This window comes from Cynocephalus volans, chromosome 6, assembly GCF_027409185.1.
Source record: "Cynocephalus volans isolate mCynVol1 chromosome 6, mCynVol1.pri, whole genome shotgun sequence".
NCBI lineage: Eukaryota > Metazoa > Chordata > Mammalia > Dermoptera > Cynocephalidae > Cynocephalus > Cynocephalus volans.
In genome coordinates this window covers 39,296,868-39,368,956 of record NC_084465.1, presented here as the reverse complement: position 1 = coordinate 39,368,956, position 72,089 = coordinate 39,296,868, and the positions used below count along the sequence as shown (strand labels likewise).

Here is a 72,089-nt window from a genome sequence, read left to right as displayed (position 1 = left end):
CTTGAAAGTCAGGCTTTGTTAACAATTTTCTAATCCAAAGCCAGCCTTTGCATATCAAGATTGAAAGTTTGAATATAAAATTTTCCCATTAGTTATAGACAGAATATGTGTTATGTGGTTCAGAATACCACATAACACCCAGAAGCTTATATCTTCCTATGGGTTTGGAATGGTCAATTAGGAATGACAGTGTTGAAGTAGGAGGTTCAAGGAATAAGGAGAGAAATTAAGATGAGACAAGTTCAGGGTTAGAAAACTGCAAGTACCAGTAGGTGATAGAGATTCTGATAGACACTTCAAATAAGCTGAGAACAAATCTGAGAACAACGAAGCTGGTGCTCCACTTCAAGCCTGAGGGAATGGCAGAGCAGCAAGGGCAGAGAAAGGGGTCCAGATAATGGAGCTGGGAGCTCCCATACCTTTCTCTTGCCTCCTGAGTAATAGTGAAGTGATGCAGAAGTTACCATGTGGGTAGAAGGTACATGCAGTGAGCTTTCCTGAGTGGTCTGGATGAGTAGGAAGCTAACCTACAGCACAGATCTATTGGGTCAACTTCCCATAATACAGATTTAATTGGAGTCACAAATGGATCTTGGGAGAAGGTCCCCTAAGCCAGAAATAGGTAAGACAGGACTTGACCAGGTGAGAGAGGTGACCAAGTACACCAGCAGCAATCTTTGCAACACGTCAATGCCAAGAGGACAGACCACAAGTTCTACCACCTGAGGACACACTGGCAGTGGCAGCATTACAGAGTCCTCAGTGACAGCCCTAGTGAACTACGAGTTACATAGTTCTGTGTCATCTGAAGGCTAAGGTTCTTTACATTATGAGTAGGATTTGATGCCATGCCAAAAGAACCCAACAAAGGTCCATGGGAACTGCAGATAGAGACAAAGTGTGAAGCAGATATTCGTCTTTTGCCCTGCTGTGAGTTTTGTAAAAGGAAAAGAGAAGAGATCATGTGGAAGACTGAGCTTAACAAAAGTGATCATTTTAAATCAGAAGAGCATGAGCTACTTAATGGATAATGGTATGCTCATTCCCACAATCCCCCAGTAGCAAACTTGGGGACATGTAAGCAAAATGTTATCAAAATAAAGAACAGACTGGTTACTTTTACTTTCTTGCACACCCAAATGGTAATGCACACATTTTCACCTCCCATCCCCACTCCTAGCCATTTGCTTTAGGGAAAGATACTTTAGGCCATAAGTCATAGATATTGCTGTGAAAGGATTAAAAAGGAAGCTCTAATTGGAGGACCTATATTCACAGTCTCTTAGGGAGCTGACGAGGAAACTTCAGTGTTCACCAGACCAAAGCCTAGAGGATTACACTCAGGTGGATCCAGGGAGTGATGGCCCTTCCTGTGAGATGCAGTAGAGTTTCCAAGGGAAGATAGTGGAGTTTTGAATGGACAGTGTCGAGGAAGGGAGTATGTGGAGCTGGAGGCGAGGCAGGGTGGGCTCAAAGGTGAGGACTGGCCAGGCATCTATAGAAGGTGTTGGAAGAAAGATCCATGAAGTCCCATTCCTGAGAAGCCCTAAGTTTTTAGGCTCCTTAAAGAGAAACTCTGTGCTAGCTAGGACTTTAACCTTGGTCCTTCCACCCTTACAATTCCTTTTCTAAATGACCCTCATCCTAAAGTAAAGTCACATATTTTTAGAAAACCAGATTTGATAGTACTCTGGAGGATGAAGGAATAGGATAGCCAGGAGTTTCCATGGATCCAATTGAATAAGGGTATAATAGATTGGGCATCTCAGAATCCCAGAGGGTGAATAAAAATGCCACAGTGTGGCCCACAGAGAAACTGGGGATGGGGAAGATCCCTAGGATCTGAAAATATTCCAGAAAGGATATGCAGATGAGGGATTTTGCAACCAAACCTTCTAGCAACCCTCATAGGTTACTGAAGGGGCAGAAGAGGCCTAGTGAAATGCAAGTGACATAGTTCTGTGTCCTCAGAAGACTAATGTAGTTTACGTTATGAGTAGGATTATGAGTGATGCTGGTTCCTTTATTTTCTAGAGTTTACAAAGTTATGTAAATACTTTCCATCTAACAAATATTTATTAACACTTGAAATACACCAGGCATTCTTTGTCAGTGGGCAAAAGAGGCAAAAATTAATCCCTGCTTGTATTTTAAATATATACAATGTAAAAGCAGAAAAAAGAAAACTTGAATATTTTTAGCTCAGTGGCCAATTATGCCTCTCTCTGTACACATACATGTGTGCATGCACATGCACACACACACATACATGTACATATATACAGTGTCTTTCTCACTTTCCATAATATAAAGTTTATCCTGTTTATTTCCCCCAGCAGCCCCTCATATTATGACTAATTCTTCATTTCACTCATAGGTTTATTAAAATTTCCCAAAGTTCTTTGAGCAAAAAAGCATATTATTTAAAACCCATCTGTAAGATCCTTAAACCTTTATCAAATTCAACTTACACAAAATTATACAAAATAAATCATAATGCTTCGATTAAAACCGAACTAATCAAAATAATTTAAGGTTCTATCATATCCAGTGCACCACCACCATAATAAGACACATACACAAAAGATAAAAATAATAATATTAAAATTAAGAAAATGAAAAAACTCATTTACAATTCAGGTATATTTATAATTATTATAGTTAACACAATCATTATAGTTATACTAGGTAATTTAAAGAAGTTTCTGGAAAGATCTGTATTACCTTTTAATTCTATTTTCCACGAAGTTTTTGAAGTACCCTCGTATATGAATGTTCAGTGAGGTAAAAGGAAATTATTACAGATAAAGGAAAATATTCCACTTGTCCATTAGGTGGCAGCAAAACTCTTCCATCCTGTTTAATTTTCAGTCTGTCTTCAGTGGCTGCGTGCTAAGTTTGGCAGGTTACACTATACACAGAGTCATAAAAATGTTCAATTGTTCTCTTAGAGAAAGAAGCTCCATAAATACTGAGATTATTGGTATATTTAATGTAAAGGCTTACTGGTTAGTAGAGGAAATTATGTTTTGACTTTTTTAAAAAAGCAAACAGAACTATATCATTTTTCAATCCAATCTGAAGAATTACTGTCATTTATATGTGTCGATATTGTGCTGGGCATTTTCTATTTTTATGAAGTTAGCCCCAATGAGAACATGACTTGGAATCAATAAACATCTGTAATATCAAAAACATCAGGCTGACACCTTCATCTCTCTCACCAATCTCCTGTCATCTGAGCAAAATCTCCTCCTTCTTTCTAAAAAGTTTCTTCTTGACCAGAAATTCAAGCTTGCAAATCTCCAAAATTAATCTATTTGTCTAAAATTTCATAAATAAAGCAAGGATATCCACTCACTCCCTTCATCCCCACTAAAGGAGTTCCAGAGGGCCCAAGTCCATCCCCAAAGTTTAGGTACAGGTCCCACCTCCATCAATAATATCCCGAGGTGTAGCAGAAAGAGGTCCATATGGGGACAGAAGTACACCAGGTACAAGGGTTCAAAGCAGAGTGAGTTGCCTGTGTAGTGGAAGAAATCCTGAAACACAGGCAGTGTGGTGATCTCCCTCCCACAGTGGCTGGACTCAATGTGTAAAAAGGATAAGGGCTTTTCGTTCAAAGAATAGCTTGCTGCATTCTGTGGAGCCTGAGGTGGGTCCCAGACCAGCACATTTCCAGGCTTTTAAATGAGGTCCTTTGCATTCTTCTCTCAGTTCAACCCCAGGAGCATTTTCTGTGTCATGGATGCGACTCAGACATCCAAACTCTGTATCTACCCTGAGCCCCTCTCTTGCCCTTTAAACACAAAACAAACAAACAAATAAAACAAAACCCCAAAACCTGACATTTACAAAAAATAAACAGAATAATTAATATCATATTGTATAAGTGAAAATCAGTTATTTCCCACCCCAATATTTCTTCCCCAATTTCGCTCATCAGAGGTAACCAGTTTTAGTAGCTGTTTTATTTTTCCTGATAATTATCGTCATATTAACATATTATATGCCTTACTTATTTTTTGCTTATCGACTTTATTGAGATATAGTTTTCACACAATAACATGGGTAGATTTTAAGGGTACAGCTTGATGCATTTCTGACAAATCTATTCATTTACATAACTACTGTCTTAATCAAGATATAGAATATTTCTCTCTCCTTAAGTTTTCTCATGCCACATTCAGTCAAACCGCTGCCACACAGGCAACTACTGACATGATTTCTATCACCACAGTTTAGTTTTTCTGTTCTAGAACTTCATATAAATGGAACCATTCAGGATTTACTATTTTGTGTTAGGGATTTTTTTGTTTGACACAATGTTTTTGATATTTGTCAATGTTGCGTGTATCAGTGGTTCTTTCATTTTTTTTTTTTTTTTTTTTTTTTTTTGCTGACTGGTATTCCATTGTATGAACATAGCACAATTTTCTCCCATTCTCTTATTGACACACTTTGAGTAGTTTCTTTCTTTTGGCTAATTATGAATAAAGATGCTATGAACATTCTCATACAAGTCTTTTGTGAACATATATTGACCTTTCTCAATATACTGAGAAGTTGCCACCTCCGAGCAACTTCTTCTGAAGGGCACAGCTGGGGTTTTCGCCAGCTTTTGCTCTGTGCGCTCAGCAGCTCCAGCCTGGATGCAGCCAGGGTTCAAAACAGTCCCAGCGTTTTCTTCTTTCTCTCATTGTGGCTTCTCCTGCCTTCATGTACTCTGTAGGTCTCTCTTCCTCTGCTCCTGAGCTCTAGCAGCCCCAGCTTGGCTGTCATTGCTTTTTTATAGTTGTAAATTGGTTGATTTGTGGGAGAGAGTGATGCTGGGGACCATCTATTCCATCATCTTGACCAAAAGTCCTGCAGTAAATTTTAAAATTGGGGTGTGTGAGTCTCATGATTTTGTTCTCTTTTTCAAAATTGTTTTGGCTACTCAGGGCCCGTTATATTTCCATATAGTATAAGGATTGGCTTTTCCATTTTTATATGTTATCACTGTTCTTAAACTTGTGCACTTGCCTTTAGCTAAGGTCTGGGCAGAGATTTTCTTGAATTTCAGGGGCTTAAAAATAATCCTCTCCTACTTTTTACAGATTGGCTCTGTGGTGAAGCAGTCTTTCAGCACTTAGCCAGGCTGTTTACCATGCTGACTTAGACTTCCCTTCCTGCTCAAGAGGAATCTAGAGATCAGCCAGAGGTGAAAGCTCAGAGTCTTTAACATCTTCTCTGAGCATGTGACCCGTCTTTGGTGTATACGTGACTTTCTAAACTAAATTCCCCAGTATATATGGGTGCTTTTCAATGGTCTGGTTTCTAAAAAAAAAAAAAAAAAAAAAAAAAGCAACTATTGACCTGAGGTGTTAACTTTTTCCTAGAGTTCTGAATCTTATGTGAATATGTATAGGTCTTGGTCATTTTTTTTCTTATGTTCTGTTTAGATATCTGTGTGTTCCTTCTATCTTAATACCTTTGTTTTCCTTCTTCTAATTTAAGATGTTTCCTTCTGTTATGTTTTTCATAATTTTTTTTTCTTCCCATATCTTTCCCTTTTTTTTTTTTTTTTTTTTGAGAACTTCTATCATATACCGGTCCTGTTGGATTTACCCTTTATATCTCAGCTTTTCTGATTTTTGTACATAAATATCTATCAAAAAATTTCACCGCATGTCTCTTCAATAGCTTATGGTGGCACAGTTTTTCGTGTACTTTTCTCTGAGGCCCTGGGAAGTTCCACTGCCAGCTGCCATGTGGCCTCCCTCTGGTACTGCTCAACACCATCTGGGATCCTAGAGTAGCTGTCCCCGTAGTCTGACACCCTTTCTACATCGGATCCTAGGAGACTGTTCCCTTCAGCCTCCATAAGAATTTATACCACACAAGCCAAACATAAATGGATTTCTTCACTGACAGATCAGGATAATCTCAGGAAGAAATTTCTAGTTTAAATTCTAGCACCTTCCCTTGAATGTCACAAAGGAAGGAACCCAAAGACTTAGGTCTTTCCAAGGAAGGAATTTCTGTAGATGCCCCAACTCCAACCCCTAACCAAGCTTACTCCTGTGTGCCTATGGAGAAAAAAAAGCATAAGAAAACACTCCAAAAGACAAATAATTATTGTGCTGAAATGAGGAATGTGGGGGATTTTTGTTGACTTTTTCCTGTTTTCCACAATTTAAGTAATGTACTCACATTACTATTAAAATAAACAAAAATTCAAAGTTTTTGAAGCATATTAATTTAATGTTTATAGCTCTACAACCAAATATTCAAGACATTATATGCCCTTTCTGTTTTTTATAGATCATCTTCTCTGCCCTTCAATGTTTCATGGTCCCTGTTTTAAAAAAGAGCCATCATTGAAAAGCATCCCACACCTGCAGGATATTAGTGCTTTATGGTATTTCTCAGCTCCTGGGGCTTTCCAGCTCTTGATCCAAGACCCTTATGAGGCCCAACAGCATTTCTTGTCCTTGAGCCCCATGATAGTCCCTGTAATCACCATCATTTCCTCGTGTTTAGGGAAAAGTAGCTTAAGCAGTTTTGGTTGTTTGGAATGAAAAGTTCCCTGACAAAGACAGAGGACAAAAATCTCTGGCAATGAAAAAGTACCATTTTTTAATATGAAGGCCTTAAAAGACACAGTCAAGAGACCTACTGTATACTAAAGGGGCAGCTAGGAAAGTCATTGTCAACAGCCATTGTGGCTGTGTTTTTGATCTGAGTTGTAGGAGAAATCAATTAGGAGCAATTTTAGTTATGAGGGCAGCTGACTCTGGACGTCTATCACTAGGAACTTAACCTTACGTTCTTCTACAGCAGCCACTTGGTTCGTGCCTTTAAAGCAAAACACCCTTACGGCATGTAAAGGTCAGAGTGGTCAATGGTACTCTTCACATATTAAAGTTAATGAGGACAATTCACTCCTCAAATATTCATATTTACTTATATTTTAAAATAGACATTATTATTCCCTTTTTATAGGGGAGGAAACTGAAGCTCTGAGAACTAATTATTTTGCTTGAGACCTCAGACCTAGTGTCAAAACTAAAAAAAAAAAAAACTTGGGATTTTGATTCTGAGTGAACTTCCCACCCTTCCAGAGCCACCAGCATGTTGATCTCAGTGGAGATCAGCCTTTTGAAACAGCTAAAGAATGTGTTGAGGGCTTCCAGGCAAAATCCCCTACTCCAAAACATTTCTAACACTGCTTAACATATTTCTTTATCCTTTGACTCAGGTCAGGAGGAATTTAACGGAGACGAAAGGATAACAACTTCTGCCTTTATCAGTTGGTAATGGAAATCAAAATCAGATTAGATGCTTTTCCATCATACTTGTTCCTCCATCTGGTCGTCACCCTTGCCCCCTGTGAAGGTTAATTCTACGTATCAACTTGATTAGATTGAGGAATGCCAAGAAACCTGGTAAATCTACCTTTTTAGGGATGTCCATAGGGTGTTTCCAGAAAGGATTAGCATGAGGCTAAGTGGATTAGGGGGTAAAGATCCACCCTCAATGTGGGCGGAAGCCATCCAATCTGTTGGGGGCCCAGAGGAAAAAAAAAAACAGAGAAAAAAGGTGAATCTCTCTCTGTTCTGCTACTTTCTGCCATATGAGACCCCTGGATCACTGTCACCACCACCATGGCCTTCCCCAAATGTGTACCCTGGACTTTGGACTTCCAGCCACTGAAACCGTAAGCAATAAATTTTGTTTTCTTTATAAATCACCCAGTTCCAGGTATTTTGCTATAAGCAACAGAAACAGACTATTACACCCCCCCCCCAACACATGCCTAAGGTAGGATTAGCACATGTTATATACTGAAAAATTCCCCCACAGGATTCTGAAAGTCTGCTCTAATTTGAGAACAATTGTCTCATAAAGATTTGTTGATAAATAGTTGAGAACAAATAGAAATTGAAAAAATTTTATTTTCCTTTTAAAATAAATTTATGATCAACCATGGGTCAGGCACTATATCAGGTATTGGGAACATACTGATGAACAGGTCAGCCTGGCCACTGCTTTCAGGGAACTCACAACTCATTTTATGATAGCATTAGAATTAATTCTATCCTTAGGAGAGTCAAGGATTAAAAGATAAGAGGGGAGATGACAGAAAGGAAAACAGAGATAAATTACCCACACCTTAGATTTTAGGAAAGTTAATGATAATTAAAAAGAAGCAAAATAAATACTAGGACTTGAGAAATAGAAATATTGACTTTAAAAAGTGATGCTATTATAACTAAATCCAGCTTATGTAAGCACCAGCTCAACAGACTTGCTGTAACAAATTCCAGACACTGTTAAAACATAAACACTGGTGGAGGAATCACTGAAGCTTGAAATAAGGGAGTGGAGTAAAAAATATTGACATAAAATTGAGTAAAGAAATATTTAGCTTATTTGGGGGGATAAACACCTTGTGAGAGAAAAGGATCAATATAATTCTTAAAAATATATCTCTATATCTTGGGCAATTGGCAATTATAATCATGAAATACTAGTTGTTAGCATGAAAAACTGGATTAGAAAAAGCCCTAAGAGTTGTACAACAATGATTAACTTTGATTGCAGGGAGCGAATTGCAGTGTATGAAATGTACTTGAATACTACTACCTTTAATTCCTTAATGTCTTCATCCCCCAGTTTCAACTATTTAATTTGGCACACAAGGCCTCTCATATTCTGGCCACTTCCTATCTCTCTAGCTTCATTCCCCCAAACTCCCCATGTCCCTTCCCCTCTGCATGCCCAGTGATCTGGTCTCTATGGTAAGCAATGATCTCATTTTGCACATTCTCTTCCGTCTGCTGAGAATGGTCTTACCATTACCTTGAAAGAGAAATCAGACTACATGAGTGTGCTAGAGCTGTCATGATGAAGAACCACAGACAGACTGGCTTAAACAAAGAAATTTATTTTCTCACAGTTCTGCAGGCTGGAAGTCCATGACCAAAATGTCAGCAGGGTTGATTTTAAGGTGTCTCTCCTTGGCTGGTAGATGACTTTCTTCCTGTGTCTTCACATCATTTTCTCACTATATATGTCTGTGTCCAAATACCCTCCACTTATAAGGACATCAGCTACATGGGATTAGGGCCCAGCCCAATTACCTCATTTTAATTTAACTGCCTCTAAAGATTCTGTCTCCAAATACAGTCACATTCTGGAGTACTGGAGGTTAGGACTTCAACATATGAATTTGATGGCGGGGGGAACGGGCACAGTTAAGCTCATAATGCAGACAGATTCTTACTTTCTATAATACATAGCTCAATAGTAATTTATTCTAGGAATCTTTCATTTTGAATCTTTCCATCTCAGGCTGGGTTAGGTCTCCTTCCTCAGAACTTCCAAAGCAGGATATACATTCCTCTGTCACATTAAAGGGTCTGTTTCTTCAGTGAACTTTAAGACATCTTTCTTTTCCATATCCCAACACCTATCCATGTACTTGGTACATGGTAAGTGTGCAGGAATCTTTGAACCTTGAAGTTTTATTGAAGTATAAGCCCTCTAGCTTGGTTGTATTGTGATACCATTTCATGAGATAGGAAATACAGGATTAGCAAGATTGGGAAATAAATTTTCTTTCTGGCATGTTAAGTTAAAGAGATATCTAAATAAAAATATCTACCAGAGAATTGGAAGTAGAGGGATCAAGCTCAATAGAGAAAACCATGCTGGAAGTATGACTTGGTGAATGGGTATGATCATTCAGGGAGAGCATATAAATGAGAAGAATGGCATGGAAAAACCTTTAAGGAATGACAAAGTTTTAAAGAACAGGATAAAGGAGAATGAAATGGAAAGGTCAGAGAAGTAAAAGGAGACTCAGAGAGGACGGCCTCAGCTTCCATCTATCCTATTTTCCATATTAGAAAGATTCAAATTTGGTAGCGAGCTGTTTTCTCTTTATATTACCACCAGGGGTCTCCAACAACTTCTGCGATGTCTATCCGGCAGAGCCCTCAAGTATCTTTTAGCTGTCATTACAAGGACTTTCCCAGCAGTGACATCACTTGAGCAAGACCAGGTGCTTCAGGACAATAATAGTTGGATGAATGCCTGATGCCTCTCAACTGAGCTGAAATTCAGATGAGTCCTTCAAGTGACTCATGGTCTGCAGTTTATCAACCTCCAGGTAGTCTCTTGTATTAACAACTTTGTCACATGGTGAATGAATGAGACATACTCTCCCTATCTCAAGCATTGGAACTGGTGGTCCTAAGACACACTGGAGCTCAATGTAAAGACTGTATAAGGTTTGGTGAGCCCCCAAAGCAGACTAAAAAGAACTGAACGTTCTAAAAAATAAAAAAATCAAATCATGTTATAGTGCCTCTATTATTGTGATTCTAGAAATTCTCTTTCTACTTTATGTAAAGAAGATGAGAAAAATAATTTTTTTTTAAAAAAGTTTCATCACCCAGAATGAGAAAAGATTAGGCTGGATAAGGCCAACAAATATTTATTTCTTAAACTTTTTCTTCATTCTAATTATTCCTGTAGACAACATTCCTTCTCTAATGACAACTTAATTAACTTCTAATGCAATTGCATAGGTTATATGTATATGAAATTTTACATAGAATTTTAAAAATTTTTACTAACATAAAAATGTTTAATAATGCAGAAAAGTAGAAATAGTACATGACTCATCTACCTCTACCTCATTAATAGTTTGCCATATTTGTTTCTTCTATATAAGTTTGTCCTAAACTATTATAAAATAAATTATAAACATTATAATTACATTAGCATGCATTTCAAGAAAATAAGAGCATTCTCCTACCTATTGATAGTACTGTCATCACATCTGAAAAATTAAGAAAACTTCTTAATGACATCTATTTCCTAGTTCATGTTTAAATATAGCCATGTATCTCCAAAACATGTTTATAAGTGTTTTTAAAATATTTTTAAACCAAGATTTAATCAAAGACTATACATTGTCTTTGGCTGTTATGTATCCTTTAATCTAAAGCAATTCCTGCTCTCCCTTTCTTGTTCCTCTGTGATATGAATTTGCTAAAGAGACAAGTTATCTTGTAGATAACTTGATTTGTCTGTTCATTTCTTTGTGGTATCCTTTCAATTGATTCTGTATCATCTGTATACCCTATAGACTTGAGGTTAAAAACAATAGGCTGAATTAGATTCAAGTTAAGCATTTTTAATAAGAATATTTCATAAATGATGCTTTGTACAACATTGTGCCTCACACTGGAAGGTATATAATGTCTGATACCCATTATTGGTGATAGTAAGTGTGATTAATGGGTTAAAGGAGAGATGAGCTAAACGCTCTGTTTTAAAGTTACATTATTTTCCTTTGGGATCTGTATATCATCTACTTAATGGTTTTAGAGTCTGCTAATTATCCCTGCTATAATCAGCAGAATGATGCCACCCCCACATGTCCTAATCCCCAGAACCTGTGAATAAGTTACCTTACATGAAAAAAAGGAGATTTCATATGTGATTAGGGTCAACAATCTTGAGATGGGGAGATTATCCTGGTTTATCCAAACGGGTTCAATTTCATTACCTTTCCTAATAAAGCAGGGACCCTTTCCAAGCTGAGGGCAGAAAAAGAGTTGTGATGATGGAAACAGAGTCAGAGAGATGTTAAATTGCTGACTTTGGAACTGGAGCAAGAGATACGTAAACCAAGGAATTCAGGCAGACTTGTAGAAACTGGAAAAGGCAAGGAAACATATTCTCCCCTAGATCTTCCAGAAAGAAATGCATCCTGCTGACACCTGGATTTTTAACCCAGTGAAACCCCTGTAGGACTTTTGACCTATTGTATTATAAAACATTTGTATTTTTTAAGCCATTAAACTTATGGTAATTTGTTATAGCAGCAAAGGAAAATTATAAAACTAATATACCTACCTAAATCAATTATTTATAAGAAATGTGAGTGAGAGTGTGTGTACGTGTTTTTTATATTACTCATATTCCAAAGCAGGCATCCCTGAGGCTATACCTGGTGTATTGCATTGAACTACAGTATAAGAAAAATTATATCCCATCAGTATCTTAATAGCTATACTATGGAATTATTTTTACTAATTTTTATGCCATAGAATGTACTCTATGCCTTGTCTATCAAATTTAGGACCTTATTATATAACAACAGCAACACAGAGGTATACCAGAAAGTATTCATTTCTATAAAGTGTTATTCTCAGTTAAAGAATATTGCTTATATGGAATATTGCTTATATTGCATAGTATAGAAAGTTCTAAAAGCTTTATAAATATTAGTTTCCTCCTTACCATCCCTTACATTGTTCCAGAAGATAAAACAAGGGGTAGACAAATGATGGGCTTTTAAAACAAATACTAAATAAAAGCATTCTGGTTAGTATTCTCTTCAAAGCTTTTACTATTATCCCACTAATATTATGCAAGTTTATTTTATCTTTGTAGAAATGTAGCCATTTCTAGATAATAAATTTTCCAATATTATTTTTGTTGGCATTCCCTTCCTAAACTACGGCCTCAATGCTTGCTATTATTATTCTTTTTATTCTCTCTCTCTTCACATTCTTAAAGTAGCATAATAAGTTGATACCAATAAATATGGTGGAGTAAAACCTCTGAAAATTCTCTCCTCCATAAAAGCAATGAGAACATTAGCAAAAATTATAAAAACCAAACTTTTTAGAATTCTAGAAATGAACCCAATACTTGCAGCATTCCAAGGAGAAATTATTAAAGAAAAACTGCTGAATCTTGGTCTGAGCTACAAGCTTTGTGGCATTTCAGTCTGTCCTGTTCCTACCCCACCCCTCAGCTCCACAGCAGCTCTGAAAATCAACAGCCAACATTTTTGGTGAAAAGTCTACAGTCTGGCAACCACTGGGGGGAGAAATGGATTTGAATCTCCTTCAAGGCCCCATTCCTAGGGAATTATTATTTGGAGTTGGAGCAATTTCATGAGCCAAGGAATTCAAGCAGTCTTTAGTGCTGGAAAAGGTGAGGAAACATACTCTCCCCTAGATCCTCCAGAAAGAAATGCCTCCTTCGGACACCTTGATTTTTATTCCCCGGAAGAACTATTCGTAAGCTGTCTTTATCTAATCTGACTCAGAGTCCACTCTCTGTGAACAGCCTTTCACCTGGGACATTTGTACAAAACAATCAAAGATAATTGTTGAACATGGTCGCTGCCTGCAGTGATGGATAACAGTTAAGACAGACTTATTGGTTCCAGGAATATAAGGAAATCTCTGAGTAATCATTAGCTTACCTCTAAGATAAGTGTCCACACATGACAGATAATCCAGACTTTACAGAATTAGTTCAGAAAAGTCACTAATAAACAAATGAAGAACAACAAAACAGAAACAGTAAAAAAAACTCTCAGGGGAAGGGGAGATCTGATTTCCAGATTTGCCATATTATATTATTTAAACTGTCCAGTTTTCAATCAAAAATTATGATACATGCAAAGAAACAAAAAAGAATGGCCCATACATAGGGGGGGAAATAATAATGAATAAAAACTGTTCTGAGGAAGTGCAGATGCTCAATTTACTAGACAAAGATTTTAAATAATCTATGTGAAATATGTTAAAATAACTAAAGGACAGTATGCCTAACAAAGTAAAAGAAAGCCTAGGAGTAATGTCTCACCAAGTAGAGACTATCAATAAAGAGATAGAAATTATTTTTTTAAAAGAGAGAGAGAGAGAGAGAGAAACAAATAAAATTCTGGAGTTGACAAGTGCAATGGCTAAAATGAAAAATTTACTAGAGGGGTTGAACAGAAAATTTGAAGAGGTAAAGAAAGGAATCAGAGAACTCAAAGATAAGTAAATTGAAACTGTCCCATCTGAGGAATAGAAGAAACAAGAATGAAGAAAAACAGAGCTGCAAAGATCTCTAGGACACTATCATGCATAGAAATGTACACATAATGAACATCCCAGAAGGACAGAATAGAGAAAAGGGAGCAGAAAGAATGTCCGAGGAAAGAATGGATAAAACTTCCCCCATTTTTTTTTTTTTTTTGGCAGCTAGCTGGCACAGGGATAAAACCCCGGATGATGGTGTTATCAGCACCATGCTCTGACAAACCAGACTAACTGGATAGCCTGAAAACTTCCCAATTTTATAAAAAATATTAATCTACACATCCAAGAAGTTACTGAATTCCAAGTAAGACAAACTCAAAGAAATCCACATCTAGACAGATTATAATCAAACTACTTCAAGCTAAACAAAGAAAGAATTTTGAAAGCAGCGAAATAGAAAAGTGATTCATAATGTACAAGGTATTTTCAACAAGATTGAGGTGATTTCTCATCAAAGCACATGGAAGCCAGGAGGCAGTGTGACGATATATTCAAAGTGCTAAAATAAAAATACTGTCAATGAAGAACTATATATCCTGCAAAACAATCTTTTAAAAATAAAGGAAAAATTAAGATACTTCCAAATAAAGAAAAACTGAATTTATTGCTAGCAAATATACTCCAAAAGAAATACTGAAGGGATTCTTTTAGACTGAAATGAAAGGACACTAGATAATAATTTGAATACACATGAAGAAATAAAGAGGACTGGTAAAGAGAATATATAAATATAAAAGAGTATAAATGTATTTTTTATATAACTCTATTCTTTTGTCTGATATGAAGCAATAATTGTAAATCTGTGTTGATAGACACTCAACGTACAAAGATGTAATTTGCATGGCAAAAGCACAACAGATGGGAGAGGGAATAAAGCTCAATAAGAGCAAAATTTTTATACACTATTGCAATTAAGTTGGTATTAGTTCAAGTTCGGTTGTTATAAATTAAGATGTTAATTGTAATCCCTGGGCTAAGAAAGTAATTCAAAAAATATAATAAAAGAAATAACAACAGAATCAACATGGTACACTAGAAAATATCTATTTAACACAAAAGAAGGCAGCAATGAAGAAATAGAACAAAAAAGATCTATGACATACAAAAACAGAAAAAATGGCATATATAAAGTCTGCCTTATCAGTAACAATATCTGTACCTTCTAATTAGATTTAACACACTAATTAGAAGGTACAGATTGGCAGAATAGGCTTTATAAAAGAAATATGATCCAAAAATATGCCCTTTACAAGAGACATTTTAGAATCAAAATCACAAGTAGACTATGGGTAAAAGGATAGAAAAGATATACAATGTCAACAGCAACCAAAAGAGAGCTGGGGTTACTATACTAATATCAGACAAAGTAGTCTTACACATAAAAATTGTTATCAGAGACAAAAAGTACATTTTATAATATGAAAAGGATCAATTCACCAAGAAGATATATATATATATATAATATTTTTTATACACATATATAATATAAATATACATATTTTTGCAGCTGGCCAGTACAGGGATCCAAACCCTTGCATACTGTATATTCACCTAACAACAGAGCACCAAAATACACAAAACAAAAAATGACAGAATTGAATGGAGAAATAAACAATTCACCAATAATTGCTGTTCACATCAATATACCACTTTTAATATAGATATAACAACCAGACATAAGATTGACAAGGAAATGGAAAACTTGAACATTATAAACCAACTACATGCAACAGACATCTGTAGAACATTCACCCCAACAGAGTATACATTCTTCTCAAGTGCACATGTATAGACCACATGTTCAGCCAGAAAACAAGTCTCAATAAGTGTAAAATGATTAAAATCATACAAAATGTGTTCTCTAACTACAATGGAATGAAATTAGAAATCAATAACATAAGGAAATTTGGAAAATTCACAAATCTGTAGAAATTATGCAATACATTGCTAAGTAACTAAGGGTTTACCTGGCTGGGTATGAGATTGGGCAGTGTTAGTCCTAAGATGATAGTGATGAGCCTGAAGGCTAGGGCCCAGTGTTAGTCAGAGCCTAGGACATGTTGCTGCAGTCAGTTCTCAAATAGTTCTTAGATCTGTCTTTGTAACCAAACAAATAAAGATTTAATGACTTCTCAGATAAGGTCCCTATATTAGTCCATTTCTGTTGCTTACAACATAAGTCCATTTCTGTTGCTCCAAAATACCTGGAACTGGGTAATTTGTAAGAAAATGAAATTTATTGCTTACAGTTTTGGTGGCTGGGAAGTCCAAAATCCAGGGAACACATCTGGTGAGGTGAGGTGACTCTACAGCAACACAGGGTGTCACATGGTGAGAATGGGGGGAAAGAGAGAGAGAGAATTCCTCATGCACTCTCTTTTTTAAGCCCCCAGACCCACGTCCATGTCCACCATTAAAGCATCAACTTGTTAATCAATTTACTAGGGCATGGTCCTCGCAATCTAATCACCTCTTCATGGCCTGACCTTTCATTTATCATAATAGGATTTCCCACCCCCTTAACACTGTCACAGTGGGGGTTAAGTTTCTAATACATGGACTTTAGGGGACACAAATTCAGTCCACAGCACTCCCAAACCCATTATAGTCAAAACTTATAAATCTATTGGTCTATTACTCATTACTACCCAATCCAACTGCCTGGCCAGGCAGATCCTTCCAGCTCTTGTAACACAGAATGTGCCTTCACACCCACTATGCCTTAGCTATGCTATTTTCCACATTTTGAAGGCTTGCTCTCATCTCTTTCTCCTTATCCAAACTCAATATGATATAATATATGTAATGTTTTGCAAGATATAGAGCAATATATAAATATGAACTACATTTACTGGAATTCACACCCTTCAAGAACCAGTTTATGTTTCTCACCTTCCAGGAAGCCTTACTAACCCCTCTAGCCCTCATTGATTTCTTTGCTCTTTTTCTTTTCTCTTCTTGTACTTTTCTTTTCTGCCTGCCTGTCTTCCTCCAACTATCCTGAATTTTGTGTTAATCATTCCCTTTGTGTTTTATCATCCATGTATGTATCCTGAAACAATAAATTGCTCTATTTTGCCTGTTTTTGAACATCATGTAAAATAAATCATACAGTATTTATTCTTCTGTACTTTTCCTTCTTTTCATCATGGGTTTGTTAACGAATTTGAGTGTTACATAAATGCTTCAAAAATCAAAACAATACACAATAAACAAAATCCTTCCTTCCCTATTACAGCCGTCCTATGGACCCCTCCACCTTCTCCCTACAAGTAACCACTGTTATTAGTTTCTTTTGAATTATTACAATATAAGCAAACACAACTGTATTCTTACTTTTCTCTTTTTGATTAAAAAAAAGTACATATCTTATCACATACTTATCTCTCTATATCCTTACACAGAGCACTTTCTCATTCTTTATAATATTCCACGGTGTGCATCTACTATAGTTTCTGTGACCAGTCTTCTATTAATGAACCTTTGGATATTCTCTAGTCTTTTACTAATACAATGTTGCAGATAATAACATATGCCTTTGCTTATGTGTGCACATATTTCTGTGGGATAAATTCCTGGAAGTGGGACTCCTGGGACAAAGGGAAAGTACATTTATAACTTCAATGGGCATGACCAAATTGCCCTTCATAAAGGATATACTGTACTATTACCAATGTACTCATACCAATGATATATGAGTGACTGTTTTCCTTCAGCTTCACTAAACTTAGATTTTTGCTAATCTAATAGGTGAAAAAATGCATCTTGTAATTTGCAATTCTCTTATTATGAAAGAAGTCGTGTTTGGGGGAAGGGTTTTCTTATGTTTACAATCATTTGTCTGACTTTTCTGTGAACCAGCTTTTCACATCCTTGCTTGCTGTTCTCTTAGATTACTGATATTTTTTAAAAATCAAATCCTAGCATATTAATTCTGAGTAATTAGCTCCCCTTCTGATCTGTCTTTTGACTTTGCTTATGGTGATTTTGTCACACTTTTTTAATATAATCAGTTTTTGTCCGTTTTAAATAAGTTCTTTCCTAATTTAATTTTATAAAGAAATTCTCCTACACTTTCTTCCAGTATTTAAATCATTTCATTAAATATTTCAGTTTGTATAGGTGTATGGTATAAGGAATGGATCTAACTGTATCTTTTTCTAACTAGAGATACCTAGTTGCCCCAACCCAACATCATGTATAAGATTCATCAATTTCAGTGCATATAGCTGTAGTTAATTCATTTTAAATGTTGAAATCCAGTGTGTGACTATAAACAGCTTACTTATCTCTTCCACTGATAATGAGCATTTTAGTTGTTTCCAGTGTTTTGCTATTATAAATAGAGCTATTATAAACATGCTTATACATGTCCTGTTTTTAAAGTCTATAACACTATCACTTATACCTTGTATTAAATGAATAACTGAATTGCCATTTAACTATTTCCTACTACTTAGCCATTCTCTTCCCATTAGGACTTGAGAGAATAGATAATCTTACATCTTTGAGCTATATGCCATATTGATTAGGAGAGGTATAAGCACTCAGTAGGAAACGAATTGAATTAAGTTGAATTAACTTGAACAGAATTAGTAGCCTGCTGTGCATGAAGAAATATAACATGAAATTAACAATTTATTTCCTGTTCATTCACCAAAAATAGAACCAACAGGATGAAATGAATTGTACACATATTTTGACCATAAGTCTTCCTTTTTTAAGGTTACAGAAAGATTAAATCTTAAGAAGAAAACAAACCAATGAATTCATCCACCTTTGATAGTCCTGGAATTTCTCATGTGCATATGAACACTAATACAGCTTCTGTGACCTATCAAAAACAAATGAAATATGGTGGAAAATTTGTTGCATAATTTACTTTTCACAGATCCAAAAAGAACACGTTGGCCTTTTTAAGCGTATCTTTCACATCATTATTTTGACTAATCCATTTGTTTAATCGATAGGCGTCTAGAACTTACTATATCCTCTTATGGTAGAAGTAAATGGTATGTCTTTCAGAATGCATTCCAGGCTATGTTTTCATCCAGGGATTAAAAGCCTGAGTTTTAAGTGAACAAAATCTACATCTTTCAGAACTATAATTGATGTTCCTCCTTACCCAGCTATCACAGCAAGTGCTATACTAAAATAGTTACCAATAGTTACCTTTTTAGGACTGATTCAACTTGTGAAAAATAAATTAATAGCTTTTGTTCACACTGAGGCTTACCAGAGACTCATATTTATATTACAGTTAAGAGGCAATCTTAAAAGTACAACATTTCTATTAACCATAACATTTTGACCCCTCAGAAAATGGTACACCCAAGGAAAAGTAGTTTTAAAAATGAGACCAGGTGTAAATTTTTAAAGAAGTCTTATTAAGTTATAATAGAAGAATGTTTTATTATTAAGTAAAATTACTATTGTATCATTAAGTAATAATACCCCATTAACACAAGGTTTTATGTTATAATTAATATAGAATTAAAATGTTTGTGAGCTTTGGCTGTTGTAGAAATAGTACATGGCACTTGTGCCTCGCATTCAAGCCAACTTCCCTTTTTCTGAACTTCTCCTGTACTGTGCTGGCTACCACTGGAAACACCATAATTACATTGTTCAGAAAATAAATTGCTATAATAGTTAAAAGAATGTAAGACTTAATGACATTTGTTTAAATTTGCAATGGTGCTCATGGTTCTTTTTTCACAGAACATTTCCACAGCTATTTTGATTATGAATAAAACTTTTAAAAGCCCTTATTACTTATTCCTAAAAAGTATGATTCTACCCAGGGAGCATGCTGCCATAGATAGTAATTCCACAAATATCATTCATCACTTGTTGGGTTTGCCCTCAAGGAAATATTTGTAATAAAAATGATGAGAAATTCTTCATTCCAAGACACATAGGGATGACTAGCCAATTACTTCAATAAACTCCAATGCTATATCTCATGCTTTTAGTTTACAATCCTATCTTTAACATCACAATTTCTCTGTTTGCCTAGGAAAGCAGTATCACTGTTAATATTTCACATTCGCTTATGGGAGAAACAGACTACATCTTTCCTTTCTGCTTTTTACATCATTTCTAAATTCATCCAGCAATTCAAACAGCATTAGTATGTGCTCTGGATTTAGATTAAAAATAAATCTTACTATATTTTGGTGCAATGACGTGGAGTTTTCTGAACGAAAAAGAAACAAGACAGTTGTTCCTAGAGTAGAAAATGAGTATTTTGTGCCAGTATTTGCCATAAGATTATGAAGAACAGATGTGGATAATAACGCCTCATGACTCCATAGCTTAATGAGAAGAGGAAACTCAGTTCATCTTACATCACTCCCAGAGTTTTTCAAACTTGCATTTGCAAAGAAGCCTCTTTTATCTGGTTTTGGAAGATGTGCCCTAGGACTGTCTGTAGCCATGTCCCCCGAGACATGAAGAAGCTGTTCTGAGAGAACCAATCTGGAGTGCTGCAAGTAAGAGAGAGAGAGAGTATTCTAATGGCGTTCACATCTCCCTTTAGTAATCTTTCTTTCTTCTTTCTTTTTTTTTTTTTTTTTTTGGCAGCTGGCTGGTACATGTTTACGTAATATTGTTTTCTTCGTTTCTAATTCTTTCCTGAATTCCATCACTTACTTCTGAGTTTTTCTAATTCTAATTTGTGTGGTTCTTTACATATACTAACTTTTTAATGTCTTTTAGCTTGTTTTAAAATAGTAGCTTACAGTTTTGTTCTATTTTGTGGACAGATCTTTCTGATGCTCTTTCCTTATTCACAGGAATGTTATGCTTCTCCTTTCCTTCTTTTTTTCTTATGATAACTTGGTATGGAATTTGACCTTCATAATTCATTGTTGCTCACTTTCATGTGATATTAGTTTTCCTGAATGTTTACAATGAGACTCTGTTCAGAAAGTCTTGTCCAGCTTCAGAGAGCTCCATTTTCCCTTGTTTTTATCAAGTGCTAAGAAACACTGCAGCACTTCTGGAATTTCTTGACCCTTCCCTTCTTTGGCTGTGACGCGTTTGAAGTGTGGCCAGTGTGACTGAGATGCCAAATTTTAAATTTTAATTGATTTTGGTTAGTTAAAATTTATTAAAACTTACATAACTGCATGCGGTTAGTGGGTTAGTGGCTACTGCAGTGGATGGTCCTCTACACTTCCACTTTCCATCGTCTCTTCTGCCTTGTCCTTCTCCGTTTTGATTTCCCTTGAAGCAGTTTCTAATTGCGGGACTCTGTCCTAGAAGAGAGTCCTGAAGGGTCAGTTCTGAAATAACACAAGAGCTAGATGGCTTCAGCTCCTTCAATCCTTCTTACCTTTTCAGCTGCTCTTATAAATCTGGCCTGAAGTACTTTACAATAAATAACTAGAGGAGAGCATTCCAGTGCTCCTGTCCATCAGACACCACCCCATCAATTCCTTCCCTCCTAGTAACAGACTTGTTTATACATACACGTCTTGCGGCTCTTGATGGTTTGTCCTCACCTTTCCTGTTTTGATCTTTATGGAGATATTTTGTTTTTCTACTTTTATTGTGAAGGTTGGCCCTGGGCTTTTGGTTTTGCTAACTTGTTTATCTGGAGGGTTTTTTCATTGTTGTTTTTAATATGGGTTTTCAGAGAGATTGAAAATTTTACTGCCACTGCCTTGTCTCCCTCAAATGCTTTAAATAATTTATTTTTAAATAAGGTTTTTCCATTAAGAAATATGTCATGTTCATCATGGAATATTTTTAAAATAAGAAATGAATCCCCATGGACACACTCATAAAGACAGATCACTGCTGACATTTTAGTGTATTTCCCTCACGTTCCTTTCTGGGCATGGTATTTTTGCATAGTTGTGAAAGTACTGTATATACAATTCTATATTCTAATCTGATCCTATAACATTATGACTGTTTCTTATTACAAAACTTCCTAAGTATCATTGTTCAGTAGCTATGCTAAATCTATTATGTGGCTTATCCAATATTTACTTAGTCAATTTCGAATGTTTGGTCAATTAAAAAATTACAGATATGTTAGTCCGTTTTCTATAAAAATATCCCTATAGAACAATCTGTAATCTTATACAAGCTACTAATGATAGCTGTATCAGGCTCACACAGGAGTTCTTATAACAGGTGTTAATAAATGATTAACATCGCTAAAGAGACTTCCTGGGACCACATTAATAATTGAGGAGACAGGCATGGTCATCTTGGAATTTTACCTCACCTAGTATGGAAAACTTTCCAATAATTCTTTTCCCTGGTGTTTATACAGTCATGTACTGCATAATGACATTTCAGTCAATGACAGACTGCATATATGACGGTGGTATTACAGATTATAACTCCATATTTTTACTGTACCTTTTCTGTGTTTAGATACACAAATACCATTATGTTACAATTGACTTCAGTATTAAGTACAGTAGCATGCTGTACAGGTCGTAGCCTAGGAGCCACAGGCCACACCATACAGCCTAGGTGTATAGTAGGCTATATCACCTAGGTTTGTGTAAGTACACTCTATGATGTTTGCACAATGATAAAATTGCCTAACGACAAATTTCTCAGAATTTATCCCTGTTGTTAAGTGACACATAACTATAGTATGTTTGTTTATATGTAAATATGTTTATGTATGTGTGTGCTTGTGCATATATAATCATCTGTATCTTCAGCCCAGAAGTTCCTTTTGGCTACCAGACTCAGATTCAATTGGCCTTACAAAATCAATACATACAAAATTAAACTTATCTTTCTCAGTCAAACTTCCATCTCCTCTTCTGTTTCCTACAGAAGGAAAGTATAAGGTGTTACATCCACCATATTGGTCACCCAAAATAGATTCCTAAAAGAAAAATTAAGTTTTGATACAGTCCTAATCCACCCTCTCTTCAGGCATCAAACAAGTCTGATATTTTCTACATCTTTAATCAAATTGCTAATTTCTTGTAACTCTCCATACCCATTGCTACTGCTTTACTTTGGTCCTCATCATATTTCATGTGGGCTACAGCTAGACTCTCCTAATCAGTCTTCTTTTCTTTAGACTTCTCCCATGTATCACCCACCCCCATTTCTCACAATAAGAGAAACATCTAAGACTTTTGTCCAAGTGTAATTTCTGAAATGTAAATTATTTTTGAAATGTTCAGTAGTTCTCCAGTATCCACAGAAAAATGTTAATTTCCTGCCCTTACCACTTATAACTCTTGTTTATTCCTGATAATACCTGAAACAGACATAGATGTCTTTGGGGGTATTTGCAAAATTCTTATCACTCCCTTTCTGTTAGATCTGCCCTACCTATACATTTGGGCTTCGGTCTATGTGTTGTTCTACATGCCTCTGAATTGGCACCAGCCCCAGCTGATATCAGAGGTCCAAGCTTACCCAAGCTGGGCTATTATGAGTCTTTCTTTTGGAGGTGTTTGAGCCCCAAACTTGGTCTTTTGCTTGAACTAAGGGGATGTCAACCAGGGAGCTGAGACTGCCTTTATGAGATGTCCACATATGCAGAAAAACAGAAAACAGTCTGCAAAGAGAAAGAACTAAAGCTGAAATAGGAAGAACAGCAAGTTGAGAGACCACATGGCCCAACAGAAGGAGCAGTTCCCTTGGTTCCAGATGTTATCCAGTGCCTGGTTCTAGTCCCAGATGCATTCTGGCCCTTGAGTTTTTCAAGACACCTCTGTATACTTAAAATAAAATGCCATTTTTTAAAATTAAAATAGCTCAAGAGGGTTTCTACTACTTGCAATCTATAAACTACTAACGGACAAAGGAAATGTCACATATATTTACATCTCCACAGTGTCCATCACAGTGCAGGGTACATAAACATCTAACACATTTCTCTCATCAGAGATTTTAATTTAATAACCTAGAGACTGAATTTATCCTGAACAAATAATTTATTTGGCCCATATGAAGAACTATTTGTGTGTCTGTGTGTGTCTGTGTGTGTGTGTGTGTGTGTGTGTGTGTGTGTGTGTGTGTGTGTGTGTGTGTGTGTGTAAAACCTAGTATTTCTGTCCACTTTTCTAAGGATAAAGATCTTAAGAATATTCCTTAGTATATATTGGTTTCCTCTCAACTATACTTGATTGAAACATCACTGTTGGTCATTTATTTGGCTGATGTTTCCATGAGTTTTGTAGAAGAGCCAAGTCAAACGTTGACCAAAGCACTCTGGGAGGCACAAAGGGAGATAAACTATACAGGAATATCCCCACACTTCACCAAAAATGCAATCCCCAAAGTCCCCCAATGATTTCCTTTTTGTTCAATCCAATGGGCATTTGACCTTTTGGCACAATGTGACGTTGTTATCTAATTCCTTCTTGAATTTCCTTTCTGGTTTGTCGGGACTTCTACTTTTTTTTTTTTCTTACCCTCTGACTAGCTTCATCTCCTATTTCTGCTTGTCTTGCTCAGCCTTGCCCAATTGTGGTCTTTGATATTCTTCACTTTTATTGTATCTCCCAGGCTGATCTTATTTCCACCTGCAACTTTTAATTATTTAATCTATGTTGGCTGTCGACTCCTAAACCATCATTCCAGTCTAGGTTTCATCTCTAAGATTTATATTTGTATACTTCATTTCAATATCCCAATCTCAAAATCATTATATTAAAAACCATATCCTTTCTCTCAACCACCACCCCCAAAGAAAGCATAGCTAAACAAAACCCTGCCCCTCATCTTATATTTTCTCTCTTCCTGAACCATCCACAGAGGCAATCAAGCTAGATACATGTGTGCCATATTTCATTAATTTCTATCATCATCTGTATCTAGTCATCAAGCTGTGCCAGTTCTCTCTCAATATCTCTCTAGCTTAACACTTGAATGACTGAATAAGGACTTGCAATCTAATTCTCCTAACACCTACCTACCTCAATCGTATTTTCTATAAATAATTTAGAATCTATAAATAATTAATTTTCTATAATTGGCACAGTAATGATCCCTGACTGAAATCATTGAATTTCAACTTCCATTCTTGCCAGTGATACACACACAAAGTATTGCTGGGAAGGGTGGGAGAGAAGGGAGGGAGAAAGGCAGAATTTGATGAAAAAAATATTTCCAGATTGTTTTCTTACTGTCATTTCTGCTACTCCACCAAATAAGGGCCCAGAATTTATATTACAACATTTGTTTGATGCCTTATTTAAACTGCATTACAGGACAGTTTCCATTTGTTAAGATCTCTGAAATAGACAAAATTGCCTTGCTGTAACTAGACCTTGTGTTCATGAGAGCTTACACGGGGCAAACTTTGCAGGGACCCAAAACTTTCGGGATGGTTTGGGAAAATTAGATAGAAAAGTTCTGCTTCAACTGAAAAGAAAAATTCATGACCCATTTTGGTCATTCCATTTTCAGTTATTAATAGAATAAGGAAAACATACACATTATAAATCAATGCTCTGTTGAACTATGTTAATGAATAATCAAGTAAGCAAAGGGTTGAAAGTGTCGGCTAAAATAAATTTGAGGTATTCTTAGCCACCGAATTTCCAGAGGCAAAGCGGAGAGACAGCTCTCTGGACCCAAATATCTGCGTTATTTGGAAATTTTGTTTGTTTCTTTTTTTACTTTTTAAAAGTAGATGGCAGAGTAGGTCACTTGCTGTCTGGCCATTAACATTTTTTGCAATTACCACACACTGAAGAAAACTGACTGCTCTTTTTCCTTTGTCAAAATGTTGTGTTTCCAGTCCCAAATATCCTAGACAAGTTGCTTAAGGACTCATAAGCACTAGCTTTGTCCACAGTAGGCTAAGACACTGGGCAGGTCCCTGCACGTCTGAGGTTCTCAGTTCCCTGCAAAATGAGGGAGCTAGAGTCACTAATCCCCAGAACCACCAATCTGATGGCATTTATTGCAATTACTCCTTAATGAGGGTATCAAATGGATCCAGCTCTGGTGCTCCAGGGTTGCTGAGATACCTGTGAAACTGCTTCATTAATGCATGAGACAGAAGAGTGGCAAGCCTCTGTTTCCAAAGGGATGACACAACTAACCTCTGCAGCCACTCACATTATCCTCACTTTTAAACAACCAAATGCTCAGAAAACAATATAACAACTTTCACTGGCGTTAAGGATGTGAGATAAGATTCCTCGCCAGTGTTTGGGACTGAAGAAAAGCATTTGAGGAAAGGGAATCTCCACAGCTCAATAGTGAAATTAGGCCCTAAAGCCCATCACCATCACCGAAATCCCTACCAATCTCCAAAATCTCCTGTTCTCTCTGCCCTGAAAATAAACCAAGAAGTTAGCATTGGGATAACTACTCCTCTTGACCCGCATCAAAGGTCCGCGCAAACACAGGTATAAGCTGCCAAAATGGAAAGGGCTCTGCCCCGTCTCCAGATAGAGGCAGGCTAGACCCCCCGGAGCTTTACCAGCGGGTCCCAACAGCCCAGAGAGCGCCTCCGCAAAGCCCGGGTCAAGGGCAGGGAGCGCGCTCCGCTGGGCGCCGCCCCGGACGCGGCCCCGCCCCTCACCTTGCCTGCGCCGCGCTCGGGCCCGAAGGTGCGTGCGGCGCCCGGTGATTGGCGGCGGCCCGGCGCTGCCCGGCTGCCATTGGCTGCCTGGGCCTCTTTGTTCCCGGGTCTCCGCTTCAGGCCGACTACGGCAGACTGGGCAGCGGAAGTTCGACGGCGTCGGGCGCGAGGCTGCCGCGGCGGCGCCGGAGTGCCCGCAGATCCTCCCCCCTCCCCGGTGCCGGCAGGGGAGCCGGAGTTCGGCCGAGCCTGGGCGTGAGATCCCGGACGGGAGGCGGGAGCCCCGCTGACACGCAGACATGGAGCTGGAAGCCAAAATAAAGAAGGTAGGGGAGCGCGGGCGGCGGGCGCTTCACCTGCGCGGGCGGCGCCGCGCCCTGGCTGCAGTCGGCGGCGGGGGCGCAAGGGTCGCCCGGTCTCCGGTGCCTCGGGCCCTGGTGCCCGCCGTCGGGTAGAGGAGGTGCCCAGCGGCCCCGCTAACTCCCGAAACCCGGACGCGACAGAGCGTCGGGCGCAAAAGCGGACGCGGTCTGCTCCCGTGCCAACGGTTGGAAGTGTTTGAAACTTTCCTTACGATGTTTCAGCTGCGCCCGTACCTCCTCAGAAGGAAAGGACGCAGTTAGGGCGAGACCGTGACCCCTCTTCCTGTCTCGGGACGTCCAACTTTGTTAAGCCTGTGTGGTTTGGGGGCAGCGGGGTGGCTTTGACAGCGCTGACCTCCTGCCCTTCCAGCGCGGCTGCCCCGGGCTCTCTGAAGTGAGTGCTGATTTAAAGCACTTCCTTCGCGCCCGCGGCGGCTGATAACTTGTAAAGTGATGATTTTATTTATTTATTTATTTATTTATTTTCCCTATCATTCTTTACTTGACTGCCAACGCACTGCCTCCCTCTTAGGGAGTTACCTCTCAAAGAAAGCGTTCTCCCTGTTTGGCAGCCAGCCCCAAGCGGCGATTGTCACCAGTGCTTCAGCCGGGGGGCGGCTCCAGCCGCACTGCTCCAGGGCGTCGGGACCGACGGCCCTACCTGAGTCGTCTGGTTATGGGGAGTCTCTCGTGGCCTGGGAGAAAGGGGTGGAGACCAGACTGTGACTCAAAAGGAATACTAATGGCACATTCCAATGTAACGTTCTGTGTGAAAGGTCTCGTTCCAGGAATTGCCCATATTTACTTTGCAGTAAATTTAAGCTAGCTGTCCCTTATCAAATAGGGAAGGAAGATTTGCAGAGAGAAAGGCAAAAATAGAACTTAATTTTCTTCTCTTGCCCACTTATGGTTCCCAATTTTGTAATTATTTCACCTTATAAAGACAAAATCCCTGACTTGAACGTTCATTCTGATTTATGCCCAGAATTGAGTTTTTGAAAATGTATGCAAATGCAGTGTTAAATAGCTTTTGACCAATAAAAACTTGCAATGAGAAAATAGTTCCTTCGTCCGTCATGACTAAAACTAGTACTGAAAGAGTAATCCAAGAAGAGGAAAACATAAATTCTAAGAGTATCGTGATCACATTCAATTCTCTTTCCATTTGGTTTCTTTCCTTTTTTATTATTTTAAATACACTAATATCTTTTGTTACTTGCCATTAGGAAAGCGTTTTGCTTAGTTAGCCTTCTGTTGATGGACACTGCATTCATTTTGTTTTCAAGTGGGTAAGAGCTGCTTCATGTAGTACTTGTCTAAAATTTTGGGGGTCTTGTCCTTGCAAGTGTTGATTAGAAAACTACTTTGTAAAAGTCAACATTGTTTAGGAAGAGGGAGGGATGAATAGGTGAAGCCCAGAGGATTTCTAGAGCAATGATACTACTCTGTATGATATTATAGTGGTGGATACATGTCATACATTTGTCAAAACGGGTAGAATGTACACCACTAAGAATGAACCCTAGTGCCGGCCCTGTGGCGCACTAGGGAGAGTGCAGCGCTGGTAGTGCCGAGGCCGCGGGTTCGGATCCTATGTAGGGATGGCCGGTGCTCTCACTGGCTGAGCATGGTGCAGACAACACTGTACCGGGGGTTGCGATCCCCCTATTGGTCACCAAAAAAAAAAAAAAAATAAGTGAACCCTAATGTAAACCATGGACTTTGGGGATAAGATGTGTCAATGTAGGTTCATCAGTTGTAAAAAACGCATTTGTAAAAAATGGACCACTTTTATGTGGAATGTTGGGGGGGGAGAGCTGTGTGTGTTGAGGGAAAGGGGATATATGAGAACTTTGTACTTTCTGCTCAATTTTGCTGTAACCCTAAAATTGTTTTAAAAAATAAAATATATTTAAAAGGAAAAAAAAGAAAGATCAACATCCAAAGTGTTTTTGAAACTGAGACAAGGAGTAAATTCTGTGGGAAAAAAAGTCCAAAGTTAAGAATTATATATGCCTGCAAGGGAAAAATCCAGACATTATTTATAAAAAAATTTCCTTAGTTTCAAAATGTGAGTTTCAACAAATAATGCCCTTGAGATATAGTGTAATTTTTCTCTTCCATCCCCCGTGTACTTTAAAAGATTATCTTTTCAACCAAGAATCTTAACCTTCTCTGTAAGCCTCCTCCTCTCCACCTCTCCTCCCCACAAAAATGGATTCCATAATTTTAAAGCTTTACAGATAATCCCATGACATTAACAAATCCCTGTTTCACTACCTTGTCATCACTTGGGTTTCTTAGAACAGAGTCCTCAACCAGTAAATTGGAAACTACAAAAAGACTCCAAGGATATGTCCAGTTTGACTACCACTCACATCACTCTCTCTGCGTTTGTAGGACCTTTGATAGACTTGGTGTTCCGTGGATTGGACAAAAAGTTTTCCAGTATGGAAGAGTTTGGAGATCCCAGGAACATATATCACAGGCTTAGCCATAGTCTTAAAAAGAAATTTTTATTCCTTTAGAAATTGTTTTCTAACACACCTAAAGAAGAAAACAATTCAAGATTATCTCTGATTTATCAGCAGAGTCTGCTTACACTGTTTTGGTACCTAGATAGTTTTCAAGTTTCCTCTTTTTTTGACTCATGTATATGAGAAAAACATGGATGTACCTTGAGAAAAGCAGATTAGAAGTTGGAACAAAGACACCACCATTTAAATAATATTAATTTGACTTCTGTTTTAAGATGTATGGCATTTTTTCCCTTCTAGAATCCTTATGTTGTTGATTTCACAAGGAATTTTCCCCCGGCAGATGAAAAATGTTACTTATTTTTTCCATTAATATTTTGTGTAAAATAATTAAAGAGGATTGTCTCTATTACACAATGGCCTAGGTGGATGATACTGTTATAGGATTTTTGGTTTATAAAAGGAGAACTTGTCTACATCATTTGCACAAGTTTGGATTAATTACCACTTAAAATGCACTATCACAGAGACAAGGATTTTTATAATTAGATTTTGCTATATTTTTGTTTTGTTTGAAGCAACCTGTTGCTAGGATGTAGGAGTGTGTTTAGTTACACAGAGTTTTTGTTTTAATAATATTTTAGAAAAGAATTTGACTTTTATGCCCTTACTCTGTCTTTCTTTGAGTTACTCCTCTAGACCTCTTCCTTATGTCTTAAGTCTCTCATCATAATTGACTTTGTGTAAGTAGAGTCCAAGTCTGCTTGAAAAAAACACTGGTCTTTGAGAAGCAGAAACAGTGTCTCCTTGTGTGAGTGGTAAATCATGGTCCACAGCCTGCTATTTTCCTCTTTCTTTTCTGTTACTGTCCCATAAGAATCACTTTTTTTTTTCCTTTTAAAAACATAAGAGAGGAGGAGAATTCCAGTAATTTCTCTTATACTGCCTGGAATTGCTACAGGGCTTTAATTTTACCTTATTCATTTTTTGCCTCCTTTCTAATCTCTCTCTTTTAATCCATCTTAGCAACTTGCATACTTTTTTTTAGGGATTCTTTATTTAATTTTACTTTTAAAAAATGAGGTGCATTTTAAAGATTACAGGTCACTAAAAACCTCCTTTCTTTGCACTTGTTTGAAAAGCTCCTGTCATTAGCCAGAAAAGCATAGTGAGACCAATTGATTGCAATTGTAAAAAGTACTGAACCACAGAGATTATTTCCATTAGAAATTAGAACAAGCTTTTTCTCTTAGCCTGATTGAAGTCAAGGCAAGCATGTGGGGACCTGAATGCTCAAATGCAGTTAGATTCGCTGCTTGAAGCTATTTTTGCTGCAAGAATCATTGGCAAGGCTGGAGGTAAAGGGAGGGCAAGGTACATTCACGACTTTGCTTTAGAGGTGGGTACTCTGTCTCTCAGAACAAGTGTCTCTCAGAAAAGTAAAGTGGTTCTCAACTGGGCTTTATTTCTTCTAAACCATGATGTGATGCATTACATTGATTAGATATGAAAAACCACTTTCTCTTAATTGCCCTGAACATCAGATTGAATAAAACTGTAGTAGGTTTTCTATTGATATTGTTCCTTTAGGCTATCCTGTAAAGTAGAAATAGGGATTTTTATCTCTACTGGTTATTATTTCTGTACCATCACCTCACCCTGTGACTCTGCTTATGCAGTGCTCATACTCCATCTGCAATACTAAATGTTACCCATCCCTCAAGGTCCAACCCCTCACAATGCACCCTCCTCTAGGAAATTTTTCTCCTTGTTCCCACCTAGATGCAAAATCTTTTCTCCTGAATTCCCAAAACATGCTATCTGTAGCTCTTAGGACACTCATCATTTTCCACCTCTAGATTATAGTTACCTTTGTATGTTTCACCTTCTTACCTAAATTGCAAGCTTCTTGAGAGTTGAATTCATAACCTATTATATTTGCATAGTTATTTTGTTTGCTGCTCAGAGCTATCTGATGAAATAGACCTTAGTCTAGTTTCATTTTCAGGATGATGAAATAGGTTTAGATAGCATAATCTGAAACCCTTACTATGAGCATGAACCATGATATGCAGAATCCATGTTCCTTCTATTGCATTACCTAGGCTACAAATCATATATCCCCCAACCTGCTCACTAAATATATGTTGAAGGAATAACTGTTATAAAAAAGAGAAATAAAATAAGGTGCATTTCAACATTTTCACTTGTTTAAAGGGAATATATTTAAGGAAGTGGTTTCTAATAAAATTACCATCCTTCTGGTTTTCTATGTTTTTTTTAATACTTTATTCATGATTAATATGTCCTTTGGTGTAAGTTGTCATTGACTCTTTGGACAGAGACACAGTCTAAAAAAAGTGAAAAGTATTGTAAAAAGGACATTCTGGGAGACTTTTACAAGCAAAGAAATTACATGGGCTCCAATAATATTCTGAATTGTATCTTCTAGAATGCTTCCAACTTCCCAACTTTTACTCAGAGCCAGTTGTAGTGCTGCTTTCTAGCTATTTGATATGGTGCTAAGCAATGGTGAGCCTGCATTTGGCTCTCTGTTTTGGGAGTTCAACTAGTGGCATCTGGAACTGTAGAGGGAGACTCATAGTTGGGCTATAGAAGAGTCTGTTCAATATGCTGAACTTCTCCATTGATAGAAAACCCAACAGATAGTAAGCATAGGCTAAACCTCTTTCCCCTAGTGGCAAAGTGCTCAAAGCACCACTGGAATGGCAGACCATACAGCTAAGAATAGAGAAGCTAAATAAATTTTATGATGCTCTCACGGAGCTCCAGGGTGATACCCAGTATTATGAGCATTGAATTAACATCATGGACCATCAGTGTGCAACAGGGTTTTTAAGAGGGACTTTTTTAGTGAAAAGAGAATGATTAATTGGTAAAATAAGGCTACTTTCTATATTCTTTATCCGAGAACTAGAATTAGGAATACAAATTGGCTCCATGCTAATTTGAATTTAAGTTTTTTATAAACCATAACACCACAGTGTGTTCAGAAATTAGGAAAGGTAAGTAGGCAGTATAAGTAAATATCTAGTGTACGGAAAGATCTGTAGTATATCGGCTTTCTCGCTTCCACTTATCAGTATATCATTGAAATTGCCCTGAGCTGAGAGTTAGTAGATCTGAGTCTACTAATTTTTGTGATGTTGGCCACTTTGGATCTCAGTTTCCATATCTGTAAAAATCAATAGGGGAACCAGATGATTTCTAGGTTTTCCCTAAATCTTGTGACTCCTTTGACTGTGGAAAATATTATCAGTAGTCTACAAAGTATAATGTTCCATAGTGCTTAAAAATCACACCAGCCAAGAATATATAAATAAATGTGTAGATATATATGTGTGTGTTTGTGTGTATATATATATTAATGAAATGACAGTGTATAAATGTTAGTTATACATCAGTGAATTCTATGCAAAACTTGTAAACTTAACTGAATAATTTTTCTCCCTAAATCCTAGCTATTCTTCAACTTGTTTGTACTTAGTCTATCTTCATAATATTTGTGGGGGTATTTGAAGACATTAGGTTAAGTTTTATTAATTTAAATCGATAGTACGAAGCTTGAAAGGCATACATAAACTACTCTGGTAGCATGGGTCAATAATCCTAGGAATGCTATATCCTTCCTTTGTATTTAATTATGAGAAAATGAAAAGTAATGACGCTTTTATAGTTTTTAAAAAGTTATTTCTTCTAAAATAAGGCTATTCATTTAAAAACGATGTGACTGCTTTCTTTCGAATGTGCCAAGAACTGTTCTAGACTCTGTGAGTATGGCAGTGAACAAAAAAGACATACGACTTAACATTTGTAATACAGAACTTACACTCTTTGTGAGGAATGATAGAGCTGAAAGTAAATGACAAAATAAATGATCGACAGTAAGCACAACTGGGATTATACCCACCAGTGAACTCTTTAAAGGTCAGCAGTACACTAGATTTCTAACAGATGATGGGTAATTTTGGTGGTGATTCCTGGGCTTGGTTCCTGGGTTTGCAAACTTTGTAATTATTTCATTTATCTTAAGTAATGGCAAATGGAAAAGAAATAAGAAAGCAGCTTTTATGTATTAGAATGTGAATAAGATCATAAATGGATACGGCTATAATAATTACAACCTTACAGCTATAAAGTACACAAACTGAGTCTTCTTCCTGATTGCATAATCCTTACAAAAGAGTCATTCTTGGATTTCCTGTTTGCATTCATTGCTAATTTTTGTTTGATAACGATTGCCATGTTAACTGAAATTATGATTTTAAAAATTGTTTATTAGATCATTAATATGAAGTATATACATGAAATTATTTTGCTTTTTACAAGGTGGTAATGTTCAGGGAAATTATATAAATTATGAATTATGAAATCAACTTTTTTGAGAAAAAGAAAATAGACAAAAGACAACTCAAATTAAAAACCTCATGGATCTTCAGGATTTTAAAGAAGAATAACTTGGTGATTGATAACTTCTCAACTGTTTGAGTAAATGCCCAGGTACAGTATCACAGTTTGTTTCAAGCACTGTTATTAGAGGATTGCATTTTGAGGTTATGCTTTTCAACTATATAACTACAGTCTCTGACTCTCCTATAAAAGAACTACTGTAAAATTTAGAGTGGTTTCATCTATTTTTTCCCTAAATGCTTTATCTACCTAACTTCCTACTTAAATAATGGGGAATTAGAGAGAGATGGGTGTGCGTGACTACAATTTTCTAGGTATCACTGCTTTTATCTTGGTGATATTCAAAAAAGTAGAAGAACATAGTTTAGAATTGCCAATTTTTCTGATTTTTAGTTTCTAAGATTGGGGCACTGCTTGGGTTTGAGCAAGGCTTGAAGAGAGTGAGCTTTATGAGAAGCCAGCCAGTGATGGTTACTGGGTCTCATCTGCTAAATAACAGCAAGGCCACTACTATATAAATATATTTAATCTCCAAAATGATGAATCATCCTCAAACCACGAATGATTCAGCCTGCGTTTATTCTAGTGACATTCTGATCACCATGAAAAACTCTAAGAAGGAGTTTCAGGGTGTTCATTATGCAGCTTTTTCTTTGAAGAACAGTGAGCCTAGCAAAAAAAAGGGCTGAAAGCTGAGCACAGATGCTTTCGTGCAGAGTCCATTAATATGTCTGTAGCCACAGTGAACTTTCTCTTGCTTTGTTTGATGATAAAGTGATATCATGTTTTATTGCAAAAGATCATGCAGATGTTAGGTGGATTTTTGTTTTTATATGAGCATAACATCATGACAGCCTTGACAGAATGAGTCACAAAGTAAAGGTAAAGGATATGTTTTTTCCTTTATGGGGTACTGGCCTGCAGTAAAAATAACTGAAGGCCAAACAAAAAGTTTCCCTTGGTTTTTCATAGAGAATAGTAAAAGTGCCATTTAAATTTAAGACTTCAGAATATGAACTCCATTTCTATCAATATCATCTGTTGAGCTTATTTCCTTCAAAATACTTTGATGTCAGCTTTGGTAGATTAAAAAAAGAAGGAAAGAAAAAACTAGTGGGCAAGATATGTAGATTAACTACAATGCTGGATAGAATGACATAAGTGCTATGTAATACGGTATTTCTCTGTGATGAGGAGCTTTTTTTTTTTTTTGGTAAGAAAAATTATCGTGGGCTGATATTTTTTAAAACAATAAAAATGAGTTACTAAGACAAAAGACAAATAAAGTCCAATTTTAAATGCAACACATAAAATTACTCTGACAAAGGGTTTTATGATTCCTAATTACTTATTCTCAGTTTCTTTATGTCTCATCACAGACTGGTGACTAACAGTTTGCAGACTGCCACACTTTGAGTAGCACTGCAGTAGTAGGAATACAGACAACTATTATGGAGTCTCAGAAGCAGAAAATTAACTTTAATTGGGTGATTTGGGAGTATTTTATGGAGGAAACAACTCTTATGGAATAAATAAGGTTTTGTTAGGCAAAGAAGGCACTCCAGGAAGAATATATAGCATGAACTGAGGGTACATGCTGTGAAGCCAGTAAACCCTTTCTTGGCATTGCCACCATTGACATTTTCAGTTTTAACTCTTCTAAAATAAAGCCAAAGTTCATACATGAGCTGCAGTAATTTGTAATTTTCCCAGAATTACAAAATGCAGGACCTTAGCACACTGCTGAGGACCTGCTCCTCTACCCTAAATCTGATTCTTATTTAATGCATTGTGTCATCTGCTGAGACGGAGGAGGAAATTTCCCATTAGAGTCTAGCTGATGTAGGTGAGGCTTGGCTCCAAGCTGCAGGTTGGGACCACACCGGTGCTACATGTCTTTTATCCTTAGATTAGTGAGTATTTGAAGCAAAAGGTTGGAGCAGTAGAAGGCACACCCACCTTTTAAGCTTCTTCATATGCCAGAGCAGTCACATGTCCAAGCCCAAAGTCAAGGAAAGAAGTCCAATCTAGCAACTATGAGGCTATGGCAAGGATGTGGATGTTTAATACTGTTACATGGGAGTAAAGAATTGGGACTATTACTTCAGTCTTCCCCATGTGCTATAGTGGGATTGTTGAATGTCCGGACTTGAGGATCCTTTTCTTAAGATCTTTCATGTATCAAGAGACTATTCTGAGATGATATTTTGTATAGTATCACAGACTACAGTATTTCAAAGCACAATAGTTTTTGGCCCTTCTAAAAATCAAGATAGTATTTGGCCCTTCTAAAAAACTGTAAAGAAAAATTAACTTTTCAGTACTCCTTACTTGATTTTTAGAGGGTCCTTTTTAAAAATCTAGTTACTCGTCTCTTAGCTTTGAGACACAGACCTCTCCAAATTCAATCCTGCCAGGTCATGTGACTTCCATGTTGCATGAAGAAATGTAGAACTAGTTTCCCTGGGAAATGTCAAGTTGCCTAAGGTTTTTAAAGGGAGTTATGAAATCTGACCTTTTAAATACTGCAACAAATTGAAAATATATTCCACAAACATTCAAATGATGCTACATGTTAGACTCTACCAGTGGTAATAAAAGTTATTCAAAGAGAAATGGGCAGAATTTAAATAAAGAGAGGCAAGACAGGTTTTGATGGCTAACTCCACATTTTTTTTTAAGATGTCACAGGTAAAACAATAAGCTCTTATTTGCTGGTACTTGTCTTATGGACCAGATGAAATTAAGCTAGAGGGATAGGATTGTTCTGTGGATCACTGTTGCCCACTCCTCTGGAACACAAGGAGTTTAAAGAAAGCAGCACAGACTTTTACCTTTTCAGACATAGGTTTGGATTGCAGCTTTGATACTTGCCCAGTAACTTGGACAAGTTTCTTAGCCTCCTTGGCTTCAGGGAGCTAATCTGTGAAACATGGATGATACCTCTTCACTAGATTATTGTGAGATTAAAGTAATACATGTACACACTTGTGTTGCCTGACATACACCAAGTACTTGATCAGTGTTAGTGATTAATGTTCCCTGATCAATTTTGTTTAGTTAGCTAGACCTTAGTACCAATGGATAAATGTTTGGAGAACGAGAATTACATTGAGGTTGAATATCATCTTTAGAATCCTGGGTTCAGTTCTTGGCCCTGGCACATACTAGCTGAGTGAATTTGGGAAAGTTACTCTAATTCTTACTATCCTCATCTGAAAATGGGTTCCAGCTGTCTATTTCACAAGGGTAGAAGGTTAATTGAGATGAATGTTTTAAAGCACAAAGTATAGTGCCTTCACATAGATAATAAACAAATGTCATCATCAAGAAATCCAGTGTAAAGAGAAGAAAATCCTACACAAATCTTCATACCATTTAACAGGCACCTGAATATATCATCAAGAATTTTATGATGACATGCTATCAGTAAATTATTGCTACTTGGTACTTTGTCAGACACAAAGAAATATTCATTAAAAGTTCAATAACTGTGGGGTATGTTAAGTTGTTGGATTTAATTATTTGTCTTTCACTAATTTGCAAATGATTTTGATTTTAATTTTTTATTATAAGATTAAAATTTATGAATTTTCAGAAATCATTTGAGTGTGTACCATGTGCAGGTTGCTATGTGGAAGACTGATTTAACACTACCAGGTATTCTGGTCCGGTATAGGGAACTCTTACATTTTCCTGGTCAGAATCTTATTCAGAATTTCTGTGGTATATTGCAAAAATAGCCACAATTCTTTGCAGCACCTTCCATTAAGAAGGGGAGTCTATTTTCCTATGCTTTGAATCTCGACTGCCTTGTGACTCACCTGGGCCAAATTACACTCATAGCCCTTTGCACATATGAAACAATCAATCAGTGCACTGGAGCCTCTCTAACATCATTGGTGGCTTGAGAATGAGCTGTTTTTCAATCCACTAAAATGTAATTTTTATTTCTTTGCTTGTTGTTTCATCAAGATAGAGGAAAATTAAATTAACATGCAAATGAAATTTGATCCTAGTTGTAAATAGATGGTGTATGCATGTTTTGAAATTTGTCTAATTCCCCTAACCACTAGACAAATCTAAAATAATGTGTGTGTACCTTTAGTGGGGAAGTCCTTGTGCTATAGTATAAATATAAAACAAAAAGTACGATAATACAACCCACTTCTCTACTAGATCAAAAATCAAAAGATGGGTCAGAAATTACTTAAGGCTCTTATGTTTACAGAGCATAGTGTGTAAACATAATTCAGTTTTTCCAGAGTAAGGGATGGTGTGAAAAGTCTAGGCAATAAGTAAATGGGCAAGCATAAGGATCTGGCAGTAGGATTCCTGCATCTCTCCGTCTCCTTTTCCAGTTTCCAAGACCCCTGTCTCTGCTGTAAGATTTGCTTTTGTTCCAAATGCCCCTGAATGCCAATCCTGGGCAAAGGTGGAAAATGAGAAGATTGTCTTCTGGCACCTGTTTTTCCATTTTCTGTGCCTTCTCTCCATTGGGATATATTCTTCAGGTTCCCTTGGATTCTCCTGCTTCCCTGGGCAGCCTCTTCTGATGGCTCTATTAGCCACTGTCCTTCATTCTCCAGCCTGTGAAAACACATCTGTCTGTACTATCCTCTTTTCCTGCATGTGCTCTAATTAGCTAGGAAATTAGTGGCAATAAATCACTTAATATTACAGTTTTCTCCCTATGGCCTCCCCCCATGTATTTTAATGGATTCCTCCTGAAGAAATAATATTATATCTTAGGCCTGGCGAGAATAATGGCAATATTCAAATTTTGGGGAAAAGAATCTTAGTAAAGGTCTCAATGCAGCTATCTGTGGGAGCCACTCTTTAGAGCCAGCTGTGGAGGTAGTGACCAAATTAGGAATGTTTGCCATGATCCACATTCTCTTAAGGAATTCCTACAGATGTCTTTTGGAATCAGGTTTTTTAAATGCCTTTTATAGCTAATAAATAGGAGGCTTTGAGGGCTGTGTATAAGCACGTGCCATTGCAGAGTCCTTCAGTGGAGCCAGAGTTCAGCCAATCCTAATTAAGAAGCAATTTCATCAGCAATCATAACCTAATTGTGACATTTTTATAGGCTGCATTGTCTTTCTCAAAGTAACAGATTCAGGGGGAGGCTTTTTATGAGCAGAGTCCACAGAAGTGGTATTCTACTGGTTAACATTTCAAGTGACATCCTTTACACAATAGTATAAAAATAATTTGGTAGTAGTCAGTTTGAAAAATGTTTATGAGGAACCAACATAAACTGATCAGATAGAATACATTTCTTTTTATCATCTGCTTACCTAAAATAAATGCAGACCTTTAAAAAAAAAGACCTAAATTAATTTGCCCTTAATAATATAGTGAGGATACGTTAGGTTTTGAATATGCAAGTAGTACTGGGAGGCAGGAACTGTTGACTATAAATACTACCTAATTTGAATCAGGTAGTTTGCATCCTGATATCACAAACAAGTACTGTATTTGTTTTCTTTTACTTAATTCTGTCTCCAGATGGATCTATGTAATAAAGTTTATATAAATTTTTTTTCATTTTTATTTTTTTTCTGTGTTCTTTGAGGAGAACTTATAGCATGTTATAAAAATTATGAAAATTTTCTTTTAAATTTATTTCTGGAAATTGTTAATCAAGACTGGTGTTTTATATGGTATTTTATAATCAGGTTTGTGACTGTGTTGTATAACATAAGTGTGTTTGTATGTGTGTACACAAGTTTGTATATACTTATGTATATATATATATATATATATTGAGAAAGAGAGTGAGGTTTAGAGGCTAAAAATCATATTCTACCTTGGCTTCTGATAGACCTTTCCCTGGGCCTTCCTAAGTGAACAACTAACAAGTTGAAGGTAACAAGAGTACAGACTGTCCCTGTCTTAAGGGTGGTCCAACTTAACCATTGTTTGACTTTACGATGGTGCAAAGGTGATACGTATCCAATAGGAAATGTACTTCAAGTACACATACAACCATTCTGTTTTTCACTTGCAGTGTGGTATTCAATAGATTACAAGAGATATTCAACACTTTTTTGTAAAATAGGCTTTGTGTTGGATGATTTTTGTCTAACTATAGGCTAACGTAAGTGTTCTGAGCACATTTAAGGTAGACTGGGCTAAGCTATGATGTTTGGTAGGTTAGGTGCATTAAATGCATTTTTGACCTAGGATATTTTCAACTTATGATGCATTTGTTGGGTCATACAGTAGCACTAGTATTTATGAGGAAGGAGCAAAATTCTGTTTTCATATGCCCATTTGGGTAAAGAGACATTTAAGTAGACATTTAAATGGAAAAAATTAAGGCAAGCTGATAGATAAGCACCCCTTGAACACTACCAAAACTAAAATTATGGGTTCCTAGAAAGGTAACAGGATCTAATTCTGCTCTTCTTCAGATGTGCTACCATCTTTATTGAGGGTAATAGGTGTCTTGGGTAATCTGCTATGTCCTGACTACATCTCAGACCAACATAGCCAAATTGCCTTGGTGACAGTCCCTCTGTCATTAACCCAGTACTTGTACTGTCTTAAGAAATGGAGGGGCAAATTGTGTGGGAGTCATGTACTTTAATTTGTTAATGTTCTAGGAAGATTGACCCTGGTACCTCCAGAATAGAATTTATTATAAAATATTTAGGCTGAAGGTTTCTTTTCTTTCCTAACAGAATGTGATTATTTACTACTGTGTATGAACAGAAAGGTTTCAGACTGTTTGGCTCACAGTGGATTTCATTGTAGAGATTCATGTGGGGCTTCTGGCTTTATACTTCCCACACTGAAAAGATGAAGGGATGTGGAAGTGAATCCTAGAGTCTGCAGTGAAGAGTTTTATTCCTATTTGCTTTTGCATATGCAGTATTAACAACTAAAGACCCTTAATTGGTTATTCTGTTCTTGAGCTGTAATCCTTTGGCCTTAAGTTTAAAATTCTATTACTTTCTATTTTTTAAGTTGATTTATTAAATAATATTTATTTTGTTTTTTTGTCATGACCTATATTCAGGCACTAGTGGTTAAGAACAGGCACTTTGGAATGCAACTGACTTTGGACAACTTAAATAAAAACTCCATGCTGTAGTTTCTTCATCTGGATTAAAAAAAAAAAAAAAAGGATAATAATAGTACCCCAGACTCTCATAGGATTCTTATGAGGATAAAATGAGATGATCCATGTAAAAAACTTAAAACCATGCCTAGCTCCATAAATATTGGCTGCTACTACTATTATCAGCACTGCCCCTTCCAGAGACTTTTTTTGTGAAAAGTAATGGGAGTTCCTTACAGTAAGGATGCTGTGTTAAAGATTGTTCAATAATTAAAATAATAAATAAAACTTTCTAGCATTACTGTAAATTTCAGGCACTGTTGCAGGCATCAGGAATTCAAATGTGAACAAAAAGCAGTCTAATGGGGTAAATGGATTTGTAAACAATCATAATATAGTAAGGACTAAAAAATATGATTTGTACAAGGCCTGTGGGAATTCAGAAGACCTTTGCTGGAGATAGTTGAGGGAAGGTATCACAGAGTAACTGGCATTTGAATTGGATCTGTCGAACCCAATAGAGAGTAGGATTTTGGCAGATAGAGGAGAAGGAGAACGGAGATCCAGGAAGGGAAAAGCCCCCAGAAGCAGAGAGTGTCTGGAGGGGGGTTGTGAGGAAGACAAGTGGTAGGATCGAGAGTAGTGCCAGGTTTTAAAGGACCTTCTCTGCCATGCTGAGAAAGAAGAACTTCACTGAACTCATGAAGAAGCATCTAACAAAGATAGTGTTATGATCTTTAGGTTTTATTACAATCATTTTGGGAGCAGCAATATGACATCATACAAAGGAAGCAATCAGTTAGGAGAGTGTGAACACAAACTCTGGAGTGGAGATGAGATGACAGAAGGTGTAGCTTTTACAGAAAAGACCGTCAAGACTTGGAGCATAATAAGTGTGGCTGGATGCAGATAAGGAGGCCTCTGCACCCCAGCTTGGGTGACCATGATGGGCAGGGATGACTTTTTCTTCATTCTCCCTCTTATGTATTTCAGACTTGAGTACATGAGAGATAAGAAGTTTTTATTTTTATGAGCAAATAAAAAGAAATATAGCAGTTTTATTAGAATGACTAATCATAGCTCTTAATCGCAATAATTCTTTGTATTCGCTCATATCTAAGACAGTTGGCAAACTATATAAAAGTTGAAGGGGGCCTCTCTTTATATTTAAGTTTGGTTTTCTGTATAACCTACATTTTTATGGTAATGCACATCTTGGTAGAGACTGGAAAACAGGCAATTAACTAAAAATTTTAAATAATTTAAAATCTCGTATCAAAGATTAATCAAAATTTATTGATGGGGGGAACTTTACAGATTACACCAGATTTCTAAGAGGGCCATGTGCTGAGAGGAATTATTTAGACATGTAGTTCCTTTGTCCAGGATATCATCTGTTTGAACAAGATATAAAATGCTTTTTTAAGAGGGTAGTATGAATATATATGTATTTATATGTATATTTGTTCATAGATTGTATGTGTGTATACATGATAGGCAGGTAAATATACATGTGCACATACACATACATGTACACACACCCCCAGAGAGAGAGAGAGAAAATATATATTTCATATAATCTATCTTGGTCAGCTTCATTCCAAGATGATTAAAGAAGTCTTAGTAACAACTTGCTTGTTTAGTAACCACATATGATTCTTTGCTCCAGAGGGAAATTTGGTTATGAAAACAGTATGGATCAGTTGATCTCACCCTGAGTACTGCATAATATCTTCCAGACCCAAATTGTCTCCAAATCAACTCAGACCATGTTTAAAATACCAGATGTTTCCATACCCTTTTTTTTCTTTTTCTTCAAAGTATCTGACATGAAATACCATTTTCTGGGTCAGAAGGGTCACCTGAAATGTTGCCAGCCTATCTGGTTGCTTTGAAATTATGAATCTGGAGAAACTGATTCCATTCCCATTTCTTATCCTAAAATAAGCAAGTGAAAAGGGGGTGTTTAAAGGCACAGATCATGGGAATAGAAGTTCAGTTTCTGGAGTCTGTAAAGGTATTTAAAAACTCCTTTTTTGTCTATGACTAGTGTTTCAGGATAAATATTACTGACTCATTTTTATTTTTTCAGAGGAATTTGATAGGTATTCCCAAGCCTGACTTTAATTTCTCCGAATATAGCCAATCCACAGGATCTGTTTTCTTGGATACTGAAGAAGAAAAATTAATCTGTCATATCCTCCTATTGATGCTGGCCAGAACGTGTTACTAAAATTGTATGGAGTAGACAGCTTTGAGACTTGGGCACTTACGAAATACATGTGCTTTTAGGCACCAAGTGTTGACTCTGCAGGCAATACCATATCACATTTGCTGTTGAAATAATTACGTGCAAAAGAACTGAGTTTTATCCCTCACAATTTCAATCTTTTGTTTCCTGGGCATGCTTTATAAACTACTCCTCCAATCTAAGTTCCAAATGATTCTGACATATAAGAGCCACTAATAAATTAACTTTCTCAAATTATTTTCTATTTAGTAATTAAACTTTGAGCAGATGACTGCACTGAACAACTAAACTAAGATAATCTGACATGTAATTTGCAGTTATAATTTTAAAATTGAAAGGTATCTTGGAGTCAATCTAGTTCAATTCCTTCATTATGTAGATGAAGCTCAAGGAAGAAAAATGACTTCCAAAATCACTGAACTTGGTAGGACATTCTGGAACCAGATTGCAGTTTTTCTGACTCTCCTCCAGTGATCTTTCTACATTTTCACATTTCTCTGTTTTGTTAGTTTTCATGTAATTCTTGATAATTCCCTTAATACCTAGTATAGCTAATTCTCACAGGGTAGGTATTGCATACAAGCACACATACCTTGGTGTTTATATCAGTCCAAGGATCTGGATTTCACTTTCTAAACAGCCAGTTTTCCTTAGCTGAGGGGCTAACACTTTCTGGGCTTCCCTTTTCTCCACCACCTCCTCACACATGCCCCTGCACACACCCTGTGTATCATTAACACCTTCCCTATACTTATACCTCACCAGGAATTCTCCAGCCCATTCAGCTACCGTGCAATTTTATAATATAAATTGGATTTTACAACTGCATTCTAGATTATAATTCAGTCTGGAACTAGGCACTTCCACTAAACAGGCAAAGCACTAGAGTGTAAATCACCTGTCTTCTTTGTTTGAGTGGAATTGTGCTTTTTTATCCTAAAGAGGATAAGAACATGCAAGAAGTTCCCACCTAGTAATGTGACATGTTAGAGATCTTCAGTGCCAGGTGTCAGTGAGGTTTAAGTTTTACAGCTATAAGATAATTTATCTTATTAAAATTCCCTCAGGAAAAATAAGTTTGTTTCCAGTCTGAAGCTCTCTCTAATCGCTTTAGCTGCTAACAAGGATTTTGAAAACTAGGTGTCTTTTGTTTGTGCTTTGTTTGTGTGTTTGTTTTTAATTAGAACTGCTAACATTGGGTTATAGCAGGAGAGTGTATCATGTTGCCGTGACCTCATTCTACTCTCTTTATTTACTTACTCTTTGTCTGTAGTATTTTTGAAGTCCCCTCGCTCCTTATGTCTGAACACGTGGAGAAGATGAAAGTGTGTGTGTTTGGACAGGTGGGAAGGGGCACTTTCTCCAGACAGTCACAGACAGTGCTGGAAAGAGCCTACAAACTGGCCTTCCAGGCAGGGCCAGCAAGAGTGAAGAACACTAGAGCAGTGCTGTCTAACTTTCCCAGAGCAGCCTGCAGAGCCACTTTCCCAAGTTACTGCTTTTCCCAAAGCTGTATCTCCTGGTCTCCCTGAGGGTCCTGCTAAGGTTCAGCTAGCAGAGCTTGAGAGGTGCTCCCGCTCCTCACCCTCCCTCCATTGCCAGGTGGCTTTTCCCTAGCGCCTCCTCCTTACCAGTCTCATCACATCTCCAGGGCTATCTTCCCCTCTGTTAAATCTGGTAGCCCAAGATATGGTATTGAATGCTTCAGGAGGTTTACTTTCTTCCTTGGGAAAGGAAAAGGAAAACAAGACACCCTGCTACCTGTAAGGCTGGCCCTAGCACCCTTCAAGTGCTGTAAGGTATTCTCTGTCTGCCCTTGCCTTCTTCTGCCACAGGCCTTTGCATATGGTGTTCTCTCTGCCTTGAATGTACTTCATTCTGCCCATGGCCGAGTTAGATGCTGCTCATCCTTTCACTCTAAATTCAAGCACCCCTTGTTCAAAAAAGCTTTCCCAGCTTCCCTGATTGAAGGCTTCCCTTTTTAAAGCTCTCCGAAAGTCATCTACATTTAGAGGTGGTGCAGGAACGTTTCTGGATTTGTAGTCTTTCTTGGGGCAAAAGTGAGCCGGTGACTCTCTTTGAAGACTGAAGAGCTCCCATTTGCCACTCAGCAGAACAGTGGAGCAGAAGCCAGACGCTGAGTTTTAAGTCTAGTTTGCTCTTGGCTAGCTGTGCAACCACAAGTAAATCATCTCCTCTCTAGATTTTAGTCTCCTGATCTCTTACAAGAGGGGGATGCCTAGTCTTGGCCAGAATAAGAATATGTGGGCCACTTTAAAAGAGCAGATGTTCATGAAATAATACCAGTTCTAATAGTTCTAATAAATAAACTGATAACTATTTTAAGATAACAAAAGTGGTTAGGAAAGAAACAACTAGCCCTTTCGCAAATTTGACTGTGTAAGCCAGCAGTGAGTTACACTGAGACCTTAGTGTAAAAACTTTGCTGACTAGTCAAGGTTCTGGTTACGTTAGCTGAACTTTCAAGTTGTTTTCAGAAATAGAGAATGAGATGGCATTGTTCCGTATGTTTGCAGTATTTTATTAAGCTTGGTGTTGTTCACATCAGGCAATTCAGATTTGAAGGTAGGCAAGAATTTGTTTACATGGCCGTTCAATTTAGAGGTGGAAGCATACTTAGTTCTAGATATATCTAAGCAAGTAAATCTCAGGATTTCATATATACTTTATACACATGTGAATATGCAAGTTCTGTGTCACAAGCTAAAATGTATTTCTTAACTGTGAACTATGTACAAGAGAATTTAAAAGCCACTGATTTAAGCTAAGCTATGTGATTAAGTCTTAATAAAGTAATCTTAATTTTCATTTAAGATCAGAGTTCAGAGTTTCTTTTGGAGATATCTGTACATGGAACACAGTATGAAGCAAATCCATACGTACACCAGGCAGATTCAGGATTATTAACTCTCCTGTAATGGAAAACTATAAAGGACTTGAAAAGAATATACCCTTTTAGATTTGCTGTACATTTTACTGTGCATATGGTAATGGAGAAAATGTTTACTTAGCTTCTTTTTGAAAGACCAGAAAACTCAAATAGTCGGTCTCCCTCTGCCTTTTGTTCAACTCACTTCATTTCCATACTAAGAATGAACTATGATCATCAGTGACAAGGAAACAAGTTGATTCCTTAAAAAAAAGTTTAGTGTTGATGTTAAATGTACAATTTAGAGAATTTCTTTTTTTTTTCAATATAGACATGGTAAATGTGATGAAATTTAGTCAATGCTGGACAGATTTCTATCCTTTAGAGAGAATACTTGAGATGGTCTGACATAAAAACAATGTATGTTCTCCTAAGCAGCTAGGTGGACCAGCCAGTTTTGAATATGCCCTTAGGAAGAGGATGTGGTCATTTTCTTCAGAACAAAAGGAAGGGCTTCACTGAAACTTCAAGGAACAAGTTATAATGTGGTTTTGATTGCATAGTTATAAATACAACTTAGTAAAGTTAAAAAGGGGGGGCCGTTGAAAAAGACCTGTTATTCGTCCAGCTTGAACTGCTACTTCAGGCACTAGCTGGTAACTAATTTGTCACAGTCACTGATGATATGTAAATTACAGAAAAATCTGGTCACTGGTAGTTTGCCAGTATGCTGATGTTAAAGCCTGTTCTTTTGCACTCTAATATCAGTAGTTGTGTAAAAGAATTTACATTGCCATCTTGTGTCCTTCCCCCATCTGCATCCCCATATCCTTTCTGCTTATTAGGCCATGTCTCAGCAAATTCCCAAGGGCAATTGTTTAATACGGTAAATAGTGGCTTATTATAATAAGGGCAACAGTATAGCCCTCCACTCCCACCCCAAGAATAATAGCACAACCTTTAGAGTCAGAAAGAAATGGACTCAAATCTCTTCTCTACCATTTATTAACACTTTGACTTAAGCAAGTTCCACAACCTCTCCGAGTTTCAGTTGTCATCTCTAGAATCTGGAAAATAATACTGCCTGCTGAGGTTTTGTAAGATTTGTAAGAAATTATGAGATAATTTAAGTAAAGTGCTTACCTCTGCTCCTGGCTGTCTTAGTTTGTTCCTACTGCTATAACAAAGTACCTTTAGATTAGGTAATTTCTAAAAAATAGAAATTTATTTCTCATGGTTCTGGAGGCTGGGAAGTCTAAGATCAAGGCACCAGCAGATTCAGTGTCTGCTGAGGGCTTGCTCTCTTCTTCCAGGATGGCTTCTTGTGGCTGTGTCCTCACATGGCAGAAGGGGTAGAAGAGATGAAAGGGATTAACTCGCTCCCTGAAACCCTTTTATAAGGGTACCAATCCCATCATCATCTCATCATCTCATGAAGGCCCTCCCTCTTAATATGATCACATTGGGGATTCAACTTCAGTATGAATGTTGGAGGGACACAAACATTCAAGCCATAACACTGGCATTCAATAAATGTTAGTTGTTTCTATTAATATTATATTTATCAAAATATAAAATATTATTTTAGTTGTAATTCCAAAAATCTTTCATACATTCATTGTTTGCTGCAAAATATATTATTTGGGGTGCAAGGCTTGCTATCTAAGCTCCAGCTCTCAGAGTACTCCCTATACCTATTGTATCCAGTATCCAGGGCATGTAGTGGCCAAAGATGTACATTTATGACTTTTTGCAACTTGCAGCATTTGTAATCTTCCGCACTGTTATGTTCTAATGCTTTTCTTTTCATGATAAAAAGCAGTAAGAATATAAAGTATGTTATGTATATACTTGGAGCTGCCGTATACATACCTGGGTGTCATCATTGAATAAACAGTATGATACTCATAAAAAATTTGTTTGAGACTTATATCAACAAGAGTGGTAAGTGGAATTAAAAGTGCAACTTATTAAATTTTTTAGATTTTTAGAAAATGTAATAATAGATGCACTTTTTTTTTTTTTTTAACAGATGGGCTTAGGTCATGAGCAAGGGTTTGGAGCCCCCTGTTTAAAATGTAAAGAAAAATGTGAAGGATTCGAACTGCACTTCTGGAGGTAATATTTTGAAAACTACAATCACATTAATAATTTATACTATTTGGCAATACTTCCTCAGACAGTGTAGATCTCTTATAGGTTCTCACACCTAGTTGCTAAATTACAGATCTGTTATTTTCTTTTCTAAGAAATGAATAAATAGTAAAGTTGTTCTCTCTTCCTATCATTAAATTTGAGTGAATTGGACCATAATAACTATATTCAGGTTTGCTGTCTTTCAGATTTCCTGTGAGTCTAGAACACTGCATATGTCTTAGTGGCAAATAAGTTCATGGTAATCTTCTGTGGCGATTTATTAATTTAAATTATTATCCTTTTAAAAATTGATAACTTTGCACATCTCATCTCTGTATTTGCAATAAATACAAATGCCAAATTGAGTATTAATGTCCTAGTTGTCAGGAAATGAAGTTGAATTTAGGTCTCCTTAAAAGTTTCAGCTGTAAATTTACTACTGAAAAACTTTGAAGCATTTGAGCTTTTGTGTGTTTTTTTAAGAAAAGAATAATTTATTGCCAGTGTCTGGGATTGAATGAAGTGCATGTATATGCAAGAAAAGTGTTAGTGGATCAAGAATGAATTTTATATAGATCTTCTTTGTTTGTTTTAAAGTAATATCTAAAATCAGTATTTGAAACCTGTCCTTATGAAGAATATAAATGTTCTTAATGCCTGTTGAGATCGTAATGATAGTTCACAATCTACTCTAATTCAAAATCACCATATTTTTGTTGGAAAAAAAATAATCACCTGTGCAATATTAGGATGGCAGGTGCCTTGTTAGAATGCATCTCACTTCTGAAGTGAACCATTTTCTGTAGATTTCCATAGGAATCTCTAGAATAAACAGTTTCATCAGCCATTGTGGCTATATACAGTGTAGTTAAAGGAGAATGTAAAAGAATAAAATTTGGGATGTGATGCTCTTTTAAAAGCTAGTTTATTTAGTAAGTCTTAAAAAACAAAGACAATTCTTTTAAACAGTAAAGGCAACCTCAGTTCTTCTAGAAAGGATGACAGTTCTGTATATTTAGGGAGCTAATATTTTCCAGAGATTTTTAATTACAAAACTTAAATAGCTTTCTTGTGCTGCCTTTCCAAGGGACAGGCAGTTAGGCAGTTTGTCAGGTCATGTTCTAAAAAGATAAAATTCATAAACATAGAATAGTTTTTATAGATTAGAATATCTCAACTCCTAATGTGCGCAGCACTTTATTGTGCCTTAGCATTTGACTTTGCAGAGGGCTGCAGTGCCCTCTGCTGGGCATAGCTTTTACCATGGTAAATTACCAAGGTAATCGTTTCAGTTTGGCTATGAATTTGGCAAAAACTGCTAATGAGATTTATAAAGTTCATTCCTAACAGATATTGCCTTTTCTCTAAAGCAGAAGTTTATTTTATATCAACTTTTGTTTGGCCTATATTATTTTTCTGTTGCAGACCACTATAATCTTATGTTTTCAGGTAAGAATATGTCAGAAAAGAGCAGACCTCCACTGCATGAAAATCACCTATTTGTTTTAGTTTTATCAAAGAGACTCATTTAATCAACTGGGTATAGTCTAAGAATTTAACAGCCTTAAAAGACTAGGGCTTTGGATACGGCCTCCCATCTAGCTGGGGTTGATAACAACTCAGATGGTATTTCTTAGGAGTTCTGTCATCTTCCTGGCATGAGTCCAGCATTTCTCTCTTGGTTAGAATTTTTGTTATTTCTCTGACTTTTCCACCACAACTGGAAGACCTGAGGCAGGTGACTTTTGACTTCCAGATGCAGCCATTTTTCAATATCGTCTTTGAAATAAAATATTCTATACTACTTGTCCTGAGTATAATAAAGATTCCAGGTCTAGTTTAGGGTCACAGAACTGGTGTGGTGAGGTAGACGTGGGGCCCCAGGACCCTGCTCACTTAGCCTCCTCTTCCATCTTCATGGTGACCCTTGACTTCTAGGACCCTTAGGGCTTCACTGGGCACATTCAAAAATCAGAGTTACTCTCCACCTCTTCACCAGTCTCGCCTTTCATACCATCACAAGAATGGTCTTTTGAAAATGGATGCTATTATATATCTTCTGATAACTTAAGAACTGTGAGCACTTTCCCACTGGACTTAATCCTTTAGGCGAAGTCTTTTGCCTTTGATGTTATAACTCATCATCTGGTCTCTGCTCGCTTTTCAGCCTATCCCACTTTCCCTATGCTCAGCTGCTTGATACCTGCTATTCCCTGAAATTTCTGTGCCTTACTGCCTGTATCCTTTGCCTGGAAAGACCCTTCCCTCCTACCACCAGGAAACAAAAAGTCTCAGCTCAAGCAGCACCTCTAAGAAGTCTTCCTTGCCCTCTGTATTGTCTGCTTGGGCTGCCATAACAAAATCCCATAGACTTTGTGACATAAACAGAAATTTATTTTCTCACAGTTCTGATGATTGCAAGTCCAGGACCAGAGTTTAAGTGTGGTTGGGTTCTGGTAAGGGCTCTCTTCCTGGCTTGCCAACAGCTGCCTTCTCACTGTGTACTCACATGGCCTTTTTTGTGTGTGTAAAGAGAGAGATCTCTTTTCTTCTTATAAATCCACCATTCTTATCAGATTGGGACTCCACCCTTATGGATCTTTTTCCCCCTTAGCACATTGGACAATTGTAGAAACCCAGGAAATAAATATCCAGACCTCATGCTTTTTCATCACTCTGATCTCCTTTGGAGCCTCCCACTGGCCTATTTGCCCAGGACAAGGGGCACATGTCCTTTGGGGTCAGCCTCCTAGGGCATAGCACAGAGTATTGAAGGCTGGAGAATGGATCTGGAAAGGTGAATGGAAGATGCCTGATCAAAGTGTCACAATACTTGTTAAAAAACAAATTCTTAGTCTTATGCAAGTTTAAAGTAGAACTTGTTACTTAGCTAATTAAACCTCATTTTGCATATCAAAGAATTAAAACCCAATGAAGTTAAAATGACTTGTTTAATACCATGAGTTATTCATAAGAAATATAATTTATGAATAATTCCTGTGTGTTACACACCAGTAAGCGATTGCAGTGGTTTTCTATTGCTGTGTAACAAAGTACTACAAACGTAGCAGGCTAAAACAACACCTATTAATTAACCAAACATCCATTTATTTTTTACGTTAGGAGTCTAGTTTGAGTGTGTGTAGGGGGGGTGCTATTTAAATGGATTCCCTGCTTAGGGTCTCAAAAGGCTGAAATCAAGGTGTTGGCCAGGCTAGGCTTTTATATGGAAGCTCTGGGGAAGAATCTGCTTCCAAGTTCTTTTCTGTTGTTGGTAAAGTTTATTTCCTGTGATTGGAAGGCTGAGGTCCATGTTTTCTTGCTGGCATCAGCTGGGGGCTGCTCTCAGCTTCTAGAAGCCACTTACATTCCTTAACAGACAGCCCCTCCATCTTCAAAGACAACGTGAGTGCTTATATTCCTTCCTGCACCTCAGATCTCTCTGACTTCCTCCTGCTGCCAGCCAGAAAAAAATTATTGCTTTTTAAGGGCTCAGGTGATTAGATTAGGCGTACTTGGACAATCTTTCATTTGCCATGTATAAAGTAACATAATGGGAGTAATGCCAGGGGCAAAGGTCTTAGAGGCCATCATAAAATTCTGCTTACCACAGCACTTTATGGACCTGCTTGTACCTAATCCTCCTCATACCCATTTTAGATATGAGAAATAACTTACCAAAGTCATGGCTTATAGATGGAAGAGCTGAATTTGAACCCAAAGCTTGGCAAAACCTTCCTTATCACCACCATTCTACATGGCAGGCTAGAAACTGGAACACACATTTTTACTCTCATGACCAATGAACTTTGAACTGCACCAGTCTGTCTTCTGTAAAGTGTGATTTTTGTGACATAGACATCCTTGAGGACATTGGGTCCTTTAACTGGGAGCTCTCCCTTTAATTACACCAGTCCTTACAAGACTAGAGGAAAGTAAAAGGCTGAGGAAACTTGATACCTACCCAATAAGAACTACTGTCTGTTGGGCACACCTTCGAGTAATATTTAGAAATAACAAATGTTTATGAAATATATGACACAAACCCTAGATTTAAAGGATTTTAGAGCCAATTATTTCATACTGAAGGTATAGTAATATTGTAGCCATATATCATTTATAAGTAACAGAATTATTGTTTTGCCTTACATTTGTTAAATTCTTCCAATAATGAAAATCAACTACAATGTATATTGAGAAGTTGAAATAAAAAAAAAAGAAATAGTAAAAAAAAAATATATATATATATTCTTCCAATAAAACAGTTGCATTTTTTTAAAAAAGTATTACTTGTTCATAGCATACATCTCAGAATTTTTGATTGGTTTAAAGCTGACTGAACACTAAAAATTCCCCACCATAAATGGATTAGTGCTTTTGTTGAATTCTATAACAGAGGCCCACACTCAAGTCCATATATGCATATCCCTGTTATAAAAGGGCAGCTTCCAACCCTTTTAAATTATGGTTTGTAGCAGTGCCATGGCCATGTCTTTAAATCACTATGAATGCTGGCAGCTTGTCAAAGCACTCCAGTTTCTACTACTTGCCTTGGAAAAATAATAATTTTTATGAATAGTGATGCAAAAGAAAAAAATCTCTTTGGGGAGGATGAGGAATAGTTTCTTGACTGCTTTCAGCTTGAAACTGTAAATCTCTTTATTTTTCTTAGGCAATACTTTTGGTAGTTTGGTTCTCTCTTCCTCTTGTATTTAACTCAAGAACTCTGAAGTTGTAAAGTTTTGAATATAGAATTTTGATTTGTCATGCATATTAATGTTTGTGTGTGTGTGTATTAAGTGCTAAACCTTTTTTTGTAAAAGTAACTTTTTAGTACAAATAACCTTCCTCCCCCAACATTTTAGAACTTTCCAGTCTACAAGTCTACCTTTGCATCTTTTTTAAAAAGCCATGAAAGACTGTTTTAAACCAACTTAATTCTGAATCCCCTTCCCCACTTTTTTCCCCACAAAACTTTTATCAGCATCCCATGGAGAGTCTGGGGGAACTGCTCTATAGGAAAGTTTACAAAATGTAGAGATTTACCAATGGTACTAAATGTGAGAACTGACTTATATGTGCCCAAAAAACTGTTATTAAATTTTTGTACCTCAAATAAATTTAATAAACATAAACTATTTAAGCCTACATATATCATCAGAAGCTATTTATGAATCATCTGAAGAAAGATAATCCACGTAGCCCCTTGCACATGGGTACTGTGCTCACCTATGCCCTAAGCTTTTTGTCTTTAAGTTGGCATAAAACCAAATTTGAAAAGTTTTTTATTTTCTTAAGGGGGGTGGAATCTGGGTTGTTTCAGGATAGAATTAAATATGTGATGAACATCCACTCATTGTCACATCTTCACTTGGATACGAAGATAGTGGTATCCTTTTCTTCCCCAATTCCTCAACAAGGTTTTCCTTCTAATGAATTGGTTGGATAACTCCCAAACTATTTAAAAGTTCTTTAAAGGTATTTCTGAAAATTTTTTCCAATTTAAGTGTGAGAGATTCAAATAATACATAGATTAAAACCCTAAGAAAAATATTTTTAAAAATTTAAGCTAGGTAAGTATAATAGCACAGACTGCCGTGATGGAGAGCTCTTCGCACTTGGTTTGGATTTATAGGTTTCTTTTAGTGGTTTGTAGCCGACCCTTTTCATTGTAGAAATGGAGCTCAGTATAAGGGATCTGGAAAGGATGTGGTCACTCTAGCTGCTTCAGTGATGACAGCTCTAGCTGAAAGAACCATCCCCCTTCTTGAGTCACTTTCTTACCAAATGCTCTCTTACCACAGTTACTACGTTGGAGTGAGAATGCAGATGAAGCCTATAATATAGTCATGATTTTTAAAATTTTAATGAGTCAATCATAGGTTTTTCCCGACTTAGAAAACTGATAATTGGGCATAGTTTGACTTTTTTAGCTTCTTTTTTCCTCATCACTCTTGCTTTTGGTGTGTTTTAACCTGATTTTACTTGCTTAATAAAGGTATGTTCAGTGGGTGAAAGGGGTAGGTAGGAAAACAACTTTCTTCGGAATGGGAATCTGTCAAATGGCCAAGACAAGTAATTTAGGACAAGTAAATTTATAGAGATGGCTCTTATATCATTGGTTAATATAAATCTTTAAATATAATTTATTTAACCATGCTACAGTTAGAAACCAGAAGGCTTTCTTTCATTTACTGTTGCTTTTACTTTTTATGTTTCAAATTCTAAAATCTGACACTCCTTATTTTGTGGTATACATGTTGTACTGGTGTAGAACTGGATCATAACCATTTCCAAAGCAAGTCAAGTATTCATCACATATCCCTGATCCCTTAGAAAATCACTTTGCTAATTATTAGGATGCATGCTGTAGTTCACAGCCATGTAAGGATTTGTTTAGCTATACTGAGAATAAATTCCCACCCACCTCTTTCCCCCTCGGGAAGGTATAATTTTAAACTTAATCCGAAAGCAATGTGATAGCTGTGTAAATAATTCCATTGTTTTTGTTAACCGGAGAACAAGAATGAAAAACATGCTGTAGTAGGATAATATGCTCCTTTCCACTAGATGGGAGTATGAGATAACCAGATATAAGAAAGAATCTTACAGCTGAAATAGAATATGCGAATTCTTCAACAGATTCTTACCAAATAAAGATTCCTGACCCATGGGCGCACAAGGAAAGTAGTTTGCCTCGCCACCTCCTGTATCTATCTATCTCTCTCCCTCCCTCCCTCTCTGACTCTTTCAGTCTCTCTTAATCTCTGTCAATGTACAAGTCAAATCTAATATTTTCAATTTATATACTGTAAAAGAGTTTTAAGAAAGCTCAGAACACAAAATTTTATATAGTTATGTAATAATTTATTATTTGGCAAAGAGATTTATTTAATTTTTAGTTTGGTTTTTTTTCCTGATTCTGATGTAGAGAAAGCCCATGATTTATACTAATTTTAAATCCAGAAAGCTTATTAAACTCTTCTTAATGCTAATACAGTGCGTTTCTGTATGGTCAGTACTGGCATCTGTGAGTAACAGCAGTTTCATTACTTTCTTTATGATGAATCCTTATAACTTCCATTTCTTTGATTTTCCTCATTGCTCTGAATAGTACCTACAGGACAATATGAATAGAATTGTTGATAGCAAGTTTGCTTTCTTGCTTCACATAGTAAAATTAATGCATTAAGTGTAATGTGTGCTGAGTATGCGGGATTTTTTTTTTCCAGAAGATTTTTCTAGACTCCTTCCTAGTTCCCTTCTATTGCTGAAATTACTAAACAAAATGTAGTCATAAGACATGTTGAAATGTGTTGAATGCTTTTTCTGCATCGGATGAGAAGCAAACATTTACTTTTAGTTTCTCTGCTGTTACCTTTATTTTCCTTCCTTGTACTTTAGTCTTATTCTGCCTTTTTCTTAACTTCCTGAGTTGAACACTTAGTTTAGAAATTTTTATTCTTATTTCCAATTTGAGCATGTAAGCTGTAAATTCCTTTCCATAGTTATCTAGATAGTTTAACATGCATACTTTGCATACTTAGCCTAACAACATCTAACGTGAAAACCTTTAGAACTTTTTTACTTTTTTACTTTTTTTTTTTTTGGTGCTAGCCGGTACAGGGATCTGAAACCTTGACCTTAGTGTTATATCACCATGCTCTAACCAGCTGAGCTAGCTGGTCAGCTTAGAATGTTTTTTAAAATGCTCAGGTCCCCTCCTCTTATTTATGTACTATCACTGCCCTCTTATTTTAGTCCCAGCTTAAATTTCCCTTCCTCTCTGTTTTCCTCTGTAGCTTTTTCCAGCTTCTGTTCCTCTGCCAGACTCTTTCCTGAGTCCTCGTTTTTTCCCAGTACACTTTCCCCAGAAGGCAAAGGTCATCTGTTCAACTCATGTGCATTGTATATTGTTCCCTGACTCCCAGATTTATATTTCCTACCTGGCTACAGCTTTTAACAGTAGATCTATTTATCTTCCCGTCTACTTGATCTTCACCCTGTTTCACAGGCATTTCACACTTATCAATAGTTTAGTTTTAGAGACTTTCATCAACCTTCCCCATCCCATACCTCAAATCTGTTTCTTGTTTTTATTTACTACTATAATAAATTACATTCCTTTTACCAATTTACTCATCACAGAAACCTGGATTCATTTTTTGAGAGACTATCACTAATTCAAATTAACCACAGAATTTAGTTAGTTTTACATTCAAGGAAATCTCAAATCTATTATTTTTATCTCCACTGTCAAATACTAGTTCAAGCTATAGCACATGTTTCCTGGACCACAACAATAACCACCCATGATGTAAATTCCATTTGTGAAGTAGCTGCAGTATCTCTATTACTTAGAACCACTCCATTTCAAACTGGATGCGTAGTTAACATGTTAACTGGTCTCCCTACTTTCAATTATGTTTTCTTCTCCACGTGGCAAGTATTGTGATATTTAAAATTATAGATCTGGTCATGTCATTCCACTACCTGGAAGCCTTCAGTGCCTCCTGCTCTCATAATGAAGACCAGATTCCTTAACCTGTCCTGTGGGCCCTGTATGACCTCATGCCTGCCTACCTCTCCTGCCTTGTCACTGTCCCATTTACTTACCTCCCTACAGTCATACCAGCCTTCTCTGGTTAGGGGTCCTACAGGAACACTCTATTTTCAAATCAGAACCACTGTAGATTCTCCTTTTTCTACCCAGCATGTTGGGAGGCTTTTCTTCTCCTTTCTTTTCCCTTCCCCAAATATACACACAAATACACAACTCACACCTATGTTTTATGCCTCCTTCCAATCTTAACCTAAATGTCACCTTCTTATGGAGTCCTTTTCTCTCCAGTTTCAAGTCAAAATTATACCCTCTCAAGGTACCCTATACTTTCCTTTCCTATTACCAATGCAGTTATAGAGGGATGAGTATATGTATGATTATTTGTTTAATGTCCGTGTCCCTGCCAGACAGTAAGTTCTGGAAGGTCAGAGACTGGGCCCATTTTTTTCACCACTATGTCCTAGTATCAATTACATTGTTTGGCACATGGGCACTCATGAATGTCTGACTGTCCACATGTCTCGTTCTAGATCAGATTGGGTAATGGGAGCAGTGTTCTTGAACTATGAGAAATACACGAGGACAGAGACTTTTATTTATCTGTCTTTTTATACATAACAGAGCACGTGGTAGGTGGTCAGCAAGTCAAAAATAAAAAGGGAAGGGAAAGAAGGAAAGAAGGATAAAGAGAAAGAAAATATGAAAGGGGGAAAGGAGAGGAAAGGAATGGAGAGGAGAAGAAATTGGAAAGGGTACAGGAAAGGAAATGAGAATGATTCTAAACCTAAATCTAGGATCATAGTCATTGATGGGAAGAGTTGTATTAGTCTCCCTATCTTTTACTTAAAAAAAAAAACTTGGGTAATGGCTGTGAAACATTAACATGCTGTAAAATATGAAACCTCTTGCTGCAATAAGTTTTTGGGAATGTGTATATGTATTTATGCATGTATGTATGTCTGTATTTATTAGTATTTATTTATTTTTGGTGAGAGAATGAGGAGTACTAGCTGGGATTACGCTCAGACATGACCCCTTGTGTGTAGACTTTTTAATCACAACCTAACTTTTCTTTTCTTTTTTTTTTTTTTTTTTTATCATTTTCGTGACTAGCACTCAGCCAGGGAGTGCACCGGCCATTCCTATATAGGATCCGAACCCGCGGCGGGAGCGTCGCTGCGCTCCCAGCGCCGCACTCTCCCAAGTGCACCACAGGCTTGGCCCACAACCTAACTTTTCAAAGTCTTATAAAGCAAGTTTTCATGTTTCTTTCTTGCTTAAATTTATGGCTAAATACTCATCCCTTCTCCCCATGAAAGGACTTGCTTTTGCTTACCATTATATAGAATATGTGTAAAAGAATTTTACGAACTATAAGTGTATGGCCATACTTAATTATTATTGATTAGATACAATAATCATTTTCTGTTTATTTCTAAAATTACAGAAAAATATGTCGGAACTGCAAGTGCGGCCAAGAAGAACATGATGTCCTCTTGAGCAACGAAGAGGATCGAAAAGTGGGGAAACTTTTTGAAGACACCAAGTATACCACCCTGATCGCAAAGCTAAAATCAGATGGAATTCCCATGTATAAACGTAATGTTATGATATTGACCAATCCAGTTGCTGCCAAGAAAAATGTCTCCATCAATACAGTTACCTATGAATGGGCTCCTCCTGTCCAGAATCAGGCATTGGTAAGTAATAGGGGAAAGGGACTCCCTGTATTAAAGTTCCTGGACTGTTTTCTTTAACACAGTTCCTTTAATGACCTAATCAGCCTCATATGCCCAACATCTATTATTTTTCTGGGGTTCTGATTCTTTGACTTCTAACTCCTCTTATAGTTTTTTGAAAGTAAGACTAGACACCTCATAGAATTTTTCTGACTGTGTAGATAATGTTTACCTTTTTGAAGATATGGTCTAACATTCTTAATAATTAGATGAAAATCAGATGTTTTGTATCAATTTAGTAACTCTTCTAATTTACTCTTGAGATTTAAGATGATAAAGAATATCTAAAGAATAGAATTTCTAGCATTGTTCAGAACTGAAAAAAATGTTCAATACTGTATTTCTTTTACTATATAAGGCAAAAAAAAATGCAGTTTTGTCTTAAGCTCCTCCCATTATTATAACAACTAGATGAAACATTTCAAAGTCTTTTAAGAAGGTTAGTTAAATTATTAAAGTGAATCTTGTGATAAGTTTATATGATGTAAATGCTAAACATGTCTGTCTAAAAATTATGTTCTCTTTCAACTTACATTTGTTTATTTAACACAAGTAAACAGTAGTAACCCAAATCTTTTTATAAACTGAAAAAAACAATTTTAATTTCATGGAGAAAAATGTTTTCATTTTACCCAACTAAATCTATTTAGTGTACCATTTTTGAATGTATTAACATCTCAAGATATTTATACTATGAGGATGAATTCTTTTACTATTGGATAAAACCCACTTCTTTCTTAAGTAATTTGCTTCTGATGCATGTTACAAAACATAACACTCTCTAATGGCCATGGCATCTCCCAGTTAACATTGGTGTCCCTGTGGTTCAGGCCAGGCAGTACATGCAGATGCTACCCAAGGAAAAGCAGCCAGTGGCAGGCTCAGAGGGGGCACAGTACCGGAAGAAGCAGCTGGCAAAGCAGCTCCCTGCACATGACCAGGACCCTTCAAAGTGCCATGAGTTGTCTCCCAGAGAGGTGAAGGAGATGGAGCAGTTTGTGAAGAAATACAAGAGTGAGGCTCTGGGAGTAGGAGATGTCAAACTTCCCTGTGAGATGAACACACAAGGTCCTGACAAACCATACATCCCTGCTGGGGACAGAAGCACCCCAGCAGCAGTGGGGGCCATGGAGGACAAATCTGCACAGCACAAAAGAACTCAATACGTAAGTAGAGGCTCACACTGTTGGCCCAGTTTGTGTATTTTACAGGTTCTTTACTGATTTGTGTATTTTACAGGTTCTTTCCTGAAAGTTCTTTGAATTTTCTTTGCTGCCATCCCTCTGTTTCAGAAAGGGGATAAGAAAGGAACGTAAATTGAATTAAAATTCAATTTAGACTTGTCTTACTAAGCTATCACGTTTGAAACTTCTACCTAAAGCCAGATTTTCTGGTTATCTGTTGCGAAGGATAATTGTGAGTTTTATGTATACACAGTAGTTGGCGTTGGCGTCTTGCTCAAATATGACATACTGATCTGTACTCTGTTTCTAAACATAATTTTGGTGATAATTGCTTATCTCTTTCTATAAATAAGAATAGTATATGCTTAGGCTAATTCAGTTTTGCTTATGAAAACTTGCCTAAAATTTAAACTTAAATTTATGCGGATATATAGTCAAGCATTTTTTTAAGTCTTCTCTAGAGAGGGAAATTGAAGTCTTTTTCTAATGGCTTAAAGGTAAAAGACAATTTTGACACAGATGAATGAAGCGTAAGAACTAAACTTTCTGTAATATGTCTCATAAATCCAATTAGCGCATTAACCAATAAGGCTTAGTCCTGAAAAAGGAGTAATAAGCTCTAAGGTAGTCATTTCTTTCGAGAAACTACTTAAAATTGAGATGAAAATTACTATTACCCTTTTTCCATGAGTGGCTTTAATTCAGGAAGCCATGCTCTGTTATACATAGTGTGAATGTAGTAGGTTTGAATAGCTTGGAGAAAGCTAAGAAATTTCGTTTCACAGAACTATTAATACTTTATTATCTGTATGGAAAAATTAGTAATTTCAGTCAGAATTATTTCTCTTGAAAGTTGTTCCTCTGAATTCCTACTAAAGCTGATGAAAAGAAATGCCACTCATCTGATGACTAGAGTGTTTTGGATGGCTTCTCTTTCAGTCCTGCTACTGCTGCAAACTGAGCATGAAGGAAGGTGACCCAGCCATCTATGCTGAAAGGGCTGGCTACGATAAACTGTGGCACCCAGCTTGTTTTGTCTGCAGCACCTGCCATGAACTCCTGGTCGACATGATTTATTTCTGGAAGAATGGGAAGCTGTACTGTGGCAGACATTACTGTGACAGTGAGAAACCCCGATGTGCTGGCTGTGATGAGGTACATTCTCTGGGGCCACCCAAATGCAGGCTCCCCCTTAAACCCCCATGTAATCCCTTTACCCAGAAGGCCACAGTAATTAACCAAGCATCAGTTGCTTTATTTACATCCAAAGGAGTCTGATGAAAGAAACTTTTGATTCATTCTGAGTGTCTGTGTTAATTATGTTGACTGAGAGACTGTTTGGAAACAAAAGATTGATTTGGACTAAACCAAACTCATAACCTAAGTTCAGACTTTTAAGTTATCATTTTTAAGTTCAAACCCCAGGAAAGTATGTCTAAAACTGTTAGTGTCTAAAAAACCTAGCTTTGTCATCTATAGTAAAAAAGGAAAATGCGTGATTCATCTTATTTTTATCCTCTTCCCAGCTGATATTCAGCAATGAGTATACTCAGGCAGAAAACCAGAACTGGCATCTGAAACATTTCTGCTGCTTTGACTGTGACAACATCCTTGCTGGGGAAATATACGTGATGGTCAATGACAAGCCCGTGTGCAAGCCCTGCTACGTGAAGAATCATGCTGTGGTGAGAAATATTCCAAGGATGCGGTTGCCTCAACCTGCTTTACAACATGAGATTATGCCTCTCTTTAAGCCTATCACAAGTGGGAAACAGAAAGCACTTAAGTGGAAAGCATGTGATTCCTACCATAGGGTGTTAAAATCCAGGCAATTCAAAAACAATACATGCATTGACTAGGAGCCATGTCAAGATTTCTGCCTGTGCAGTTTATAGTATAGATTATAACTGCTGCTTGATAATAAGATCCTCACTAAAAAAATTCTTAATGGGAAACGAAATTGATTTATTCTCATGGGTACAGATCAGATTCCATTTAAATAAAGGTTTCTAGGGGCTGTTTATATTCTTTAGTGTCATTTGGATATGTGTGGTTTCTGTTCATGTTCCTGGACCACTCATTAGGATTTTGTTTTTGCTACTGGAGATTGTATAGTGCCTAATTCTTAAAGCCTCATTGAATTGATTTAGTATAACAAAATTTGACCTACATATTTAGATTTATTTGTGTGGGCCAAACATTCAGGTATATAATGTGAGGGTATGTTTTTTCTTGGATCTACTCTGCTTACACAGACCTGCTATTGCATGTTGGCCAAGAGATAGGTAGTATAGATAAAGGGTAAAAAGCTGACTATATATGGTAAGGCTTATAAGCTAGGGGTATCAGAAGGATAGACTTTTACTTCTTTATATGCAGGAAATCATACCAGTTAAAGGTCCCCTGAGCTATCAAGTCAAGGAGACTCCTGGCTAAGGAATAAAATTACATATTTATATAATTGTAAGAGTATGGTATTATGAAAATAAGGTAACAGGTTTTGAGGTCAGTTTTCAGTCTTTACCTACCACCCCAGATACAGTCGTTCATTTTCCATCAACTCTGCCTCATCAACATACCTCACATTCTCACAGTTACAACTACTCTATTTCATCTTTAATCATTGTGATTATTATCGTGACCTCAAATTTGGTTCCCCCACTCCCATTCTTCATCTTGCTCAAAAGCCATCTTCCACAAAGATGGAAGATAATTTTTCTAAAATGCAAATGTGATCATTAAGTCTTTGTTTAATAGATCTAGCCCCTTCTTGTGTCTCCTGTAGCTTCTACTAGTTACCTAACCTAAATCATACATTTTCATGACATGCTACCTGCATTTTCTGATTTATACACTGTTCTTTGTCTTTTGCTCACTCTTATTAGTTTCTCTGATACACTCTCCTGTTTTCTGTTTTGCCTGACTATGCCTACACATTCCTCCAGACCCAGTTTAGGCTCTCGGAACACCTTTCCTGATTCCCCATCCCCAAGCTCCACCCCTTTCTCTCTGGCTAGGCTCTCCATATTCCCGTAGGGAAGGGTACATGTGATTGTTAATATCACTCATCTGTCTCCTCTAGACTGTGAGCAGAGCTGAAGGGTAGAGCTTGCCTTCTTATTTTCATATCTTTAGTATCTGCACTTAGGAAATGTTCAAGTGACTGACTTGTGTTCCTAATATTTCTCATTTGCTTCCTTTTACCTGGGGACAAGGTGTTAAATCACTATGTAGCCCGATACATCATTTAGCTATATACTGCTTCTATAAATATTTTTGCAACAGTTTCTCTACAGAAGAGTTATCAAATGTGTGTGATCTTGGTCTCAAGAACTGGAATGTAAACTACCTGAGGACAGGGACTTTTTTCTGCTTTTTCTGCTCTGTTCCCGGCACTAGGACAACATATAGGTGCCCAATAAATATTTATTGAATAAAGGTTTCGACAGATGTAGCTGCTTTATTTAGCTGTTATAAGCTTCTCTCCATCACATTTTATCTAATTGATGGAGGGGAATAACCGCAGATATGATTTTTAAAAAACAAATAAAAATTTATAAATAATATAGTTTTATAATATGGCATCATTTATTTTAGAAGATTTACTGTCTCAGTTATACCACTGGCCTTTGTCTAATATTAAGACAAGCATATCTATTCATTCCTTGAACAAACTCCAGCTGACAGCAAAGAGAGCTACCATGAAGCATGCTACATGATGCATGATGTAGAAGTTTAAAGAAAATTATCTAGTTCAGAGCATTGATCTGCTTAGGTTTTTTAATCTTAAAAAGAGAGAGAGAGAATACAGATTATTTTCAGGCCTGAAGCCATGTACTCAATGGCAAATAGGGCATTTCTGAGAAAAAAAATTAACCTGGAAGGAGGAAAATGGAAAACGCACTAATTTGTCTCTGTGGTCACTGGAATTCCATGGCCATCCCCAGAATTCACATCTGTGAGATTTCACAGGACCCTCCTGGCAGAGAGTTCATTACAGTATGTGTTGTTAGCCATTTCACATTTTGTATATAAATAAAAGAATTAATGGGGATTGAAGGAATTAAGAGCTTTTTGAAATATTAGAGGTTTAAGAACAGAGGAAAATTGAATGCCATCCAGAAAGTGGTGAAGCGCATTATCTCCTCAAAGAGATCTGCAGTCCCCAGACCCTTGGTGAAGCCTGGGCAGCTTTTAGATTTTTGAAGAATTAGGGAGTCAATAGGTTTTACCTGGTATTATAAATCAGACACTGGGATGAATGGTAATAAAGTTATTAATAAAACTAAATTTTATGAAGTCACAAACTTGAAATTCTCTGTACAATTCATGTGATCATTGGTTCATAATCATAATGGTTCTTTACCTAAATAATTTCCTGAATTTCACATGTGATGGACCAGTAATTCTCTCTTTTTTGTAAAATGCAAGTGAAAATGTGTATTTTAAATAATTATAAAAAGATCTACAAATAGTATTACAGGGCTGAGACGGTAGGTCATAGTCTAAAAGCAAGAGAATAAAATACTGAGTGTGAAATGATTCTGTTTTACATATACAAGTTTAAAATCTTGAAATATCAATATGAAATGTAGAAAACTATAAGACAGCATTCTAAATGAATTATAAAGCTATAAAACATAAATATAAACAAGCGGTTGTTCTCATGGTGCAGCTACAAGTTAGGAATGTGCTTGTAATTATAACATTCATTTTTGTTGTGTTCAGGAACAGTGTATTGATCATGCAGAGAAAGTATCTCCCTTGTTTCTCAGGGAAGAATGGGTAGATATAACTTGTAGATTACAACTATAGTCTCTGTAATTAGAAGTAATGTAGCTCTGTAAAATGCAGGTCTGAAATGGATATGTGTAACAAGGCCTCACTTCATTGCCTAAACCAATTTCCCCTCTGAGTAGCTGCCACACTTTGAAGTCTTTTTAAGTAGGGAGGCTCGGACTAAATGACCCTCCTCAACCCACACATTCCCCCCGCTCAGTGCTCAGTAATTCCTGACAATCATAGTAAGAGACCAAGGGTGCTTAAGATTAGTCACTGTCATCTTATACTGGCCAATTCTGTTGGCTTCTTCACTTGTTATAAAATATTTAAAACAAAAACTTTAGTCACATTGATTCAGAACATGTATAAACAATGAGGCATGTGTCCTATCCAGTGTTTTAGAGGCCTCAACTGGTTTTCTGCTATAATATAGATAGAAGGTCATCCATTTATTTACTTCATGTACATGTTCAGTTAAGAAAAGTCTGTGTGTATATGTGGGTGTATGTATGTATATGTGTGTACATCATATATATATTTGTGCATTAACACATATAATACTGGGGTTGTATATAACAGGGATTGTGAATATTAATGTTCTACAATATTAGATTACACATAAATTATTACTGATCTTATGACAGAACAGAAGCCAATTAACTACAAGTTATATTTTTAGTATAGACTCATTATTCTCAAACACTGCCAGTATTTTTAATTGAGTTCTTAATTACTTTGAACATGATTTTAATTTACTCCTGTCTAGAAATTAGCATTGTTAATAGTCTTGTGTGTCATACACAGGTAAAACTGGTTAAATGATCACTTCAAGGTTTTAATAAGTGAGGAAAAATCATCTTATAAACTTAAGGTAATAGAATATAGTGGAACCAAATGCACTGCTTTGAAACTTGCTCTCAAGGCTTTCCACCTTAAACCCAATGGGGGTATCTTACAAGCATCAAATCACCTGTTTGGCCCTCACTTGTTGTTTCTCACAGTACTTAGCATACAGAACCCCCTCATTAACGGTTGTTGGCTAAAAAGGTTAACTAGAAAGTTATTCTCAATTGTGTATTTCTGAGGTAGTCATTCTCAGAAGTTTTCATTTATCATCTGAAGAAATGTGTTGTTTGTCCTGAGATGAAAATGTTACCATCACAGTTTGGTCTCTCATACTCTTCTCTTGTATTATTCCTTAACAGGTATGTCAAGGATGCCACAATGCCATTGATCCAGAGGTGCAGCGGGTGACCTACAACAACTTCAGCTGGCACGCCTCCACAGAGTGCTTTCTGTGCTCCTGCTGCAGCAAGTGTCTCATTGGGCAGAAGTTCATGCCGGTGGAAGGGATGGTTTTCTGTTCAGTAGAGTGTAAGAAGATGATGTCTTAGGAGGAGAGCACAAAGCAGTATTGAACCATAGCTATCCAAAGTGGTCTGCATTTCTACTGTAAAATGCAATTTGAAAAAATAAAAGGACAAAAAGAAACTGTAAAGGAAACCAGGAGATTATTGTTCAATATCTTTCTTTGCTATTTTTTTTTTAAATTTTTTTTTCTTACTCACTTTTCAAACCTACTTTAAGCATTTGATTTTTAAAATTGTAAAGAATTTTTTGTCTTTTCTTAGCTTTCAAAATGTGAAGTAAATCTTTGAGTTGGAAGCATGGGTTTTATTAAACTTCGTATCCCTATCCCCCTTGTGCCAAACACAGTGTATGTAAAACATGTAAAAGTTAGCATACTGAATGGAATGATGAGTATTTCCAGTTCTGTACTCTTTTTTCCCTCATGCATAAAATGAAAAGGAAATTAAATTTGCCCTAATGCGAATGCTTCACATTTATTTCTTCATCTTATTCAGTGATCTTTGTAATGATACACAGTGAGTTCTTTCTGACAGAGAAAATAGAAATGCAGTGTAGTGTATAGAGCTGCTATTTTAATGCCTATGCATTTGCTATTTTCTGATTTAGGCAGAGGTGGCATTTTCTTAATTGCATTTCTCTTTTTTTTTTATTTGGCCTTCCTCTCAGTATTCTTTTTGTAAGTTGGTAACCTCCATCAGTGGCCTTGAATATTTTATTATCACATGTGGCACAACTATCCACACTTCTGTAGATGATTTTGGCTTGGATATAAAAGCCAAGACATTCATTTATACTGTTTTCAATCCAAAGAACATGTATAGTTTATGTACCCAGGAAACTATAGCTTGTACTGATTGCACTTACCTGCTGTGGTTCAGATAGATTTTTTGCATGGTTTTTATTATTTCCTAATGGATTCTCTTTTATTCTTCTAAGTCTGTTCATGGATATATCGAATGTCTTCTCTTATATACTTCCATCCTTTTGATGTTTATTTTTCCATGTATTCTTCCATACATAGCTATGCACTATGAAAATTAAATAGAATGAATAATATGTATATTATTATTCAAAATAAAGTCTCATTTTAATGATTATATCTTTTTCTCCATATCCTCTTCGAGTGAAAAATCCTTCTGCAGTTAATCATATGTTACAGCAGGGGGTGATGTCTCCAAGTAATAAAAACTACCCAAACTTCTGACAGGAAAGAAACTAGACTTTTCATTATGGAGAAGGGATAAGTTTTATGCAACTTTAAAATAAATCAGGACATTTAAGTTGTTTTCAGGTTATGCAGGATTTTTTTTTTTTTTTCTTTTAGGAAAAAAAGGGGAAGTCATTTTAATTGAAGTTTGGAAAAACTATTTTCAGGTGATATGTTGGGATTATTTCCCAATAAACATCATGAAGTTAAATATCATAAAGTGGACCATCATAGTTTCACATTTATTCCCTCTGCACTATATCTTTTCCAACCATGAAACGGTATATTTTGGAGCTTGAACTTGTATCACCTTATCTAAAGAAGTAATCTAATTCTACGTACAATTTCAAATGCTCATATCATAGATACACATTGTCTATATATCATTTATGCTTGCTCATCTTTTTATCTTTATCATAAATGGCAACATATATTTTCCCCATCATTTTGTCCATAAAATTGAGCAATGTACCTTTTCCCAGACATGGCTAAGTAAGGATAAACTGCACAGAACCCTCCTGAATTCTAACATGGCAACTCTTCACAGGTCTGCCAGCCTAGCCCCAACTCTTCTGTGGCTCAGGTAGAAATCAGGCTGGTTTGGAGATATAGAAGCCCAAGAAATTTGACTGAATCCATCATTTCCCAAGATAATGATCACATGTATAGTAGGCTGTCTGCCAAGAATAAACTGCTCTGCATGGGAGATACAGAAGCACTAGGTTTGGCTCTACCCTGATTTATGTTTAGTTTGGCCTTTGTAGTACCAGAGAATGAACACTTTATATGAGAGGTTCTCACGGTCCCTGGCGATTTTTATTACTAATCAGGTTTTTAAAAATGGTTTTTCAAATACTTTGTCCTATAAAAAGAGTAAGATGACTAATAGATTTATTTTTCCTCTAACAATTGGTATAACTCACCTCCCCACCATCATTTTATATTCTGCACTGTCCTCAATTTTGAATAATGGTTTACTTGTTACAGAGGCCAAAGTTAAATCCTTCTTTTGCAATGGAGAAAATATAGGGAAGTAGTAAAGTTTTTTACCTGGATTCATGCATTTGTTCTCCAGAAGTAAATTGTGTAAAATAACTTTTTAATTATTTCTTATGGGTCAATTAATAGAAATTTCTATCATCAAAATCCATTTGTTCTATTTTTCAGAGGTATAGCTTATACTTTTTGTTTATACCCAGCATAGCAGGCATTTAACAAGTAGGCAGTTAGCATTAGAGAGAGCCACTCACTGGAAGGGACTATTGGGAGGGAGGAAATATCAGATGGCACCACAGAGAGTAAGAAAAAAAGATGTCCGTTTCCATTCTGGAGAAGGCAATGACTTTGATATTAAAAGGTAGAGTGATGACTTATGCTTTTCCTATCCCCTAAACACAAGAACGTGAGAGCACAGGGGTTGGAGGAGAAAAGGGAAGGGAAATACTCCTTTTCTGAGACAAAAGAAGTTCAAGAGAAGATTTTGATACATCATCAGTTGTTGAAGTATATTGAGGTAATACATTTACCATCCTTATTGGAAGAATCAGACCATATTAGAATGATCAATTATGAAGTCATTCATGGAATCTGCACATATTCTTTTCAACTCTAAACAGAAGAATTTTGCTCATAACCCTTGGATACAGTTATAATTTAGCGAAATCAGTGGATTTTGGTTACCCAATCCCATTGAAAAATCACATTGTTCTTGAGACTTAATTAACCTTCATATTTGTTGTATGGTATCTTTCTTTACGTTTTTTGGAAATGTGGAACTGAGGATTTTTTTTTTTTTTTAATCGACTCTAGCTGAAACCTGTGAGTAAAGTCTTCAAGCACAGATTTCCAAATCTGACTTTGAAATACTTCAGTCCAATTTCACCAAAGGAAAAAGATTCGTTACTGACTCATTCTTTAGGAATTTCCAACACATAGTGTTTAAGCTCATCCAACTTCACCATGGTTACCAAAGAGACACCACCATGCAAGACCAGTATTAAGCCTTTGTCTCAAAGGGCCCTGGCATATCTGAACTTGTCTTCTGGGTATTCACTTAATTCCTTAGAAAACTTATGACTCCATCAATGTCTCCATAAAAAAGCACTTTACCACAATTTCCTACTAGATACTCTCTGCCCCTTCCTGCCCTCCACTGATTTAAGTGCTCAGTGACACCATTGATGATTGTACTGAATGTTCACATATATGAAAAGGACCCACTGTCCTCAGGTACATGGGTGTGTTTTTAGCACATAGCCTGAAACACATTCCGGCTTGACTAATAGAATATTTTTTTCATATATTTGCTAGATGCTTAAATAGCTTTGGCCAATTATTTTGTAGCTCCTATTTAAACTGATAATGTTTTATGAAACACTCAAAACAAAATGTCATTAACCTTTTATACTTGTTTTGAGTGGCATTTTATGCTGACATTTATGAGGGCTGCATTGATTTTTCTTCAATCATACTTATTCTCGCATATCTTGACCTTCAGACAATAACAAAAACAACTTGTACCCAGTTATCTTTACTAGACTCAGCCATTATCGAATGCATAGACATTAGAGTTGATTTCTCTATAAATATTGACTGGCCGTGAAGGCATCGTGGTATAGTTCAAAGGAGGGCTGGGTTTAGGAGTCTAAATAGACACTTTCTGGCCAAGTCCCATTGATTCCCCTTCTCCTCCCCATGACTACAACTGAGTAGGATGAAGAACAAGATTGTTCAATTTGAGGAGTCTAGGAAATAACAGGTCCAAGTGTTGGATGGACATTAAATGAGTATATTGAAATCATCAAGAGTAACGAAAAGGAAAGTGGTGGAGAGAAGAGTGAGCAATGAGCAAAAGTTGTCAAAAGATGTAGAGGAGTGTCCTAGAAATTGATAGAAGATGGCAACTAAGGGCACAAATAGGTGATAAAGCCCGAGGCCATATACTGTACTTAAAAGAGCTGTGATTGCAACAAAACAGAAAAGAATTAGTAGAAATGACAGCAGAGAATGAGGAAGACACCCACCCCACAGGCACTGTGGAATGCCCACGTGACAGAAAAAGTAACCAGCCTCTACTTGAAAGTACTACAGAAAAAAATAGGGACTTTGAGAACAATCAGGTGTCTGTTGGAGCTAGAAGAAGAGGCTGAGCATTCAAGGGAGTATGCAATTCACAGAAGGTGGATTTCAGAGGGTACAGAGGTAATGCTATAGAGAGTGTAGGAAGGTATAGGATCAGATAGATTTAAAGAGCAGAATGGATAGCAGGTTTCCAAGTGAAGCTAAAAATTTTATATGCTGGGGTAAACAGGGATGAGAGGCAGGCTGAGGTTAGTCCTGGTCATTTCCTAGAAAAGGGTAAGTAGCAGGAATGCTTTTGGCCATAAGTAACTAAAAATACAACTGAGAGTGGCTTACAGACAAGATGCAGGCTAACCCAGAATTGGCTCAGAACAAGTTGATTTTAATCTCTGCTCTGCCAGCCTCTCTGTGTTGCCTTTCATTCATGGGTTTGTCCCTCAGTGTTCAAAGCAATGAAAAAGAGAAGTGGCAAAAGGTATTTTACCTTCTTGACAAGGAGGAAAATATTTCCCAGGAGCTGATAAACAACAGAGGCTGCTATGTTGAATAACTGTTTAGATTTAGAGTCTTTACCTCGAAGATATATATGTATGTATGGTTCTGAAGCTTGGGGTTTCTGTTGGCTTGTGAGATGAGACAGGGCCATCATCTGGGGACATCTTCCTTAGGCAGGATGCTACTTACATGGCAGCAATGATGTGGAGTCAGAACAGGGGACACTGCAAAGTCCTTGGGGTGGCTGATTACTGCACTTTGCTTGACTTGCTCCTCCCACCATCTCATTCCATCTATCTGATGCATTTTCAAGTCAAGGGTCATTGTTACTTTCTCTGTCAAACACTGTCCACCTCTCGGAAATAACCTACTCCTCAGTCCCCCTACCATGCTGACTTACCTGGCCATCTGTAACACTTATTTGAATCTCTCTATACCTGCCTCTCCATTGCCATAACCAACACTTTAGCTCATATTCTTACTTTTTCTCACCGGGTGTATTGTACATTCCTTTCAGGTCTTCCTGTCCACAGTCTCAACCTAGCTCTAATTCAATGGCACTCAAACTTCAATATGCATCAAAATCACCTGAAGTGCTTGTTAAATACAGATTACTGGACACCACTCCCCAGGGTCTCTGATTCAGTAGGTTTGGGTGGGGCCCAAGTATTTGCATTTCTAGTAAGTTCCCGGGTAGTGCTGATGCTGATGACCTCCATCCACACTTACAGAAACATTGTTCTGTTCTATTCTGTATTCTTCTGCCAGAGTGCAATGCAAAGAAGGCATTTCTATTCCCCTATTTAAAATCCTAATGATGACCCAGCCTCTTTCTCCACCTCTTCTGTATATGCACACTGTCATCTAGCCATACCCAGATGCTTGCGCTTCCTTGAAATTAGTAGCTTATTTCATATCCCCATGGCTTTGCAAAGGTAAGTAACTCTAAGCAGCTGATTCATGACACTTTCACATGCCACCAAGTTTGGGACCCATCCCCTATGCTCACAAAGACCTTGACCTGTACTACTAGTTTACTAATATCATTGCCCTACTTTCATTCATGTTTTTGTCCCTAGAACCTGATACAGAAATTAACACGATACGTGACCCCAAAATGGTGAATAACAAGGTGAATTATGTGACATCTGAATAAGATGAAAAAACGTTAGTTTTACTAGTAGAGATGGAACTAATTTGGTCAGGTTTCTAGGGGGTAGATCAGTACAAGAAACGTAGCTCAGTAGCCATAAGTACATTTTTTAAAATCAAATGATAATGTGTTTTTAAAATGACAATGCAAGGATCCAACTAGATTGCCCTCAGCAATACTTACTAAAATTCCCTCTTCTCTTCTACCAGCTGCTCTCTCCACAAGTCCTCCACACCTCGATCCACCCAGTTTCTATTATTGTGCATTCTGCCATAGCACTGCTTCATTCATTCACTTACTCATTTATTCATTCACTTAATCAGTCAATACTTATTGAGTATCTGCTATGTGCCAGGAACTATTGGGAACAATGTAGTGAACAAGACTAGGAAAATCCCTGTTCTCTTGGTGTTTTACATTCTAGAGAGAACAGACCTTAAATAAGGAATTCCAACACATAAAAAGAAATGCTGGTCC

General features: G+C 36.8%; 1 protein-coding gene across 1 annotated transcript; it reads left to right on the top strand.

Annotated features, from left to right (window-relative positions):
- Positions 1-26,623: 26,623 nt before the first annotated feature.
- TES (testin LIM domain protein) lies at positions 26,624-65,803 on the top strand. The gene is made up of 7 exons (XM_063100699.1): positions 26,624-26,744; positions 47,934-48,019; positions 58,048-58,300; positions 59,170-59,505; positions 60,463-60,678; positions 61,050-61,208; positions 65,511-65,803. Exons 1-7 carry the CDS (start codon positions 26,718-26,720, stop codon positions 65,697-65,699), a joined length of 1,266 nt encoding a protein of 421 aa, XP_062956769.1. The 5' UTR covers positions 26,624-26,717; the 3' UTR covers positions 65,700-65,803.
- Positions 65,804-72,089: the final 6,286 nt, after the last annotated feature.

Excerpts from the sequence above, each read along its gene's own strand:
- TES (XM_063100699.1), top strand. The coding sequence starts at position 26,718 with ATGGAGCTGGAAGCCAAAATAAAGAAG. Across the intron at positions 58,301-59,169 it reads CTGTCCAGAATCAGGCATTG|GCCAGGCAGTACATGCAGAT; the intron begins GTAAGTAATAGG and ends CCTGTGGTTCAG. Across the intron at positions 61,209-65,510 it reads ACGTGAAGAATCATGCTGTG|GTATGTCAAGGATGCCACAA; the intron begins GTGAGAAATATT and ends ATTCCTTAACAG.